This window comes from Peromyscus eremicus, chromosome 20, assembly GCF_949786415.1.
Source record: "Peromyscus eremicus chromosome 20, PerEre_H2_v1, whole genome shotgun sequence".
Classification (NCBI taxonomy): domain Eukaryota; kingdom Metazoa; phylum Chordata; class Mammalia; order Rodentia; family Cricetidae; genus Peromyscus; species Peromyscus eremicus.
Window position 1 is genome coordinate 20,375,043 of NC_081436.1, and position 70,289 is coordinate 20,445,331.

General features: G+C 52.5%; 1 protein-coding gene across 1 annotated transcript; it reads left to right on the top strand.

Annotated features, from left to right (window-relative positions):
* The first annotated feature begins 17,422 nt into the window (after nucleotides 1-17,422).
* Nucleotides 17,423-49,312, top strand: Nfam1 (NFAT activating protein with ITAM motif 1). Its single transcript, XM_059247193.1, has 6 exons — nucleotides 17,423-17,540; nucleotides 33,678-34,001; nucleotides 35,148-35,260; nucleotides 39,643-39,741; nucleotides 46,656-46,742; nucleotides 48,278-49,312. Exons 1-6 carry the CDS (start codon nucleotides 17,423-17,425, stop codon nucleotides 48,335-48,337), a joined length of 801 nt encoding a protein of 266 aa, XP_059103176.1. The 3' UTR covers nucleotides 48,338-49,312.
* The last annotated feature ends 20,977 nt before the right edge of the window (nucleotides 49,313-70,289 follow it).

The window sequence follows — 70,289 nt, forward strand, 5'->3', positions numbered from 1 at the left end:
AAATCTTTAGGCTTGGTGGCAAGTGCCTTTACCTACTGAGCCATAACACCAGCCTCATTAGTTGAGCTTGACTGACTCAAGTTGATTGGATGGAGACATGAGGAGGCCTGTCAGGCACACCCTTGGATGTGTCTGGGAGGATGTTTCCAAAGACAGTTAGACTTAGACCTAATCAATTATTTCATCTATGGATGAGTTAAAAACTGAAAGGGCAATTGGGAGGTATGAGACTGTGGTAGGTGGGACCTGGCTAGAAGAAGTGGGTCGGTGGAAGCTTATCTTTGAAGAGGTTAGCGTGCCTTGGGGCCCTTCATCTCCCTGCCTTCTGCCTGCCGTGAGATGAATCGCCTTGTCCCAGACATGCTCTTCCTGCCCTGGTGTTCTGTCATCAGGAGCCCAAGGCCATGTCACAGGTGGACCACGGACTGGAACCTTTGGAACTACAAGGCCAAGTAAATCTTTCCTCCACAAAGCTGCCTCTCTCAGACATTTGCCACAGCAACGAAGTCTGGCTGACCCAGAAGGCAAATAGTTATTGTGTGAGTGTGCACATGTCCCGTTGGTCAGGATTGGTCTGCCAGTTCCAGAGAGCCCAGCACTCTTTCTAACACATGCATATGATACTGTTAGCCTTCGCTTCCGAATGTTTGGGGACTGCCCAGGATCTGTCTGAACCCTGCCCATGGCTCTTCCTCACCACCTGGCAGAGCTTTTTGACATGCCCCTCTTTCACCGTCCACTCTGATGCTGACCCATCATGGTTTCACTGTCTCTCCAGCCCATACTATGTCTTAGGACTCTGTCTTAATCAATTTTAGGTCTCTGAGACTGAGGACCTGAGCACTGAGCCCAAGGCTCACAAAACATCTGCAGGGTGGAGGTTGAAAGGGAGAGATGCTATCATTGGGGTGTGTCTCACCCCTTCAAGGTGGCTGAGGGAGAAGAGGCTGAGCTGAAGAAACGGTCTGGGGAGGGGCTGAGGGGACCAGGCTGAGCTCTTCATGCTGTGGGCATCTAGAAATCAGCTTGTGTGTACGATGGTGGGAATCGTGGAAAAGAAACCTTCTACAAGCTATTAGCAATGATCCTCTTCACTGAGGCTAGGGTATGGAGCAGAGAGTGTTAAGACTGTCATTATGGTCCCAGACTAGTCTGGAACTCACGGCCATCCTTCTGCTTCAGCCACCTTAGGGGGGGGATTACAGGCAGGAGCAGGCAGCAGTGACTCTCCACAGACTCTCAGCCCAAGCAAGTCCACTGTGGACACAAGCTGCTCCAATAAAAACAACCTGGATCCTCCACTCCAGTCTTACGCCTCCAAATACCTGGCTTGGCTCAAGCATGTGGTTTTTCTGTGGTGTGTTCAATTCTGATTTTCCTTCTGAAAGTATCAGTCTCTGCCCACCATCACAGCTGAAGGACGCCTTCTGGAGCTAATTTCTTCCTTAATCTGAAAAGACAATGTTGCCTGGCCACAGGGCCCATCCTGCAAAGACACATATCCTCTGAAACCTTTCAGCTTATTGTATTAAAGTCTCTATTGTAATTGCAGCCATTTCCCCCAACCAAGGTAAGTCCTTTGCAAAAGCCCACAGTACCCAGTGCCAAGGAAGTGCCCAGAACAGCCCCATGCAGGGTGACAGATACTGACACCTGCTGCGGTCAAGGGGCTGGGTATCCAGGTAGAGAGGGTTTAGGTTGCAATCTTAAACACAGTGATCAGGGAATGTTCTGGGTTGGGGTGAGACCTGGACTAGAAGACAAGACTGGGGTCCAGATCTGAGGGGGCTGTGTTCCAGACAGCAGCCAATGTTGGAGGCCAGAAGCAGGGCCGTCCTCATTTCCAACATGGCCAGGAGGCGTGGTAGGAAGCATTGGAGCAGGGCAGAGAGGGAGGAGAAGCTGGGAGGCCGCCTGCCCTGGAAGGACTTGGCTGCCACACAGCTGGATGAGGAGGCTGCCACACAGCTGGATGAGGAGGCTGCCACACAGCTGGATGAGGAGGCTGCCACACAGCTGGATGAGGAGGCTGTTTGGAGGCTTTTTGTTTTGTTTTGTTTTGTTGTTGTTGTTATTGCTGCTGCTGTTTTGTGTTTCACTGTGTAGCCCAGGCTGACCTATGAACTCACAATTCCCCTGCATCAGCCTCCCAAGAGCTGGGATTGGAGGTGTGTGCTACCACACCCAGCTTGCTCTGGAGTTCTGAACTGAACTGTGGCTGATGGCTCCCATTGGCAAAGGCTATTCTGGCTGCCTTAGGGGGAGCTGACTGGAGAGCAGGTGGGCTATGGAGCCAGGGCCAGAGACCTATAAAGGGTCATTACAATAAATTGGGAGCAGTAATGGCCGTGACAATGTGGTGGAAAAGAGTTGGGGTGTTGATGCACTAAGAGAGAGCAAGGGCTTTAATGGCGCAGTAGATATGAGGCTTGAGAGAAACAGAAGAGCAATGTGACCCCAGGACCTTTGGCCAAAGAATAGGGAGGGGGGCTTTGTCCTCTGCTGTGTGCAGGGCAGATAGAGGGACCACGGGACATGGGGGCCTGGAGAGCTCAGTGAGCTGACTGGTGATATTTCAGTAAAGCTATGAAAATCTGGGAGCAGGGATGGTGCAGACTCACTCCCAGGCCCAGCAGCACCAGGACTAGGAGAACAAACAGCCCCAGCCGAAGGCTATGGAGGGCACTGGTGGAAATAATGTACAGGATTTGATGTTTGTTCCTCAGAATGGGCATGGACAGGTGCACAGGGTGTCAGCCACAGGAGTCATTGCTGTCCCCCCCCCCCCGCCTGGTGGATGCAGCAGCACCCCGAAATAGTACCAGAGCCAGGACTGGGGAAGTCGTGGTCAGAGTAAAGACCTGTCCCTTTCTGACTCTCATGGGACCCTTCCTCCATTAAAAAAAGTTAGCAATTGGAGAGCTAGAGAGATGGCTCAGTGGCTAAGAGCACTTACTGCTCTTCCAGAGACCTGAGTTCAGTTCCCAACACCTACATCAGGTGGCTCAAAACCATCTAGTTACTCCAGCTCCCGGATATCAGGAGTTTCTGTCCTCAGCAAGCCAGCATGTGCACATGCCCACACACAGGCACATAATTAAAATACACACACACACACACACACACACACACACACACACACACACACACATATATATATATAGAGAGAGTTGTTTTTGTTTTTTTTTTTTCTGTGTAGCCCTGGCTGGCCTGGATCTCGCTCTGTAGACCAGGCTGGCCTCAAACTCATAGAGATCCACCTGACTCTGCCTTCCAAGTGCTGGGATTTAAAGGTGTGCGCCACCACTGCCGCCACCATCACCTGGCAATAATAAACTAAACCTTTAACAACTGGGGCTGGAGAGACGTCTCCACGAGTAAAGTGCTTGCCACTCAAGCCTGGTCACTGGTGTCTGTATCACCTGACGCAGCTGTTCTGGACGAGAGACCCTGCCTCAAACAAGGTAGAGAGTGAGGATCGACCCCTGAGGTGGTCCTCTGACCTTCACATGTACGGTGGCATATGTGTGTGTGCCCCCTACACAAACACACACTCACACATACACATACACACAATCATAATAGTTACATGACAACAGGTGGCTTTTAGGGACCCTGGTCATTGCTAGGAGTCTGAAGTAGCAGGTTGCAGTGCCAGCCCTTGGGAAGGGCAATGTTGGGGAAGCTGCCATCTTGATGGCATAAATGGGGCCCGTGCCCACCATCTACTCTGTCTAGATAAACAGTTCATTGCCTCCCAATGTGCGGACAATGACTGCTCTGATGTAAAGAGAACACAGCCAGGGCTGGTTGGAAGTCATTTGATTGATTGATTGATTGATTGATTTCAGCTGGAGAAATGAGCTCAGTCTGTAAGTTTGATCCCAAATACCCACATCAACAGCTGAGCATGACGGCTGAGAGAGGTTAAAAAAAAAAAAAAAAAGCACCAGCTGCATCTGTGTGAGGCTTGGGGTTAGTCTCCAGAAGGCACACAAAAGCCCCCTGTGTAGCAAGAACTCCGGCAATCACAACGCTGGGGGGGGGGGGGGGCGCCGGCTCCGGGCTGTGTGAGATCGGAAGGCTTAAGGGTATTAGGTGAGGCCATGTGGCTTCCAGGAGCAATGATGTGGCATGCCAGGCTGCCTGTGGCTCTTCTCACGGTCACTGTCAGTCAAGGTGGGGGTGAAGACACAGCTCCTCTCCATCCCCCACAGCATCCCGAGAAGTTCTTCTATGATGTCAAACACAGGTTTCTTGGTCTTGATGCCGAGAAGACCGTCAGGATGAGCCAGTAAAATGCAGAGTTGGAGTTTACCAAAAGACATTTTTAGCTCACTGTTATTAGGAGGGGGATTTCAGGATAATTAATGAAGACAACGGAACACCTGTTACCTGTGGAGGGAGACAGCCTGACAGAGGGAGCCCAGCCGCCACCTGTCTCTTCCCTGTGCTCCTGATGTGACCTGAGAACCCTCGGGCCGTGCTCTTCTCTTCCCTATTCAGTAGGGATGACTTCCAGGCTCTCTGAAACCTCAGAGGGACTCCAGAGAAGTGGAACACCCATAGGGGAGTGTTCCAACAGCTGTATTCAGAATCACCCAAACCAGAAAGCAGCTCACTTTTTTTTTTCACCCGGAGAACAGATGAGTGAACTGTGGTCCATCCACACAGGGATCATAAAAGAACCCTACAGAAGGCAGTCGGTGTCTGCTCCTGCAGCACTGTGGAGGAATGTGTGTGGTAAGTGAGAGAGCCAGGCTCGGCAGTGCCTGTCACGGTCACTTCTGAGACAGTCTGGAAAGGTGGAACAGGCTGTGGTTGCTGGGGGAGAAACAGGGAGACTTGGGGGGGGGGCGATCGGATGTTCTGGATTTTATCTGTGGTCATGATTACATAACTCTGTGCATGTGTCCTAGAGAACTATATACCAAAGAGAGTCAATTTTACTCTTTTTAAATGTAAACACACATATATGTATGTGTTTTTAAGGTTAAAAAAAAAAGATTGACTGTATCTCAGTATACTTATTTCGCAGCATGCGCGAAGCCCTATTATTTATTTATTTAGGTTTTTTAAAGACAGGTTTCTCTGTTCAGCCCTGCTTGTCATAAAACTCGCTCTGTAGACTAGGCTGGCCTCTGAGATCTGCCTGCCTCTGCCTCCCAAGTGCTGGGATCAAAGGCATGTGCCACCACTGTCAGGCAAGAATTTACTTGTGTGTATGTGTGTGGGTATGTGCATGTGCTTGCAGTACCCTAGGAGTCCAGAAGAGGGCATCAGAACCCCAGGAGCTGGATTTATAGGCAAGTATGAGCTGCCGGCCGTGGGTGCTGGGAACTGAACTCCAGTCCACTGGAAGAGCAGTAAGCACTCCTAACCACTGAGCCATCTCTCCAGCTCATTATTTTCTTTTGGAAATTTCATAAGTGAGTACTATTACATCATTACCACCCCTTCCTCTTCCCGCTCCCAGAGGCCTTGATTTTCATTCCCGGAACGGGAGAAAAAAAAGAAAGAAAAACATTCTTATTAGTGCCAAATGAAAACAGAAGAAAGTTGTGACACATTTGATTTTAAGAACATTAAGCTCAATTTCATCACTTTGACTTTTCTTTCTTTCTTTTTTTTTTTTAAAACCAGAGAAGGGCTGACCTATGGACAAGCATTTACTAGTGAGCAGCCCGGCATGCTTGGCTCTCCTCTAATGGGAACAAACCCGCTACTGTAAAGTTAGAAGCCCCACCACGCAGGTGAATGAGCTAACGATGTCCACCGCCAAGACTTTTCATCAAGTAATATATCTGGAGGGACTTCGTCTGTAACCCAGGCTGGCCTAGAACTCACTATATAGCCCAGGCTGGCCTTGAATGAGTAGCAAGTCTATCTCAGCCTCCTGAGTGTTGGGACTGTAGGCGTGTGTCCAGTGCAGTCTTCCAGTGTGATTCCCCTGCAGATCTTAACTCATGAAGGGGCGGTTCCAACATGGCTTCTGGGGTGTTTGAAGTCAGCTGCCTTTGGCTGTGTGTGTGGCTTATGTCTGGGATCAGAGCACGAGAAATGAGGAAGCAGGAGGATCATGGTGAGCTCAAGGCCAGCCTCCATTACAGAGAGCTCTTGTCTCAAAAAACAAATGAACAAATTCATTAAAATAAAACACTTGCCTTGGTTACTGCCTGCCGAGGAGGCTCTGCTTTCCTTTTGATTTTCTTTCTTCCTTCTTTCTTGTTTGCTTCTTCCTCCCTCTCTCCCTCCCTCTCTCCCTCCCTCCCTCCCTCCCTCCCTCCCTCCCTCCCTTCCTTCCTTCCTTCCTTCCTTCCTTCCTTCCTTCCTTGGTGTTGGATGGAGGCGGGGACCTTGCACTTACCAGCCAAGTGTTCTGTCACTGAGCTCCATCTCAGCCCTCACCTGCTCACTTTATTCAGTTTGTTAGTTCCACAGGGCCTCCAAAAACAGTACCACAAAAGAAAGTCTTGAAACATAAGACTCTGGGCTGAGGGGTGCTTGTCTAGCATACCCAAAGCTCTGGGTTCGATCTACGTAAACCAGGTACGGTGTCTCATGTGATCCCAGCACTTGGGAAGTGGAGTCGGGGAATCAGAAGTTCGGGGACATCCTTGGCTATACAGTCAGTTCTAAGCCAGCCTGGTATACGTGAACCCCTGCCTCAGTTACAAACCAAAACCCCCCAAACAAACAAAGGAGCAACAACAAAACCCCCACTACAGATTCCTCCACAGTTCTAGAGGACAGAGGTTCCAAGGGGAGGTATATCTGTGGCAGCACTCCTCTGGAGGTTCCAGGCAAGGGTCCTCCCCCTCCTCCAGCTTCCTCCATCACAGGCGTATAAGCAGACATATTTTATGTGTATGGGTGTTTTACCTCCTTATATGTCTGTGTACAGTAAGTGTGCCTGGTGCCCACAGAGACCAGAAAAGGGTTTTGTATCCCCTAGGGCCTTAGTTACAGATAGTTGTGAGCTGAGGACTGATTCTGAGTCCTCTGCAAGAGCAGCCAATGCTCCAACCTGCAGAGCCATCTCTCCACCCACCAAACATCTCTTGACTCCAGTTCACTTCCCGTGGGCTCCCTTGTGTTCTTACCATATCCGCTGCTCTTCTTCCAAGGACAAAGGGCACTTCAGTCTGGGGCGACCTCATCTTGAGATAAAAGGTTTTTTACTGTGCTTGGGGGAGAGGGGTTAACACTGGAACATGAAGAACGCAGTTGAACAGCAAGGCCAGGGTAAGCTGGACCAGCCACTGGCTGACCTCTGCCATCACCCTCAGACCTCCTGCAGGACAATGCCCGGCCTGTCTGTCCAGTTCACTCTCCAGTCCTTGCCTGGGGCAGGTGAGCGAGAGCCACCACTAAGCGGAGACAGGGTCACAGCTTGTCATTCCATGAGGCCTATGGTGTCCCCTCCTTTCTCTCGACAGTTTCCTCACATGTTTCTGCTGGGCCTGGCCTGCCCAGCAACCCCCTCCCCACTCCCAAGCAACGGGGTCTTGCTTGTCCTGCCCTCCCCCAAATTCCAGGTTATTTAACTGGCCAGATTGTCCTCTGTCCCTCTGCCTTCTGCACAGGGCTAGCCACTTCTTCCCGCTTCAGACAGCCACGGAGGACCTGACTCTGCAGAGCTCGCCCCCTCCTGAGGGAGCCAACCTGCCAGGCTCCAGCAGTGGCTGCCCCCCGCTGACCTGGGCAGGGCCGGCTGCCCACTGGCTCAAAGCCCGTTAGCTGGCCTAGGAAAGATCACCTAGCTGTCCTTATGCATAGAGATGACAGGGACCCCTCAAATAGAAAGGGACAGGCATCTTCCCCAAAGAGCAATCAAGCCAGGTTCTCCACGAAAGATCTAGGCTTTCAGTGTCCACAGAGGCAGAAAATGATAAAGGTTATGGGATTCCCTAAGGTGGGACCCATTTTTTGATATCCCCTGTCTCTCTGTCTCTGTCTCTGTCGTCTGTCTCTTTCTCTCACACACAAGGTCTCATGGAATCCAGGCTAGCCTCACTGGGATTACAGACATGACCCACAGACCTGCATCCCTCCTGCCCTCACAGACAGGCTACGGCATGCCCCACTTTTTCCCTTACAGACTTTTCATGTCGCACTTTTTGAACTCTGGGATTCACTCTGAGCCCCCAGCACCCTCCCTGACCCCTGCCCTACTCCACTGGCCTCCTTCCAGACACTCCCAGGTCCCAGTGTGCCCTGGCTTTTCTAGTCACCCGGACGACTATCGAAGAAGGCACACCATCTCAGCTCAGGCTTCCCTTTCCCCTAGGGCTTCTCGAGAAGCTCAAGGGAGAAAATGGTTGAAAAACTGCTCAGTAAACCTGGGATTTGCTGCCAAATGAGAAAGCTTATTACTAAAGACTCCATACAGAACGCTCAGGCAGGACTCCATCAATCTCCCTTACTGTCAGCAAGGGGGAGGTGGGGGGACACGTAGAGCAGACACCACCTTATCCCACAGATCTGCCCCCCCCACTCTTCCTGGCCCACCCCAGGGTTCAGGAGCATCCGATCCCTGCCCAGGGTCCTGACCCTCTGTAGATCCTGTGTCGACCCTCTCCTCAGGGTGGCTCTGGCAGAGCAGGGGCCAGGGGAACCTCAGGGGTACAGGTGATAAGGGGACTGTCAGAGAGCCAGGCGGCCACCCAATGTCAGGCTTGTGGCTGCCCTGATGCATGGCCGGGGTGCAGTACGTGTAATTCTGAGAGATTCAGAACATCCCTCAATCGCCACAATTTTCAGAAAATGGATGAAAAGCTGATCAAACAGGCTTTTGATGCCAGGATGGAGAGGAGGCGGATTGAGTTGGAGGCAAAGTGCGGGCTGGAGTTCTCCACAGCAGGAGGAGGGGCCTGTCATCCATCAGGCCAGAGTGGGGGAATGGCAGGAGGCCTTTCAGGTTTTCCTTCTGGAGTCTGTGTGCTGAGGCAGCTGTGGCAGAGGGCCTAGGGTATGCAGGGACAGGCTAAGCCAGGGCACTATAGATCCCTGGAGGTCCAGCATCCTGCCCAGTTTAGAGGAGAATTCAAAATCCTGATCCTGAAATACCACCCTGAGACACATGAGCTCCAGGCCACCCCGGCAGAGTCCTAATTGACAGTTCTGCTCAGACAGAACCGGGCCACCCTACTGCAGAGATGCCCCATACAACCTATGGCCTCTCAGAGTTTACAGGCAAATCTGCGGCAGGGACTGTTCTCAGTTTACCAAAGAGGAAACTGGCATCAGACCTCCTGGATCGTTTGCCTAAGGTCTCCCACAGGGAATGGCAGGGTAGTGCCTTGAACCCAGATATCCTGCCCAAGGCAGAGCCACTATTTCCCAGAAAGGTTGTTTGGGAAGCTGAGCCTCCTAAGTGTAATGTCAGCACTCCAGAGGCTGAGGCAGGGGGATTATGAGCTTGAAGCCAGCCTGGGCTACATAACAAGGTCAAGGCCAATCTGGGCCACATAGTGATACTGTGTCTCAAAGGAAATCTACCAGGAGTTTGGGCACTAAATCTTTTGGGGGGACTTTCTCTGGAGCAGCTAAGAGGTGGTTTCCAGGCCCCGCCCACTTCTCTGTATTGCATGCCAGTGACACACAGTAAAAACACATTCTTTCCGACCTCAGAATTGTGTGTGTAATTGCATCATGTTCACGGGGTCAGCTGCGTCCCAAAGCTTGCAAACGTGATTCTTTTCAGCCTCAGATCTTGTTTCCCTTCTTCCTGCCCATCCAGTCGGATGATGTTAGCCAGACCGTGCATATTTTGGAAAAATTGACTTGGGGATGCATTTAACGTGGGATTTGGGGTATTCCATATGACTTGAAGTTACCACTGTATGTAGTTCAATTACTGTTTGCTGTCCAAGGGTGCACATGGTTTCCAGGGCACTCCTACCGAGGCATAAAGAGAAAAAAAATCAATGGATGGGATAGAGAGGATTTAAATTTCTTGCTGGTTCGGCATGAAATGCCGACACTTACAAAGCTAACAGAGAGCTCAGAATAGGCTCCTGCAGGGAGGTTTCAAAGCAACACTGGGTAGAAGCAGGGTCCATCCAAGGAGTTTTAAGATGAGAGCTCATTCAGAAAACCCCCCGTGCCACAAGGCCAGAATTGGTGCTGTTCCTACACAGGAGAAACCGGATCCAGAAGTTATAACGCTTTCCATAGAATATGTTGTAGTAAAGGGCCGGGGACGTAGCTCAGTAGAATATTTGCCTAGCATGCACCAAGCCCTGGTTTTGAGCCCCAACGCTGTATAAACCAGGCATTCCAGTACACACCTGTAATCTCAGCACTAGGAAAGCTGAGGCAGGAGGATCAGGAGTTGTTATTTGAGACAGGGTTTCTCTGTGTAATAGCTGTCCTGGAACTGACTATGTAGACCAGGCTGGCTTTGAACTCAGAGATCCGCCTGTCTCTGCCTTCTGAGTGCTGGGATGAAAGGTGTGCACCACTGCACCCAGTGGTCTTTTTTTTTTTTTTTTATATTTCTGCTGCTGAGCTGTCCATTCGGGCTACTTGACCTGTGAGTTTCTCTGGTCTGTCGTCCTTCTCCTCATTTAGTGCTGGGATCACAGGTGACCACTGCACTGGGTTTCTCGAGTGGGTTCCGGGGACCGAACTCAGGTCGGTAGGCTTTTGTCTGCCAAGCCATCTCCCCAGTTCAATAACGTCATTTTCTATATCAAAATAACAAGTGCCAATCTCAGTGGGCAGGGGGTTGTTTCAGGTTGGTGGAAGTGAGGGAGGGCTCCTCTAAAGTAGGCCCTCCCCTAAGGGCCACCCCGACTGGCTCTCTACAGGGCAGGACAGGCCCTGCCCTGTGGGAATCACACTTCAGTCAGCCTCCCGGGCAGGCGGGCAACCACCAAAGGCTACCCAGGTCCCCAGAGGAAGGAGGGATTCAAGTATGGAAAGGAGGCACTGAGGAGTTCCACAGCTGCTTGCTCCAGCCCTAGCTCAAGGGGAAAAGAGGAAAGCATTCCAGGAGAACCTATGGCCCAGCTTGAGGGAGGAAGCCATAGTGTACCGCCAGCTTTGGTCTCATTCAGACCCCAGCTGGGCACCAGGGAAGGCAAGCCGGAGTGTCTTCTTTGGGGAAGGGGACAGGTCAAAGGGTCAAGGATGTTCAGGACTGAGAAGGAGAGGGGAATCAGAATCCCTGCCCTATCTGTGGTAGGAATGAAGACATGCTCTGTGCGCTGGGAAGAAGGACCTGGGGGTTAAGGGTCCAAGGAGAAGCCCTGCCCATCCAGGGTAAGGGCTGCTAAGGGAACAGAGAGAGCCTGCCTCACTGATGGGGCAGGACAGGAGGGGCAGGTCACAGGCAGCCCCTCTTTCCACTGAGCCTGCCCTCTGCCTGTGACCCAGCAGCCCAGTATTCCCATCCTGCCCTTTGGTCCTGTCCCCACAGCTCAGCTGCCCCTTGGCGACCCCGCCCAGACCTCTCAAGTTCTTCACATGTGTTATGGTGGGTATGCCACCAGAGGCCAGAACATCCAGGAGAGCCTGAGGGAAGGATCAGGAGCGGGGTCTTATTTTTTTTTTTACTGAGATGCACGTGCATGCACACATGCACACTCAAATGAATATAAATAAATACATTTAAAGAAGAAGAAGAAAAAAAACTGGTACTGGTTGCTGACAGAAATGATAAATAGTTTTCCCCGCCACTACCCGTAGATACTAGAAGGCACTTTTCATCTGCGGAGGCTCAGGGGAAGGAGCATGCGCAGTCTGGCTCCCTTGAGCAGCCTTCAGCCCCCGCCTCTCAGACCCGCCCCGCCCTCCTCATCATCTTAGGACTTACTCTGTTCTGTTTTGTTTTTGAGACAGTCTAGCTAGGTACCCTGGTCTAGCCTTAAACTCACTCTCTATCCTCCTGCCTCAGTCTCCCGAGTTCTGGTATTATAGGTGTGTACCACCATACCTGGGTAGCCTAGGAACTTCTGGAAGGACGGTAGGAACACCTTGACCTTGGTCTGCGGCCCCATGGTTTTGGACATTGTTCAAGGTGTTGCCTACTGGGTTCATACTGAGTTGTGACTTAGGTGAGCAGGTGTCAGGTCCTGCCCTCCCTGTGCCCACCTATGAATGTATGACCCAGAATGAATGAATGAATGACCCAGAATTCCTTGGGGGTCACTGAAGGGATATCTGAAAGAAGATGCAGTGTGGGCCTAAATTCTTTGCTGGCTTTGAAAGCTGAGGTTTTCTGGGGGTGACACAGATGTGCACAGCTGCACTACACTCTCTGTAGTCCTGGTGGAGAGGATGCTCCAGCCACAGTGGAAAGGGATGAGGGAGGGAGGACAGGAGGGGAGGAAGATATGAGTCTGAGTGTGTTGGGGGGAGTCCCAGGATACCCCCTGTTGCTGACCAACCCCATGAATCCCACCTCACCACTCCAACCTTCAGCTGACCTGGCAAGTGGGGGAGGTCCCTGGAGGGTCTCCCTTTCCTGTCCTACCTTCTGTCCCACACAGGCCCCTGCCACCCTCCCAGACATGGCACCCTACAGAGAGAGCCCTTCATCCCAAACAGCACACATCCTCCAGGTCTGTGGCCTTCATGTCCCCTTGATGAACCCTTATTATACGTGACTCCTCCAACACCCTCCATGTATAAGGACCTACACAAGGTCTTTAAAAGAGACAGGGTCCCACATAGCCTAGGCTGACCTTGAACTCTTAATCCTCCTGTCTCTACCTCTCAAGTACTAGGATCACAGGTGTGTACCATCACACCCAGCTAACACTGCCTTTCTGTTATTACCTTATTTTTTTTTTTTTTTTTTTTTTTTTTTGGTTTTTTTCAAGACAGGGTTTCTCTGTGTAGCTTTGCGTCTTTCCTGGCACTCACTTGGTAGCCCAGGCTGGCCTCGAACTCACAGAGATCCGCCTGCCTCTGCCTCCCGAGTGCTGGGATTAAAGGCGTGTGCCACCACCGCCTGGCCTATTACCTTATTCTTGCCAAGTGATTTCACCTCTATGTCTTCAATTCTTCCTTCACCAAACAGTTTCGAGGTAGGATCACAACACACACACACACACACACACACACACACACACACAGAGAGAGAGAGAGAGAGAGAGAGAGAGAGAGAGAGAGAGAGGCCCTGCACACACAAGTCCCATAGAACCAGAGAACTGTGGGTGACAAGGCGTGAGTTTGCCTCAGGGGAGGCTAATTGTTTCCTTAATTGGCTGAGACTGCCCCTGGAGAACCCCTGCCTGGAAAGTCCCCAGTTGAGCCTGAAAAAGATGGGGTGGGTTTGCCTGGTGGCCAGTGAGCAGCTGGGAAGGAGGCTCCCCCAGAAGAGATTAGAAAGTGCTTCCAGTAGAAGCAGCTGTCTGGAAGGAGTGAGTGAATTGGCTACCTGCCCCACCCCACCAAGGGGGGCAGGGCCTCAGAGAGGCGCACAGGGGCCTGGTCTAGGTTCTTCTCGACACATTGTATCCCGCCTGTCCCTGACCTCTGTCCCACTGCCCCACCCTGCTGCCATTCATGTCTGGGCCTAATTTGGCAAGGTGGTGGCCTCTGAGTGGCCCAGGTTCCTTAAAGGGGCAAGGGACACGGGGGTGGGGGATGGGGGTGGGAGGAGTGTCTCATTTGAGGCATTCCCACGTCAGCCACCAGGTGGCGCCATCGGCACAGAACAGTCCCAGGGCTGTCCATCATGGCCAGAAGGGAAATCCCGGGGCAGAAGCACAGGTCTCAGCTTTGACAGCTGCTCCCTGGGACCTCCAGCAATTAGCTTCCTGGGTGGTGCTTGTTTCTTCTAGTGACACAGCCGTGTCAAGAGCCCCACAAGACTGCATGGTGGTGAACATGGAGGAAATGTTGAAAACGGAGCTACCTTTGTTTTTCCTGATTTCTAGACATCGATGTTATTGTGGCTATTTATTTAACAGGCAAACCTCAGGTGCTGGTCCTAGACCCTCTGATCCCCTTTGTCACCTCCAAACAGCTAGTTCATTCTATTTACCTCATTATATTTGTAAAATGAGAGTTAGGACAGCAGCTTCGATTGGAAAATCAGGGCGACTGCGGGAGCCCACAGGGCCAAAGGGCAGACCCAGGATCCCAAGTTCCTACCTGGCTGCTTCCTTGCTATGGGGCTTGAGGCAAGTGGGTTGTATTCTGTGAATTTCAGTTTGCTAATCTGTAAATTAGGGGCAATGATAATTCCTCCCACACAAGGCTTCTGTGACCGTGGAAGCAGAGCATGCATGAGAAGCCTTTAAAACTAGGTCTGATATGGGAGGAACAGCCAAAGATATAGGGCAACCTGAACTGAGAAGGGATTTGGAGATGGGCCAGCCTGGGCTTCTTGCCAGGGCAGGAACCTCCCATCAGCGTGCGGGGTGATGGGTTCCAGATGGGCTTGCCTATTTCCAGTGGCCGAGAGTGCATTCCCTCCCAGGCAAGGAGGTGGCCCACTGAGTGCCAGCTCATGATTGTATTCGTATCCATTCCCAGAGTCATTGATAGTTCTCTTGTGTCGGTGGGGGCCCAATTAGACCCATCAGGCCGGTGAGCCGCTCAGCCGGAGGCTTGCTCCACCCAACTGTGGATCAGTGTCACGGTGCAGGAGAGGGTTCTTCCCAAATGCAAGCCCAGTGTTCCTAGGACAGAAGGTTGCCCTTGCCATTGGGCTGTCCTCGAAGCCCTCCTAGAAGCCCACCATGCTTTGTACCTTCCCTGGCATCCCTCTTTGCTCTGTGTGCTATTCTGCTCTTCAGGTATCTAAAGGGTCGCAGCATTAGGAAGGTTGAGAACCACTGGACTAGAGTACTAGTTAGAAACTCCTTTGCCTTCTCTGTGTCTCCGTTTCTGCATCTATAAAATGGGAGCAATCTGTGAACCTGCTGCCCAGGATTGCCGGGAGCATTAAGTTAGAAACGAAAAGCCCGTGAAGAGTGTTCGGTGTCAACAGCTAGGCTGGACCACCAGTCATACTGAATTGATCTGGGTTATTGCTGCTCCCTTTAGACAGGTTTCTTTAAAGCTGGGCTCTTACCTTCTGTATCTGTTTGGAAAGCCAGTGCTTTGGGTAGAGACTGTGCCCAGTGACATGTAGAGGACAGATGGTGGGGTAAGTGGGTGGATGCCTAGCGAGACTCTAGCCATGGCCCAGAGGTACTGTCCCCAACGAGGTCATCTACAGTGTCAAGCTCAAAGGCATAGCCCAGAGCTGTGACGCCTCAATTCTTTCCTGTCTTCCTCTTCCTATCTTCAGGGCCTCCACTCTGCCTAGTCACAGCTCCTGCCCAGGGTGCGGGCCAGGAAAAACCAATGAACAGGATGGAGCCCAGCTGGCCTGCCACTCACAGCCCTGGGTGACAGGGAGCTGCAAAGTTGTGGCGATCATCAGGTTTCTGAATGTGCTGTGGTTTAATTTCCTTCATGTTGTCTCTGGGCCAGAGGGGTTCTTCTCCTCAGGCCTGTGCCCACTTCTTTCTGGGAGATCGGAAGCCCCGTAGTGAACCAGCCACTCAGTATCCATCTTTGCAGTCACAGCTGTGCTCCATGCTGTGGTATAGGTGTGGGCCTCAGCAGCCCCACTGGGAGCCTGGGGAGAACCAGGCACGAAGTCTGTCGAGCCAAAGACCTGCAGGAGACAGGAGAGTGAATGGCTTGTTAGGGATGTAGCAGGGTCCCAGGAGGCCCCGCCGTCTGCATTGGAGGTGCAGGTATGCTGTGAGGGGCTGAGGTTTGTCTGCCTGGGATGCTGAGCAGTGCCAAGCACAGGCAGACAGGAGCAGCGAGCTGGCACCGGGGCAGGCATGGGGACAGCATTAGTGTTGGAGAAGCAGGGCTCTGTGCCTCATGCAGTCTGGCACTCAGGCACCTCCAGGTGCCAAGTCATGAGGAAACTCACGGAGGCACAGACCGAAGCCTTTAAAACGCTCCCTCTGCGCACCGAGGCATTAACATGACGTTTATCACCATGGCACCGAAGTGCTTAGACAACCTGCTCCCCACAGGAGCTGGGGAGCGGCATGAAGCAGATTATCCATGCTTCGCTGTGACACCCGTGATCATGTATCACCTTGATGGATCAACAGCCAATACCTCCTGGGTCCCGGCCCACCCCTTCGCGATGCATCTTCTCCTGTTCATACGTCTTCCTCTGTGGGTGGGTGGCCTATGGCAGCTTGCTTCCACACTCCAGCCTCGGGGTTGCTGCTCCCTGTTCCTGCGCAGAGGCCAAAGGGAGGGGCCTTAGGCAAGGCCCCCACACAAGCCCCATGGTGACATCGTGGGACCTCAGCCATGTGCCCAGCCTCCATCGCGGTGGCAGAAATGGCAAAGGAAATTCAGGTATAAATCTGTCTGGCCTTCCAGTGCACGCCCACCAGTCTTGCCCGTATCATGGACAAGCGGCTGAAGTTTCTCATGGGTGGGATGGGGCCTTTCAGGACTCTCTCAGGTTAGTTGTGCTAACAGGAAAACTCGGTGCTCAGCAGGTCCGGCACTCAGCTTCCTTCCTGCCCGCTTCCTCCACCTGCCCACGCGACCCCTGCCACTCAGGTCACAGACAGACATAAGGCTCCAGGACCTCAAGAGTTCTCCCTAGAGTCTGCTAAGGATTGGGGCCCCACAGTAGGCCATCATTGTCCCTGTAAGGGCGCCTCTGGAAAGGTGGAGCCAGTGAGAGCAGAACTGATGGGAAAGCTGTGTTGTGTCTCGTTTTTGGGGGGCACGGGGTGAACTCAGGCTGGGGGAGCCACCTCAGGAGGAGTAGGACAGTTAAGGCGAATCAAGAGGAGTTTCTCTGAAGGGCCTTACCAGGCCCTTGCTTGGCCAGTACCTTCTCTCACCCCTGGAGTGTTAGGGTTCTCTCTGAGGCTGGGATGAGTGGCTCAGGCCCTTCAGGCTTACAGTCTGTCACTCCTCCACCTCAGCCTTCCCCTTCCTATGCTTCCCCCCGCCAAAAAAAAAAAAAACCCACTCTTCAGGACACCTTCTCAAGGGGTTGTAGGAACATTGCAGAGGAGAGACACCTGAGCAGGCAGGATTGTGTTCAATTTTAGGGTTTTAGACGTGTAAGGCACTAACCGATGGAGCGTGGTTACCACCGTTTCCTGGGCAGGGTCCTCCACAAGAGGCCAAGGAGGACAGAAGCCGACAGGAAGCTGGGGAGGCCTAGGTTCTCACCCTTCTCTTTTCCTACTCTGTGGCTTGGACAGGTTGGAGTCCTCACTAAGACTACTCCCACCATTTCAGAGGGAAGTCAGGCTTACGGAGGAGAGGAACAGCTTGAGGAAGCAGAAAGGCATCCAGAGGAGGAACTCATGGCGACACAAAAGGGAACTGTGGCTGTAGGCAGGGGCCATAGCCTCTAGTGCGCTAAAGAGGAAGGAAAGCCTTTGATCAAGTGTCCTGCTCAAGGCGGCGGCATCGGATGGAGAGCCGGCTTCTGTGGTGTGGGGCCCGGGCGGGATGCCTGCACCCTCCCAGCTGGCTCTCGGCTTGGTGGTTCCTCCGGTTGCTGCTGGTGCCCTGGATCCTGCAGCTAGCAGGCAAGTCTGTCTCCTCCTTGTGTCCTCTTGTTCACGTACATCAGAGTGACTTTCATCCAGAGGGAGCAGCTAATTCTCGGGACCTGTCTCTGGGGATTTGCGGGTTGCTTTTGAACATTGTAGACTTCACAGGGGGAGCCTTTGGGGACTGGGAAGATGTTTAGCGAATGCCTCACCAAGGTGGCGTTTGAAGAGGTGGGGACAGTGCTGGGTCTTCACTGGCGTGTTAACAGCTTCCCTGACAGCATCGCTTGGGCCCCGGTCCTTAAACAAGGAGGGTGGGTCCTGTGTTTTGAGGTCAGGTATGGAGTCTGCGGAAGAAACAGCTCTTACCTGGGTGCTGTGGGAGAGGTGGCGGAGCTGCCCTGGGTGCCATTGTTGGTGGTTGGTTAACCATAGAGGACACAGATGGGACAGTAGCCAGCCAGAGCATAGTGCCCTGGGGCACAGGTACTGTTAAGGCCACACTTCCCACTTCCTGAAACACAGCCAGAGGCCAAGGATTTTATGACCCGTGTGAGTCTCCCCAGGGCCAACACTGTTGACTTTTCCTGGTTTCAGGCTCCCTCGGAATCTGGGAGATCTGGATCCAGAGCAGGCTATAGGGTGGGGAAGAGTTTGTCCAGGCGGGGTCTTCAACGGGGACCTAAAGGGAGGGCCGGCGAATGAGAGTGACAAGAGACACAAAGAATGAGAGCAAGACAGGACGTCTGATCAAGCTCCAAAATTTTATTTTTCTCTCAAGGCATATATAGGTAGGCAAGGGGGGTTGCAAGCAGGAAGGGACTTAATTATGGGGGTTGCAAGCAGGAAGGGACTTAGTAATGGGGGTTGCAAGCAGGAAGGGACTTAATTATGGGCTGTTCGGCCAGCAGGAAATGTTGCTCTGAAGGTTATCTATCTACCCTTGTCTAACCGCCTAATTGCTTAACTGCAGCTCATTCACCTGATATCTGAGAAGAGGTTCCGGTATCTGTGGGAAGAGGTTCTGGTGCTATGGAGACTTAAGCAAAGCCTAGATCTAAGAAAAGAGGAGAGAAGCCCAAATATGGCAGCATGTGTGTCAAGGGTCGCTTAGGCTTATGGCTCCCGTCAGAGATGGCATTTCTTTTTGTTTGTCCCTGCTGCATGTGCCAGGCTAGCTGGCCTGTAAGCTTCCAAGGATTCTGTCAGTGCTCCCCATCTTGTGGCAGGAACAACAGGCTTTTAGACACACGCTACTGTGCTCTCTATGACTTCCAGGGATTCGAACCCAGGTCCTCACACTTGCACCGCAAGCATTTTCCCGCTGAGGCCTCTCCCCAGTGCCACTTGGACTTTGAGGAGGTGACTAGGAGTTGCATCTGCCCTGACTGTCACATCCCCCTTTTCGTTTATATCACAAACTGTTATTCTGATAATCAGGAATTAGCATTCATTGAACCTCTCTGTAGACCCAACACTGAATGTCCTCAGCGTCCCGTCACCCACAGGGAGACAAACTCGTGGAGGTCTGTCCACAAGTCTGAAGTCAGGCAGTAGAGTGGAAGTCAGGCTATCGGCTAGGGTCAGCTTCAGACTCCGCCTCGGCCCAGCCAGAACCCTGCCCAGTGGGCTCTGCCGGTCCCGGTTACTTTTCTTTGCAAAGAACGTTCTTCATAGGAAAATTTACACTGGGGGGTGAGGGGAGCCGGGAGCCAACTCATGCAGCCTCAGAGCAGGCTGGGGGACAAACCCTGTGGCCCGTCTTCTTTAATGTTGTGCCACACTGCTCACCCCAGACGGGACCTGTTACCGACAGTGTGTTTGAACCTACACTTAAGTGAGATGTTGTGACCTGTTCCTATAATCCCAGGGTTTGGGAGTCTGAGAATTGCCATTAGTTCCAGACTAGCTTGGGTCACAGAGTGAGACTCTGTCTCAACAACCCTCACTCCCCGCCTTAGAGGAATAAAAAAGTCCCACTTAGTCATTTTAACTTACTCTCCCCCAAGTTCCCATCCCCCCCCCCCCCCCCCCCCCCCCCCCGTGTGGTTCCCGTCTCCAAAGGCCAAGGACTGACTTGGAGGAGAATTTGCCGGGCAAGCTACTGTAGCTGCAGGGAAGCTGTTTTGAAAGAGGATGAGCTACAAACAAAAACAGAAACAGATTTTCTCCCCCACCCCCACCCCCTGTATTGCAGCAAACCCTCTGCTCTAGAGAAGTTCTTCCTGTTCTTGCATGAGAAGGGAAGGCCAGCTCCCTCACTTCTGGAACTGATTACTGGAACACACAGCCCCTCTCTTAGTCCCGCCCCCTGTCTGTCCCGCCCCTTGCCCATCACAGCTTCTGCTTTTCCCCACATACCTGTCGCAGGCTTTTAGAGCTCTCCCATACATCCTTGTCTGTGAGGGCCTGAGCGCTCTCTCTCTCTCTCTCTCTCTCTCTCTCTCTCTCTCTCTCTCTCTCTCTCTAGTTTATGAAACGGGGCTTCCTAAATAGTCTCCAACTCACAGCAATCCTCCTGTCTCAGCTTCCTCCTGAGTGCTAGAATTACAGGCTTGCATCACCGGACCTGATACTGTAAGAGTCCTTCTTCTTTCTCCCTCTCATTTTGTTTATTATTATTACTATTATTATTTTATTATTGTGTGGGTGTGTGATGCAAGTGTTTCACACAGAGCAGAGGACGACATTGTGGAGTCATTTCTCTCCTTCCTCTTTTACATGGGATCTGAGGATCGAACCTGGGTCACCAAGACTGCACCACAAGTGACTATACCCACTGAACCATCTTGCTAGCCCTCCTTTTTTTTTTTTTGGAGACACAATTTCAACGTGTAGCTTGTAACTTGTTATATAGCCCAGGCTGGCCAGGAATCAATGTATAGCCCTGGCTGGCCTCAAATTCTCCATCCATCCTCCTGCCTCAGTTTTTCAAATGCTGAGATTCCAATGCTTCTTTTGACTTCTTTGTGACCTGGGGTAATCCGCTTGTTTCTGGGCCTTGGGGTCTTTGATGAATGTCAGTCCTTTTCTCTGTCCACTGTTTCCAGCTTTACTGATTTCTCAAATACCCATGGAGTGAATTGAAGTGGCTTGCAGAGCTTCCGGGGCCACAGGTCTCTAGACAACTGTGGGGGACAGAAATGAACAAGGCCCAGGCCCACTCTCTCAGCTGGGTGGAGATCGTGAGACTTTGTCCTAGGAAACAGGACCCAGATGGAGTTCATGTGTGCATCTGACTGTGCTCTCTGGCCTCAGATGTCATCACTCGCTTTGTTCCCAAACATGAATAGTGGCTCTGCCTTCTGCAAGCTAAGGCTTCCTGCCTCCCTCCCTGCCCCTCCAGCCTCTGTCACCACTGGTCTCTGCCTTTCATCTTCGTTTAATCCCAATAAAGTGCTCGGGAGGCAGAGGCCTGCAGAGAGGCAGTGCAGTGCTGAGGTGGGCCCAGGGACTGCGGGAAAGGCTGCCTGCTGCAGAGGGCACTGGCTGGGGGCTGGACCCAGAGGAGGACGGAGCCGGTGAGGTAGCACACAGGCACAGCATGGATAAAGGCCGGGAGACCAGAAGACAAAGCTGTGCAAAGAAACAGTCAGAGGTTCTGTCTGACTGGAGAGGAGAGTCTCCCAGAGCAGTGGGATGTGAGACCGTTGCCAGCGGATTATAATGCCTGTCAGGTGGAGGTTCAGACACTGTCCCAGTAGGTCCTATCCTCAGTGCCTTCTTCATTGTAATTGTGAAATGTAACACACGTGCTGGAAAGTACAGTGATGAATAATAAATACTACCCCCCCCCAAAAAAAAAAGTGCAACATGGGGCAAGCCAGAGAACATTCTGGAACATTCCAGAACATTCTTCCAGAGACACCGTTTCTCCCCTTAGAGGTATTGCTTTCTTCTGAATGATCGTGGACATGGGGCTGCTAGGTAAACCTGGACCTGTTTCTTTATACTTTCATCATTTAGCACAAAGTTACTTATGGCGGAGTAGTTTGGCTATTTTGTTTCAGCACTGAGAGTAAAAACTCACACATGCTAAGCAAGTGCGGGACCACTGAACCTAGTTTGTCTGCTTTTAAACTTAATGTGACTGAAATGCTACTGCGTATACTCTTCTGTGGGGTGTCTCTTGGATTCAACATTATGCCTTTTAAGGTATATCCGGCAGATAAGAGGTAGGTGACATTTGTTTCTGCGACTGAGCAAGAGTAGCAGGTTATGGCCTCCGGACTAACTCCAGCTCTCTGCCTCCTTGATATGGCCTGAGAGTTATGAGTGGTTTTCCATATTTTTTTTGAAATGGTTTGGAGGTGGGGGAGAAATCAAAAGAAAAATATTTTGTGACATGAAGCTTACACCAAGTTCAAATTCCCAGGTCCATAGCTAAGTTTTCCTGGGACACAGCCGTGCTTTTTGTTCATAGACCATCTGTGACGGCAGAGTAGCTGGGACATAACCAATATGGCCCACAAGCCTGCCATGTTCTGTGGACACCTGCTATAGAGCATCCTGCTAAGTGAACACACTGCTGAGTCTGTAGACGTGCTGGGCACTTCAGGGGCGTCCTGTTTAGGGCTGTGAATATGTACGTGGTTTCCAGGTGTGTATGTGTGCCTCTGTATGTCCCTGTGTATTGGGCTCCAGGGCACATGTTCCCACTGAAGCTATTTCTGTCGTCCTGTGTGGCTGGATGTTGAATGTCCACAGAATGGGGACCACATGCAGCCCTATGGCTTTACTCCGTGACTCCCAGCACGGTGCTTAGCACCTGGGGGGTACTCAGAAAATGGTAACAATAGCAGCTAAATTAAGCAGCTCCAGACAGCCCAGTCTTCCGTGGGCGTTAGTATAGGTGTTCATCCTGGTTACACACAGGGCTGAATGTGTCTCTGACCTGTGGATGCTCTGGCATAAAGACTCTTGGGTATTGTGAATGGGCGTTGACAGGTGTTGGCGAAGCTCACAAGTGAGCATGGGACCTGCCCTTCCCCTTCCCCTGCTCCTGGTACTCTAGTCCAGGTTTATTGTGGTAGGATTCTGGCCATCGGGGCTGGCACAGCAACAGAGGAAGATGGGGAAACTCCAGATGAGCCTGACGAGGTCAGAGAAGACTTGAGGTTGGCAGGTGGAGCTCATGGAAGCCTGGCGAGGGTGGCCTGGCCATCCTGGATTTGAGTTCTCAAGAGACTTTGGCCAAGTCACCTGACCACTCACCACCTCCCTTCCCATCCGCTGAGGTATTCAGTAGCTTCCCAGGCAAGCCTCTTCCTTACAATGACAGGGGGTCATGTTTGGTACCACTTATACCCTCACTGAGGGTATGTGAGACCTCAGACACGGTGAATAGTGTAGCTTGGTACTTACTTCTCAGGGTGGAATCAGTGTATACCCTGCCCACCAGACTCCTCTGGGCCCAGCATTTTCCCCCTGCCACCTTCTCCTCTGTGCCTGGGAACCTCACAGTCTGGGGTCTCACTAGAGTCCCCCCATACCTCCTGTAGATGACAGTGAGTCACTGTCTCTGTATCATCAGAACCTCTGGAAGGCTGGGCCCGGCGCAGTCCTCTCTGAGACTCTATTCAGCATAGAGCCTATCCCAGATGAGGGGCTGCAGGCCCAAGATGGAAGGGCCCTGACCTGGCATCCTATGGGCACTCTTGGCTGGGACTTAGGGGCTCCTGGTTTCACCGTCTATTTGATAGGTGGTTGAACTTGGGGTTTTGTTCTAGGTGTTGTGGTCCTAGCAGGGTGCTTGGAAGTGGTTGGCGTGGTTGGACAGCTCCTCCTACCCCACCTGAGGATGTTATTACTCTGGTAGAGAAAGGGAGGGCAAACCACAGCCTGCCTGTTCCTGCTGAGCCAACAGAAGCGGGCCATGGAGTCCAGGCAGGGGTGCCCTCCACTGTCCAGGCTGAGTCTCACCAAGTCAGGGTGGGCACAGGCCTACATTCAAAACGTGTGTAGCCGTGGACTAATCAAGTGTGCCCTTCTTAGGCTTTCTCACGCCAAGGAGCCCGGGCACCAGGAGACAGTGGGCTGTTCACACAGCCTCACCTCCAGGAGTTGGCCCCTAGGGGGGTGAACTTAGTGAGAGCCTTTCCTCACTCTTCAGAGCAAAGCTGAGCCATCTGGGGCAGGTTAGGCTGTGCCAAGGATCTTAGGATCCTAGGAGGTGGACAAGGTAAGAAAAACTACAGGTTTCAAAGATAGCAGGGTGGATGGGGAGCCCGGGGAGAGGGACGTCACAGACGGAAGGTCTGCGGGTCAGGAGTCAAGACCGGAAACAGTGGGAGTCACAGAACAGCCACTGTTGTCTCCACAGATCTCCTGATGCTCACAGAGGCAGCCTGCAAAGCTGTGGTGTGGGGTGGGGAACAGGACGCCCCAAGTTGGAGGTTGAGGGAGTGGAAGGAGGCAGCTGAGAGTACAGGATTTGGGGGAACCTGAGATTGAAGAGGAATCAAAATGGGAGCTTGTGCAGTTATTTTTTGTTATTTTGTCTTTTTTTTTTTTTTTTTTCCTGGAGCTGAGGATCAAACCCAGGGCCTTGGGCTTGCTCGGCAAGTGCTCACTCAACCGCTGAGCTAAATCCCCAACCCCTGTGTAAGGACAGGGTCTCTCAGAGCTCAGGCTAGCCTCAAACTTGCTATGTAGCCGAGGATGACTTTGAACCTCTGATCCTCCCTCCTGACTTTACCGCCCAGCTTCTGTGATTATAGGCATGCTGCACCGCACCTGGATTATGCCATGCTGGGGCTTGAACTTGGGGCTTCACGCACGCTAGGCGAGCACTCTGCCAACTGAGCTGCGTCTCCAACCCTGAGCTTGCGTTTTAAAAGCAGACTGGGGGGAAGAAAGGAGAAGCCAGATGAGTCACTAAGGCTGGGGAAGTTTTAGGTAGCCCAGGTCTCCTGGTTGGAACTCTGCGGTATTCTCTTGTCCTCTTTCGAAAATGCAATGACATTTCCCTTCTAATGTAAAAGCTCCCAGAGGCTCCGCCTGGTTTTCAGCCACCTCCCCGGCTCCAACCTCCCCCAGCCTCTTTCATTCCCCGATGCCCTGCTCACCCTAGCCGCAAACACTTTCTTTCGCCTGCTTCTCTACAGTGCCCCGACACGGTGCCCCGGTGCCCCGTGGGGAAACTTCTAGACGCTTTACCCCGAGAGCTTTCTTAGGCTGAAAACTCTCCCGCCGGCCCCTCCCCCACCTGGCTGCCTCCCTACTCTTTTCTGCCTTCAAAGTTCAGCCTGGTAAAGAGATGGGAAAGAAAGAAAGACATCAAAATGTTCGCAGCTGCTCCGTCAGGGTGAGGAACTGCAGACAGTCCGCCTTTCTTCTTGATCCTTCCCTGTGGTTTCCAGAATTTCTACGCGGAGCCGGCCTCACTTTTATGGAGGGAGGAGGTGGGGCTGGACCTGAAGAATTGCAGTTCAGAAAATAATGACCCAGTCCAAGGGTCTTTTCCCAGGGAGATCCTGTCCCCTCTCGGGCTGGGTGAGGTCCTGTCCTCTGGGTTTCTACAGTCCAGAGACTTCCCTTCTATTATTTAATTTCCCAGCCACGGCATTCAACCCCCCTTCCCAGGACCCTCGGGGGTCCTCAAGCCATTTTACCCATCCCCCATTCAAAGGCGAGACACAGAGTCCTGTTCACACCCATCCTTTGGAGGGTACAGATGGGTAAAAAGGGGGACATCGAATCCCCAGCTAACCCAGGTCTCGCTCACCATACAGATCGGCTGTGAAGGGACTCAAAGAGAGACCACTGCCACAGAAACCCCAGTCAACACTTGCGAACTTAATCCAGGCCAAACCTCCAACTAAAGATCGTTTTGTCTGTATCTCCATGTGACTCTCCTGCACTCCTGGGTCTGAGGTCTGGAAACGTGAGAACAGGATGGGGACAAGCTGTGGAAAGGGCCTGCAGCCAAACCACATCTGTATGCAACTGTGACTCAGAGGTGTTGAACGATATGACAGCCAATCTGAGCATGGCATTTGGAGAACATTAGCACTAAAAACTCAGTCAGACACCCACCGTTCAAAGGTCGCCTTTCAGTGCCTCCACCAGCCGCTGGGCAACTGCTTGCCACGTCGTGAGTGACAGGCCGGCTGCCCTGCAGTGTCCTGAGATTCACACTCAGGCACATGGCTGAGGCTCAGGGACAAACCAGCAGCCACAGTCTGTGTCTTCCTGAGGACCCTTTAGAGGGGCCTTTCAAGAGTCGTGGCTCTCTGAGCTTCCAGAATGGATCGGAGGGCAAACCCCAGGCCTCGTATAAAGACCGTGGGAACGGCTTTCTTTTGGAGCTTGGAATCAAAGTGTTTTCCTTTAAAATCGACCTGAGTCAGGGCGGATACCTTTGATCAGCACGCCTGGGCCCTTACAACTCTCAGTGCCTTGGGAGGGATTGAGTTGCAGGCAGAGCGGCCGGCCAGCCAAGACTCAGGAGGGGCTGGTGGATTCTGGAGAGCTCACTGGCGAGCTCAGGCAGCTGGTGCAGAGTTGGTGTGAGCCAGGGTGAGGGGAGGCTTTAAGCGTTAACCCCTCTGCACCTCCAGTAGGCATTTATCAAGGTTATTCCTCTCATCCGCCTCCTGCTTAAAGGGCCACTGTCTGTCCTTGGAAGACTCTTAGTTAGCCTTGTTTACAAGACTGCTCTGTAGAGAGTTCATGGGGCCACTTCCTCTTCTGAGGGCCACAGGGTCTCCTTGAGCTGGGCCGACAGTAGCAGCTCCCCCTAATGCTTGCAGGACCCAGGTCAGTTCGGAGTATTGCTCTCTCCTCAAGTGTTCCATCTTGTCAGCCTCGTCTGCCTGTTTGCTGTCACATTTAGGGAGATGCCCTTGCGTCTTTCAGCGCCCTGGAAAGAGTGTATTTCTTTCAGTTGAGTTTTGCTGGCTCAGACATTTTAGAAACTAGCAGAACAGTGAATACAAGTGTGTGCGTGTGTGTGTGTGTGTGTGCGTGTGCGTGCGTGCGTGCGTGCGTGCGTGCGTGTGTGTGTGTGTGTGTGTGTGTGTGTATGGGGCGGGGCTCAGCGATACCCAGAGTCCAGTCTCAGCCCTGCTTAACAGCTGTACTGCTTGGACAAACCTCATCTTGTCTCTGAACCTTGGTTTCTTCATCCATGTAAGGGAACTGCAGCTCCTGTTCTCACCTACGAGTCTAGACTGTGTGGCGAAGCCAGTACCCGGAAGCATAGCTCGGAAAGGGAGCCTGGATATGGACAGGGTGACTCCAAGAGCAGGGGCTGGAGGGGACAGTAACCCTAAATCAAAAGCTGCATGTTTTAGGGTGACCCTATCTGAACTCAGCTGAGAATAACTGAAACCAGGTCACACACAATAGCTGGACTCCACGTGAAACGTGCTCTCTGTGACTTGTTCTCTATAAATTGCTTGTCGTAACCCTGTGGGTTGATTTCAGACTCCCCCCTGGGCCTCCTCCAGAGGGGAGCCCCTGCTTGATCAGGAAGGACAGGGCTGAGATGAGTCTGTGAGTTTCTGGGAGAGTTGGAAGGGAGGGTAACCCACAGGAAGATGGCAGGAGGGGGTGTTTGCTGGCCACACCGAGGAAGACTGTCCGGGTGGGTGCCTCCACTCTTGGTAGGTTCTCAGATTGCAAATTGTTCCCCATGATGGACTCAGCACAGAGGTCCCTGGTGACTCCCCCAGCCCTGACATCAGTTGAGGTGGTCACAGCATCAGCGGAATCTGAAAGGGAAGGAGTCAGGCACCCGGGGTGATAGGCTGAGTCTTTCCCAAGGAGACTGAACCCAGACAAGGAGGAGCAGAAGGCAGCTATGGGGAGAACACCCTTCCAGACTGCCCCTGACAAACTAGACACCTAGCTGGACGCCTCCAAGCTGGGCCACCAGTTGACACTCCAAGATGACACCCACCCCAGTGTTCAATTATGGAAGGACCTGAGATAATAAAAATAACAAAACAAAACAACAACAACAACAAAAAAAACTGGGTCTGGACCGGCTCCGGAGCTCCTGCTGTGAGTGTGTCACTTAAACCGGAAGTGTGAGGTCCCACCATAGCCCTGTGAGGGTGGCATTGTTCCTCTTCCCTTGCTGGAGAAGAGCTACTGAAGTCCAGAGAAGCAAAATTACCTACCTGCTCAAGGTCACACAGCTTCTGAGTGGTAGAGCCAGGGTCCACATCTGGGCCTTCAGTTCCTCAGCACCTCTCATCCCCACCCCAGTCTGCAGCTAGGCTCTGCGCTTCCTTCTAGCGCTTGGTGTCTTCTCTGAATGGTGTCTTCTCTGAACAGCTCTGGAAAACGGAGTGGGTGGGCTTAGCTGTGGCCTGTGCTTCCTCGCTGGGACTGTGAGTGAGGACAGAGAGGGACATGGAGGACTTCAAGACCAAATGGGATAAAGCCAAGCTGAGCACAGAGCTTAGGCCCTTCCTGTCTCTGGCTGGCCCCGCTCCTCTGCCTCCCCCTGCATGTACCCCCCCCATCTTACTCTCTGGGGGGGTGCTCCATTCTTTCTGTGCCCTGTATGGTCCCATCAACCCGTCACAGGCTCCCAGGCTCCTATCCAGAGATGTCCCTGTACTCTGGGGACATCCCATCCCACCCAACTTTCAGTTTCCTCTGCCTCTACCTTCACGCAGGCTCAGGGGCTCTCATCCGGAGACAGATGTCACCTCCACATGCATGCCTACAGACACCCGATCTTCAGTTCTTCCTGCTTCCCTCTTCTTATCTAGGCCACCATCACACAGGCTCCCAGGTTCCCATCCAGAGACACTCCTACCTGACCTTGGTTTCTTCCTGCCTCCCTGTTTCCGCCTGGGTCAAAAGGAGAGGCTCCCAGCCGCTGTAAGACCGAAAGCTCATGGTCCTCCCTGTCTTCTCACCCACTGCCCTACTCTGCCCTCACGGAACCCTGCCAGACCCCATACCCACGACCTTCCTGACCTCTCCAAAGCGGAGGCATTGAGTCCCTTCCCTTGCAGAGGACACAGGAGGTTCTTGGGACTGTTTGTCTCAGTTTAGCCTGCATTGAAGACCTGTGGCACCTCGAGCGTGACCAGAAGAGCCACGCTGACATGTGTCAGGGTCCTTTGGACCCTCAGCAGCTCTGGTGACTCTGAGGAAGTCACAATCTTTGACCACCAATTCTTCAAATCACCAGTGACTCCTTCTCCTCCTTCACATCTCCAACCCTGTTACGGCCATGCTGACCTTGGTTACGGCCAAGGTTGCTCCCTGTGCAGCTGGGACTCTGCGGAGGGTGAGGCCGGATCTCCTCATCTCTCTCCCACTCAGACACTCCCACTCTTGTCCTTGTACGTGGTCACGCTGGGTGGAAGTAGACAGGGGAACCATGTAGGGTCAGGGTCACTGTGTTCTGGGAATTGCGGTGACAGCAGGTTCCACTCAAGCTGGGTAGGATGGTTCATGCCTTTATTCCCGGCACTCAGGAGGCAGAGGCAGGCAGATCTTTGTGAGTTCGAGGCCAGCCTGGTCTACAGAGTGAGTTGCAGGACAGCCAGCACTACACAGAGAAATCCTGTCTCAAAAAAACAAAAAACAAAAGAAAGAAAGAAAGAAAGAAAGAAAGAAAGAAAGAAAGAAAGAAAGAAAGAAAGAAAAAGGCCCACTCAGGCACCCCACAGACCTCTCTCTCCTCAGCCCCCTGGAATCTGAGGCCCACTCAGTCCCGCTCCTGGGGTACTTACCTCCAAAGACAGCTAGATGAAGAGAGTCACAGAGGATGTCCAGACAACCCCCTGTCCTGGCCACATTGTCCTGTGAGTGGCACACTGCCAGAGTTCAAAGATCCATGAGACACGAGCCAAAGGGCATGTAACCGCTTGTCCGTGACTAGACTGTGCAGATGGCTGCCAGGGTCTGACAGACTGTCTTTGGCAGCTGATGGCTACTGTGCCTGGCTCCTCCGTGAACACCACCCCCTCTCCATCCTGTGTCTATGGCACTTGGTTCGTCCCCCTCAGCAGAGTCAGGTGAAGCCTCGTTCCAACCACAACTCCACTGTTCACGAATCCTGGAGCTTTGAGCCCCTAAGACCCCTCTTTCTTTTCTTTTTTTCCTTTCTTTTCTTTTTCTCTCTTCTTTTCTTTCCTTTCCTTTCCTTTCCTTTTCCTTCCTTCCTTCCTTCCTTCCTTCCTTCCTTTCTTTTTTTCTTTTTTCTTTTTTCTTTTTTTTTTTTTTGAGGCAGGGTTTCTCTGTGTAATAGCCCTGGCTGTCCTGGAACTCGCTTTGTAGACCAGGCTGGACTTGAACTCACAGAGATCGCCTGCCGCTGCCTCCTGAGTGCTGGGATTAAAGATGTGCACCACCACGCCAGGGGAAATTTTATTTATTTTTTTTATCAGTGTTTGCCTGAACGTGTCTGTGTACCACTTGCATGCAGTGCCTGCAGAGACCAGAAGAGGACCTTGGATCCCCCGTGACTAGAGTTACAGATGGTTGTGAGCTGCCATGCAGGTGCTGGGGATTGAACCTGGGTCCTCTGGAAGAGCAGCCAGTGTTTTGTTTGTTTGTTTGTTTGTTTCTTCATTTTTTTTTCTGTTATCAGCTTGATACGGTACAAATTCTTATCCTAATAGTGAAATGTTTCATTGAGGCTTGCCCAGTAATTGAGTAAAACCAAAACTTATTATAAGCCACAGTCATCCTAGGGTCCCTCCTGCTATGTAGCCTCCCTGGTTCTGTGGGTTGCAGTCTGATTGTTCTTTGCTTTATATCTAGAATCCACTTATGAGTGAGTACATACCATGTTTGTCCTTCTGGGTCTGGATTACCTCACTTAGGATGATATTTTCTAGTTCCATCCATTTGCCTGCAAATTTCATGCTGTCATTGTTTTTCTCTGCTGAGTAGTACTCCATTGTGTATATGTACCACATTTTCTTAATACATTCTTCAGTTGACAGGCATCTAGGTTGTTTCCAGGTTCTGACTATTACTAATAATGCTGCTATGAACATAGTTGAGCATGTATCTTTGTGATACGATTGAGCATTCCTTGGGTATATGCCCAAGAGTCAGCCAGTGCTCTTAACTGCTGAGCCATCTCTCCAGCTCCACACTGAGCCATCTTTCCAGCCTGACTCTCTTATGTTTTTGGGTTTTGTCTGTGGAGTGGGGTTACTATAATTGCCTCGTGGTATTAGACTGGCATTTAGCCTGTCATACCTGGCTAGGGTAGATGTTCTATTCATGTTCTTTTCCTTCTATTTCTGGATACCCACTCCAAGTCAAGAAAGTTTTCAACTCCCAGGCACCTCCTGACCTACCTAGAGAGACTGAGTGCTCCTTCCCTCCCACCCTACTTTCCTCCCACCCCAGATGTCTCAGCTTACGTCAGCCTTTATCATCATCACACAGGGGATGCTGACAGGCCAGGCAGGACCTGCAAGCTGCCTGGTACCCTAACTGAGTGCATGTGTGCGTGCGTGCGTGCTTGCGTGTGTGTGCGTGTGCGTGTGCGTGTGCATGTGCGTGTGTGTGTGTGTGTATGTGTGTGTGTGTGTGTGTGTGTGTGTGTGTGTGTGTGTGCATTCGGGGCACAGCAAATGCTAGAGGAGAAGTTTCATGGACTTAGAATTTCTCTGAGTGCATCTGCAGCTCTGAACCTTAAATGGGGGCTGCTTCTCACTGGCAGACAAATGGAGCGGGGTGGGGTGGGGGGCTGGATATCCACAAGTGGCTACGTGGTCCAGGCTGTCGGGTGCTGACACCCCACAAAGTGGGGACAGTGACGGACTCCATCCCCAGACCAGACACCCCGGGTGCAGGGTACAGGCTGAAGTTCCTCCTGGCTCTTGGCCGCCTCCAGACCCGTTATCATTGCTTATATGACGTGCAAGAAGCTGCGCCCTCTCTCCCCCCTTAGATGCGGCACTTCCGTTAAGGCCCGAGGTTATCATTCCAAAGTCTCTGTGCACGATGGCTGGTCAGAGCCAGGCCCTGAATTTTCACGATCCTAACCCTTTAACCTTAAAACAGCAAATCCCACAAAGGCTGTTGAATAATAGACATCTATTTTTATAGCTTTCTCCAGAATTGTAAAGATTGGCTTAGTTGCTCTAGCAGATTCATTTTCGAGAAGGGTGCTTGGGGGTGGGGAGGTGTGAAGACAATTGGATGGATGGATGTCTTCCTGCCAGGAAAAATGGGAATGTGGCTTCATCATGCTGGCAGATGTCTACCTCCCCTAGTCTGAGAGTGACCTCGTAACGCTGGAGAAGCAAAAGGTCCCAGGGGAGGAGGGCTGACCCCTTTCTAGGTCCCTTCCGTGGGATTCCAACCTCCGCCCTTCACTTTGGAAACCCTGGGGAAGCCAGCCAGGCTCTGCTTACCCTGGCAGCCTGACAGGAGCATATAGAGAGCCCATGAGGAGGATCAGGTATCGGGAGTCTCTGAGGAACCAAGACTAGGCTCTCAGGAGTTGGCCACAGGAAGGGGGCACAGGTAAAGGGGCTCTGGACAGAGACCTCTCCAGGTAAGGGACACAGGTAGAGGGGTCACAGACAGGCCACAGAGAGGGTCTCTGCAGGTCCAGGGGACTGCTGGCAGAGCAGCTGCAGAAGGACAGACAGACAGAAGCATGGAGCAGAGGGGCTGTGTGACAGATGAGCTGCTGGCGGAGTGGACAGAGCTCTCAATCATTTGTAGTTCATTCCAGGCTCTGGCTCCATGCACTTCCCAGCCCGTCTGGAACCCTGGGAGATCATGCCACAACACCTGTCCCTTGCCGCCTCTACCCAGCCATGCGGTATCTCTGACGGCCTCTATCCTGAATTGAGGCTTCTTAATGACGAAGCTAGAGTACCGCCATGCTGGTACTATAGTGTGTGGAGGGTACAGTCAAGCCACAGCTGCTCTGCAACAGAGACCAGAGAATAAGAGGGTGATGCCAGCCTGAGGAAGCTCAGGACAGGGACTCCTTGCTTGGGAAGGGGCCTGGGCACCAGCTCAGTCATGCTCCCAAAATGACCATTGTCGCACTCTGACAGAGAACATGGCACTGTCAATGCTCCCTGTTCTTTAGGGGGTGGAGTGTCTCTTAGAAAGAGGCTCAGCAGCAAATTCAAAACATCAGCCTGTTCAAAGCTGTAAGGATTCACTGGAGGATCATCGCCATCCCTGCCCTGGAATCTTTCAGACAGCCCAGCCTCCCCTGAGGGCCCTTTCCCCAGGGGAAAGCTGAAGAGGCCAGAAGAGACCCTCCTGGCTTCACGCCAGCCCACAGGCAGGAGGCCCATAGCTCACTTTCCTCAGCAAAATAAATCTTGAGAGTTTCTAAGCGTCTCAAAACGCACGATCTTCTCCCGATTAACAAGCCGGCCTGCGTGTTCTTGGCTGCTTGCTGCCGACCTCAATTTAAAATCTGTCTGCTGTTCAGCTGCTGGAGAGGAAGGGCCCGGGAGGCATGGAATATTGAAGCTGAGAGGCCTGTGTTGCCAAAGTCGGGGGCAGTGGCTGCTGACCCCGCTCCAAATCTAAACAGCGTCTCAGAAGCTTGCAGGAGACTCAGCCGGGCCGGGCTGCTGCTTTCGGGGTATTTAGACTGGTTTCTGATGAGTGTGGGATAGGGAGGGTGTGGCTCCAGTGGAACTGGCCTCGTGATGGGCACCGGACACAAGTGGCCACGTGAGCAGGTCTGCATCTTTGGAGGACAGCTCCCTGTGAAACGGCTTGTTATACCACATGGGGACTTGACGGAGTTCTCCAAGGCCTGATTCCAGGACCGGCTCATCTCTGCCTGCTGGCCAGCCTCTCCTGCTGGCAGGAAGACCTGCTCCCTCTGTCCCCTGCCGGGAAGTGCTCTGGTTTCCTGCATTCCCCTTTCCTTCATTTCTGCACTAGCTTTTGGCCCCTTCGGTCTGTATGGGTAACAAACGGGGGTGTCCTGTGAGAAGGAGGGGTTTAGGGGCACAGGCTCTGAGGCCCCCTCAGCCCTGGTGTGTCTGCTTTTCCCCCCAACCTGTTGAAGAATCTGACCTCACGCTTGACCTTCCCAACTCTCAGTCTTCCTCCGCCAAAGCTCTTGCCCCCCGGCCTCCGTACATTGGAGAAATGGAGTCTCTGTGAGAATCACCCTGTGCAGTCAGCATGCAGGAGGTATGAGGGGTGAGGAAACGTCCAGTGAGCTGTCTCTTCACCCTGTCGTTCTTCCCGCAGGAGGGATATCAGTGACCCACACCGGCCTCCCTATCATGGTCTGTCTGGCCAACACGCCTGTCTCCTTTAGCTGCAGAATCAACCATCAGGACACCCCAGAATTCAAGGACTTCACTGTTAGCTTCTTTCACGAAGATCTCCACGGCAAGAGAAGCTTGGAGAAGCCGGTTGACTGCCAACACAGTCCTGGCACGGGGAATCAAACCCTGGATTGCGTGGTTAAACTCAGCCTGCCAAATGCATCGGCCACAGGCACTTATTACTACTTAGTCCAAGGGCGCGGCATCTCGGCGCAGGGCAGTGGCACCTTCATCCTGGTTAGAGGTAAGGCCTCCTCTTGATCCTTCCAGGGAGAATGAAGTGCGAGGGCCACCCAGCAGTTCCTCTGCCTTGCCTTCTAGCTTTGCAAACAGAGCAGAAGCATGCCCCCCACTCCCGGAAACCCCTGCCCTGCAGGTGTACCCGGCACCCACCTTTGTGTTCAAAGAGATGGGGCCTAGTGTGTGAATCTGCCTCTAGCCACCTTGGACAAGTGACTCAAGAGATCACTCAACCCGTCTGTGCCAGAATCCCATTGGCAGTACAGGGCAGTGTGGGGTTAGGCATGTGCACATGTGGACTTGTAGGTGCCTTGCTTGAGGGAACATTTGCTTTACACCATTCTGGAAGTAATTCCTAGTTATCATTCTCAATGGCGTGAGACTCCCAAATTAAGAGCAAGCTGTGGTCAAAGCCCTGGTTCTTTCTCTACCCACTTCTGTGAGTCCCACTGGAAGGGGCTGGGGACTTTGGAACCCCACAGCCCTGGGTTTGCCTTCCTCTCTTACTGCTTGCCTGGATGTGCCCTTGGGCCTGGCCTTCAAGGCAGTACTCTGCCCATCAAAGACTTCAGCAATGTTGGACAGGGTAGCCTGTGAGGGCTGCTGCCTGGGCACTTGCTAAGTAACTGTTATGGGCCCAGAAGTGGGTCTCCTCTGTAAGTCTCTGCTAGCCAGATGGAGGCAGGGAAGGAGGGTGGAGGGAAGCTCAGGCGGAGGGGAGTTTGCTCCCTGTCTACCCCTGGTGTAACTGTCCTGGTCAGTCCCAGTAGACGCTGTCTCCCTCAGCCCTCACAACACGCACTCATATGGCCGTTATTTCAGACACAGGGAAGGAGGCCCCCAGAGAAGATATGATTCACCAGGATCCCCTAGGCAGCCCTCAGTGATGCCAGCTCACGGAGGCAGGGCCATTAAAGGAGCAAATGACCTAGTCCTGTCCTTAGAGTACCACGGCAGTCAACACACAGAGAAACAAAGCCAAGGCCCTGAAGGGTCTCAGGGGACCCTGACAAGGTCAGGAATTGTAGAGAGCTAGAAATGGGTAAAGGGCAACTTGGAGCTTCGGGGCTAGGGGCTGGTGGGTCAGGTAGGCCTCCATTTCTCCTGGGAAACTTACTCTCTGCTCCCTGCTCTCCTCCCTCCCACCCAGACACAGCATACCAGCCACCTTCATTCAAGCTCCAGGAGGCCCTGTTGTTTGGCTTTACTGGCCTGCTGAGTGTCCTGAGTGTGCTGGGCACAGCCCTACTGCTTTGGAAGAAGGTGAGGACCAAGCGGACACCTAACACACTACACTGAGTTTTCTTCCATCCACACCATGGACCTGGGGAGGCGTCTGGGACCAGAGGGGCTGCCCCTGTCCCATAGGGCATCCTAGGCCCTGAGAAGGACACTCTATCAGCCCACAGGCCCACTTTGACCCAGTTGAAAGAAATAGGGCCTCTTTAGACTTTCCCAGGTTACTCATCCCTTGAAGAATCCGGCAGAGGATGCAGGCTCCCATGATGTTCCCAGACAATGCCTCCCCCCCCCCCCCCCCGCAGATAGCCAGCCATGTACAAGGTTAAAAAAAAAAACCTAAAAGATGCTGTGTTCCTGGCCCACCCACACACATCTCCTGTGCTCCCTGCCATAGCTCTGTGAGGACATTTCTTGCCATCTCACAGCCCCCAAGAGTGAGGCTCAGAGAGGTTGTGATTTGCCCGTGGTCACACAGTAAGCACAGGACAGAGTAAGGGCTGGCGTGTACATGAAGGGGAGAGTTTGCTCCCGCTCTCGGCCTGCCTGTTTCCTGTTCATGGTGACTGCCTAGGAGAACCACTCCCCACTGGGGCACCCCTCATTCTTACCTTCTCGCAGTGGTCTTTTGCTCTATGCCTGTTCCCTGCCTCAGCCTGTGACATGGGACCCTGCACTTAGTAGGTACTCAGCAGATATCTGCTGAAGGAATTATATGCAGAGTCTTTTCATAGTTATTAGTAAATACATGGATTAACTTCTTAAGTGAGTCTTAGCCGAGTACCTACTATGCACCAGATGTTATCCCAGAGGTTAGGGATCCAGTGGGAACACAAAAGACCAAAATCTCAAGATAGCCTGCTTGGCAGTCAGTCGGGGCTGGGGCAGGGGCATGAGACCACTACTCCAGGCTAGGCTTATACTCTAACTCCTGCCCCCGCCCCCCACGCGCCCAAGCCAGCTCCTCGAGCTTGGACAGAGTACTCAATCCCTCCCTGCCTCAACTGAGATCTCCCCAGTGGAGATTCCAAGTGAAGGCAATTCCAAGCATCCTGGCGGTGGACAGAAGGGTGGGGGTGAGAGGCACTGAAGTGGACCTGAGTTACGTTAGCACCAGCTAACTCTCCCGAGAAGATGATGGCCACCGTGACTTCCGCCGTGGGGGCAGGTGTGATGGCTCCGCCTGGCTGGGATGTGTGTGTGTGTGTGTGTGTGTGTGTGTGTGTGTGTGTGTGTGTGTGTGTGTAAGACAGCCCTGGAAGATCCTGGGCACTTTTCTCAGAGCCCTTCTGTGCACCTGGGTGACTATCTGTCTTGGGGCTTACGGTTTCATCCATTGATAAGCTGCTAGACCCCTCCCCAAGCTTCAGATCTCAGTATGGTGAACGTGGTGACTCATATGTACTGGGCGTAGGACATCTCCACCTCACATGACTGAAAGAACACGCTTCAGGACCTTAAGCCTCCTGAGGGCTTAGGATTAAACCCTGGAGCTGTGTGTGGCCGGTCCACACACTCCCACATCCAGTCCCTCAGCCTATGCAGGGTCCAGCCCCTTCTCCCTGGCTCTGGCTTGGGCCCCACTACCCTCTTCAGGTTCCTTGCTTGCTTCCTCTCAATCCACTATCCAACCCCTGGCTTCCACATTTCCATGTCTCCCCGCCTGAGTGAAGCCCCCTACGGGACAGGGACTTGATATCCCTGGTGCCTGCCAGAGCCTGGCACATAGTAGGTGCTGGTGGAAGGAATCATGGGACATGTACATGCCGGTTCCTAACAGATGAGTAGGTACGGGCTGGGGCACAAGGGGGGCAATGTGGCATTATGGCTGCCATTTCAAAGCGGGGAAACTGAGGTCTAACAAGCCTCTTGGGCAGCTCCTGGCAGTGTACAGAGAGCTAGATCTCAGCTCAGGCCTGCTGACCCTCACTGCAGCCTACTGGGGAGAGGAAACGTGGGCAACAGAGAGCTGGGCACTATGGGAGAAGCCACGATGGCTAGCTCATCTAATAATCACAGCCTGAAAGGACAGGTTCTGGGTACTGGGGACAGGGTCCCGAGTAGACAGGGCCGGCTCCAAGGGGCAGAGCATCCTCAACCTCCACAGCAAAACATAACCCAACCAGGTTTTCAAATGCTCCCCCTCTGTCCCCTTAGGATTCCCCAGCCTGGGCCTCCTGGCTGCCTGGATAGGGCCAGAAGAGCCTGACCTCTGCCCCATTGCCCCCAAACTTCAATCCACCTTTCACCTGCACCTGAGGCCGTGTATGGAGCTGGATGAGAGCAAATACGAGCACTTCCAGCTCCCATGGCTCCCACGGTTCCCCACTACACCATCCAGGAAAGACACTGGTGTCATTTGGTGTTTTGTGGCCTTGCCACTGCCTGTTTCCCCCTCCTTTCTCTCCCCTCCCCACTCTCATGCTCGCCCTCCCCCCCCCTCCTCTTTCCTCCTCTGCACATCCCTAACAATCTGCAGCCTCCTGTGGGCTTGAGCTTTTTCCTGAGGCCAACAGCATAACTCAGCTCCCTGAGCTCTCACTGGCAAGCCCAATAGGCCACAGGATCTCTGGTGCCCAGCCAGGCCCAACAGGGAAGAGGGCTGGCACCGTTGCCCGCCCGGGTCTCATACCAAGACCCGTGTTTTCCAGCCTTGGATCCAAAGAGCTTATCTAGGAAACCTCCAAATAGCCACTGCCTGGGAGCTCCTGTCCTTCAGCTTTGGTGGCATTTGGACAAGCAGGCTCGGAAGGGGAGGGGCCAGGACCCCAGCCATCTTGACAAGGAGGAGGTACAAATGTGCCCTGAGTGTCCCTGAGGTCTAATTGTGGCGGTGCCTCCAGGGATAGGCAGTGCAGGGAGGTGCCAGGTCTGTGTTTCCTCTACGTCTAGCCATTTGCTAGTTTGACAGGCCTCACTTTCCCTTTCTGTGAGATGGTAAGTCCGTGCCCACTCCCTCAGGCTGTTAAGAGAATTAAGTGACAAGGACAGGGGTCTTTCTGAATTATAAACTGCGCACAGATGGCAGCACCTGTCTATACAAGACCTACAAACTCTCACAAACAGATGCCAACACTCTAGGTAACATTGGGTTGGCATCTTAGTCAGCGCAGACGTAGGTTCCAGCCCTGCCCCTGTCACTTACAGGTGTGTGGTCTCCCAATCCCCCCTGCCCTCTCCAAGACTTCCCTTCTCCATGTGCAGAGCAGAGATGCCCTGAGAACTCATTTGCAGGTTTGTCCAGGAGCACAGGCAACAAGGCATGTCTCCCGGCCTGGCTCCATGTTCAGGGCTGGATGGTGGCAAGACCAGGCTTCTGCCTGCGAGTTAAGTAGCTCTTGAGTGCTAATCCGGGAGTAAATGGGCTGGGATTGGCAGGTGGCCAGGGTTTTTAATTAGCTCCTACCCTGAGATGTGGCCGTTGTTGCTCCACTGTTGGCAGTGTGGTGCCAGCGATGAGGGGGGCGTCCAAACTGCCTCCCTCCGACGGTCGCCTGGGCCCTGTGCTTTCCCAGCGGGGCGACTGGGTCTTCTCCAATCCCACTTGCCTTAGTTTGCTTTAGTCTTGGGGGGTTGTCCAAAGCTGACTGGGTCTAGGCACCCTACTTGGAGCCCTCGAAGCTTCCCGCCGTCCATGCTGCCCTGCCTGTCATCCTGCCCGTCAGGGTGGTTGGCCTCAGGCTGACCTCTCCTTAAGGTCCTCAGTCCTGCAGTTCTGGTACATGCCTGCCTGCTGCGCTTCTGCCTGGAGCCCTCGCCTCTGTTCATGCTAAACACACTCCAGTCCTCATATTTCCCCCACCTGTCCCCTTCCTGAGTCCTTGGTCCCTGTGCACAGGAAGCTCTGCTGCGGCAAAGCGGCTATGTATCGCCCTTGTCTTCCACAAACTAAGTTCAGGAGGGCAGCAATGTGTCCACCCTGTCACACCGTACAGCTAACAAAGGTGTTCAGCAAATGTGGGGTGCTTGGCTGAGGGTTTCCCAAGTGCCACCAAGCACCTCTCCTACGTCCCCTCCTTGAATCCCTGCAATCATCTTGCCAAGGGATGCTATTTGCTGAAGACGTTGAAGCTGGAGAGAAAACGTCTTCCTTCAGGCCACAGCCAGTGAGGGGCTGGCTGGCATCCACTTGGGGCCCACCCACAGTTTGGCTCCCAGGTCCAGGCCCTGACTCCCCAGAGTCAGGCACTGTGCCTGTGACAATGCCCCATGTGGGTCTTTGCATTTCCTTTAGCTTCGGGCACCGCTCCCTGGAGAGGGTGGGTGGAAAGTGTTGAGTGATTAATTTTTGTGTGGCCTCATGACAATCAGCAATGTTTCCCCCCTAGTGGGGGTCTGTAAGGGGAGGGAGATGGGAGAACTACTTCTCCTCAGCTTCCACAGCCCTGACTTCCTTCTCCCCACAGAAACAGATGTCAGTTCTGGGCAAGTACATCACCAGGACATGCCCTGCTCCCAAATCCGCCAACAGAACCACGAAGCCTCCAGCAGAATCCATCTACACGGTGAGTCCCAGGGCCCTTCTGCCTCTCTCAGGCTTGACCCAGGGCCTGACTAGCTCTGTGTGTGTGTGTGTGTGTGTGTGTGTGTGTGTGTGTGTGTGTGTGTGTGTGTTAGAGGGGGGTATTTCCGTGCCTCAATTTCCTAATCTATGAAATGGACACAGCAGTTCTACAAACTAGATATTTCTGCAAAGGTGAAAGGAGGGGCGATGTATGGGCCCCCTTCTGGAACATGGGGCCGTGAGAGCCAAAGTTGGCAAGGATGAAGAAACTTCCTTCAGCTGAGCGAATTATCCCCTGACCCAGCTTGCAAGCTTTTTCCTATTTCTATTGCACAAGCGACATTCTGTGAAAAGTCACAAAAAGAGGAAAGGGCCAGGCGCCACCCCCAAACCCTTGACACCCACTCCCTTCCCCATTTATCGAGACAGTCACAGCAAGACTCCACGTGGGACTCTGTGTGTTATGTGCCCTGTGGTGTCACATGCATCCTCTCCCCCAAACCCCTCCATGGTTTTCACAGTCAAAAGGGAAGGGCCTGAGGAGGTTGTGCCCACTTGGCCACCTGGTCAAGGGACGCTCCCCACCCCACCCCACCCCACCCCACCTCCGTGAGCTGTGTTGCTTGCAGTTCTGTGAGTAGTGCATTCTCAGTGCAGAGAAAGTAAAGGATTTACTACTCAGTGTCAGCCAGAGCCACCAGCTGCTGCTGCTGATTCCACAGCTGGCCGGTTGGGTAGCCAAGGGCGTATTTTGCAGGTGCTTGCCACTCTTCCTGTCCCCAGAACCTTGTTGATGCACACGTGAGACCTGGTCATAAAACCCCCCACAGAGCATGATCGGAACTAGGCTGTGTTTGCTGAGGGCGGGGGAGGTGGCAACGAGGCCAAGGATTGTTCCCATGGGGGCAACACTGACAGCTCCAAGTACAGGACAGTTCTCAAAGGGCCCTCAGTTTCTCCTCTCCAGGGACTTTCCAACAGCTGTTGCAGCGTATGCTGCCCCAGATTCCCCCAAATTCCCTCTTCCTTCCCAGCCACTCAACACTATGAGAGATTATGGTGTCAGGTGCTATGTGAAAATCAATCTCTCTTTCTCCCAATCAATCTCTTCCTCCCCCTCCCCTTCCCTCCCCTACTCCCTTTTACTCTCTTCTGGGAGTGAAACCCAGGGTTTTGTAGACGCTAGGCAAGAGGTAAGTACTACACCACCAAGCAGTAGCCTCAGCCCTTATACTGTTTTTATTTTGAGGTTTTGTTTTTACACCTGTAGCCCAGGCTAACCTTGAACTCCTAATCCTCTTGCCTCCACCACCACCAGGGTGCTGGAATTACAAGCTTTGAGTTTCATTGTCCAACTGTACTTCAAAAGCTTAGAGTTGCACAGAATGTTTAAAAAGATTTATTTGATTTTAATGTATATCTGAATGTTTTGATTTTAATGTATATCTGAATGTTTTGATTTTAATGTATATCTGAATGTTTTGATTTTAATGTATATCTGAATGTTTTGATTTTAATGTATATCTGAATGTTTTGATTTTAATGTATATCTGAATGTTTTGATTTTAATGTATATCTGAATGTTTTGCACCACGTGTATGTCTGCGCACCACTTATGCATTTGGTGTCCAAGGAAGCCAAAAGAGGGCATCAGATTTTGTAGAAATGGAGTTACAGACAGTTGTGAGCTGTCATGTGGGTGCTGGGAATTGAACTCGGGTCCTCTGGAAAAACAGCCAAGTGCTCTTAACCACTGAACCATCTCTCCAGCCCCTTTGTAATATTCTTTGTCTCTGACTAAATCTATTATTTATATGTACGTGTCTTCTGACTTTTTTTTTTTTTTTTGGAGCTGAGGCCCGAACCCAGGGCCTTGCGCTTGCTAGGCAAGCGCTCTACCACTGAGCTAAATCCCCAACCCCCATGTCTTCCGACTTTAATACTCTGAACTCCGCTGAGACTTGCCTTCTGCTCTTCACATGCTTGGGAAGCAGCCATACTTCCTTCATGGCAAGTGAGTGTTCTGTATATGTTAGTGACAGCAAGTTTGCTGATCATATTGCTAAAATGTCCCATACCCTGATTGATCCCTATTGATTTTCTTGGTCTGTTTTATCTGTTGTTAAGTATCTGCCAGTGGGAAGGTGGGTTTACAAAGTTCTCCTTTTAATTGTCAGCTTCTTCGCTTTCTTTCAAAGGGAAAAGCACTCAGACATCATCAAAAAAAAAAAAAAAAAAAAAGTGCCACCCCAACTTGTGTTTAGAAACCTGACCTATTGGAGTTTTTAGATGGGCCAGCCCACCCGAAGCAAAGCCTGGTGCTTGTTTGGCTTTAGACTGGGTTAACCTCATTGTGTTAGCCCAGGCTGGTCTGGAACTTGCTGATTCTACTACTGAAACCTCCTGAGTCCTGGTCCTGTGATGATTAATGCAGGGTTAGTCACGTGGCATTGCGTTTGCAGCTCCCAGCACGCTATGATTCCTTCCGTCTTAAATTCCTCTTCTTGAACTCTGTCCCCTCCAGCTGCCCTCCCTTCTCGACAGATGACAGAACACCCCAGGGTGCCTTTTCTTAACGCCTTTTCTTGATTTTTTTTTATTTGACATTCAAGAAAATCTGTATGTGCGTGTGTGCAAACCATCTGTATATGTGAGAGTGAGTGTGGATTTAAACGTGTCGAGGCATGTGTGTGGAGGTCAGAGGACAACCTGGGGCGTTGGTCCTCGTTTCCTGCCTCAGTTGAGACAGGGTCTCCTTGTGTTCACTGCTGCATACTCCAGGCTAGCTGGCCTGTGAACTTCCAGGAACTCTGCCTCTCATTTCTGTAGGAGTGCTGGAATAACAGACGTGTATTACTTGCATTTGGTTTTATACGGATTCTGGAGACATGAACTCAGGTCCTCACACTTGCGTGGCAAGGGTTTGACCCACTGTGGCAGCTCCCAGCCCTCCTCCTTCCTCTCTGACTGGATAGTCCTGCTACCACCCTTCCCCAGAGTGCTCCTCGGCAGTCACTGTGGTTCCACGCGGCTATATCCGGCAGGCAGTTCTGGGTCCTCAGGTCCCTTGATGACTCAGCAGCTTCTGATAGCACTGAGTGCTCCCTCCTTCTTGATTCTAGAATATTCCATTCTTTCTTGATCCTCCCCTGATTCACTGACACACCCCTTCAGCCCCCACTCACTGATTCCTGCTCGGGAACTATGGAACCCTAACCTCCAAACATTGATGTAGACATTGGGGTTCAGCCCTGGGACCCTTGTCCTTTTTTTTTTTTTTTTTTTTTTTTTTATCATTACTCCCTACCCCTGAGTGATCTCACTGGAAAGGGTTCTGAGCACCATCCATGTCTGGACCAGCCCCAGCTTCTGTCTCATACATCTCTGAGTCTTGGACCCAGCTCCACCGAGATATCTCATCTGCATTTCTCAGCCAAACTCCAAATTTTTGGGCACTGTGCACCTCCTAACATCTTCACTCTGGGAAATGCTGGCTGTCCTCAGTCACTCAGGCCAGATACCCTTCCTATTCTTGCAGGTGGAAGTAAAGCAATTTTCTTTTTGAGACTAAGTCTCACTTGACTAGCCTGGACCTCACTATGTAGAACAGACTGGTCTTGAACTCACAGAGATTCACTTGCCTCTGCCTCCCAAGTGCTAGGATTAAAGGTGTACATGACTATGCCTACAGAAGCAATTCTTGAAATCACCACGATCCTTCAGAAGTTGCCATCCCACCCTTGGTCAAGATCAGAGCCCTGTTCATAGCCTCTAAGATATCGCTGTCTACCCATCCAAGAGGTCCTTCCTATACCAACTTTTTCCTCAGATGGCCCTTTCCAAAATATTTTAATATACATGACAGTCTCCTTTGGCTCCTCTCTATGTCTCTCCAAAGTCTTCATGCCCAGCCCCTCCTTAGGTGGTCACCATCTCCCTCAAGCCCCCTCCTCGTCCTGCATAAGCTCAGTGCTGGTACCCTGAGGTCTGCTCTGACCTCCAGAGCATCTTAGATTATGAGACCTGATGCAGAGCAGAGGGAATGACTATAGCAAAGGGGTGTGTCCGCAGCATTTAAAGACTTCCCCTCAGCTCTGCACCTGCCTGGCCCCGTGTCCCCTGCAGTGGACACTCTTGTCCTCTCTGAAGCGACTTCTTCTTTTTTTTTTTTTTAAGATTTATTTATTTTTGTGTGCATTGGTATTTTTCCTGCATGTATGTCTGTGTGGAGGTGCCAGGTCCCCTGGAACTGGGGTTATAGACAGTTGTGAGCTGCCATGTGGGTACTGGGAATTGAACCCGGGTCCTCTGAAAGAGCAGTCAGTGCTCTTAACTGCTAAGCCATCTCTCCAGCCCCATGAAGCGACTCTTCTAAACACAGGTGCAGTATTGGAAAATCTTTCCCAGAAGTGGATTGGTGACTTCAATCATACCAGACCCCCGACCCAGAGCTGGGGGTGGCTCCACTGTACTATCGCTTTCTAAACCGTAATCTCAGAACTAGCCCATGTCCTCAATGTCTAGTACCCTCAGAGGAGGTCCAGACCCAGACAGCTAGCTTTGCACTGCCCTAAACCAACCTGAAGACTGGCCTTCATCCTTCCACCAGGCTAACGAGCATTTGTAACTGCTCACTGGGCGGCAGGAAGCAAAGGGGCCTGTGGGACTTGAATCAGGCAAGTGACCGCTGCAGAGCAGATCCTAGCAGAGCCCAGCCTGGAAACAATCGGACAGAGCTCAGTCTAATCCAGTGTAGCCTTGCCTGGAGGGAGGCAGCCTCCCCATTAGCCCTGCTGCCCATTGCCGAGGAAGGCCAGGAAGACAGGGCTGCCCGAGAGGCTCAGAAGTGTCCTGCTGACAAGGCTCTGCCCTGCATTTCACAGCCCAAACAGCAGGTCATACCCTGAATGCAGATGTAGGCAGCAGGTCGGGACCCTCAAAGGCTCCACTCTGCAGCAGCTAAGCGATGGCCACCCTTGCCTTTTGCAGTGCGGACACCAGAAACAGGGTGCCCTTCCCTGGCTCTGGTAGTCCCTGACTTCTCTGGGCTTGCACCTGCTAGGGCGGCCCAGAACAGTGGAGACATGAGAGAGAGGGAACCACCTGTGGCCCCTGGGTCTGTCAGGTCTGAGAAGGGTCGGAGGGGTCCCAGTGTGACTGGGTAACGTGTCCTATCCTGTGCACTGGGAGGAGGCCATTTCTCTGGTCAGACACAGAGACCCACGGAGGTTAGAACAGGCCTTGGAAGTTCTCTTCCCTTGGAGATGAGAAAATCCTCTCCCAGGCCCCACCCTCTGTCTGGCTCAGAGACACTATGAACAGTCCTCGGTGCTGCCTCAACACCCCTGCGCCTGATGCCCTTGAAGGTAGGGTCTCTCAAGTACCAAATGGTTTATTACAGGGGTTTTCATGCGTGGCTACCTCTGGACGCTTTCTTCCCTTCTCCCCTCCCACCTCCCCACCCTCCTCCTGCCTCTGAGCACCACCTGTCTCTCCAGCCTGCCTCACCAACCCCTGCTTGACTGTTGCCAGGGAAACCGCCTCCTTGGCAACAAGCCGGCATCCATATGACAAGCACACTGGGGAAGGGAAGGCTTCTGCCTCTTGCTTGGGCTTTTGCAAGCTCCGTTCTAGAGCTCCGATACACCCCAGCTGGAGCGGTAGAGAAGGGGAATGTCACGCCTTCCCGGATGATCCTCAAACAACTGCATATTAAGCACCTACTGTTTGCCTCACTTTGTGCGAGGCTTTTTATGTGCAGCCTCATACTTATTCATGTGTTGGGCCTGCAAGACAGACAGGATAATTTCCATTTTGTAGATGAAGAAACTGAGACACAGAGCAATAAAGAAGCTGCCCGTGGCAGCGGATATCAGAGCTAAGAATCGAACCTGGCCCTGTCAGACTTCAAAGCCAGGTTCTTCTCACCGTCTTGGAATCTGTGGACTGGTTGCTAAAGACTCTAAAGAGTGGACTGGCTCCACACACCTAGTAAGGGAGATGTTCCCTCCCCAAGCCTCCGTTGGTGGCACTCTCACTGTGCCAAGCCCAGCTACAGAGTCAGAAGCCCACAGACAAACCAGGCATGGTCTCTGTCCCCAAGAGGTTCCCAGTCTACTGAAGACTGAGGATGGGCCTTGGATGTTATCTAAGAGAGCCACAGAGGCTGAGTCCCAGCTTCCCAGCCCCAGGGAAGTTCTCTGGAGGAGTCATGGATTTGCGGGGTCAGGGGGGAGAGTGGGAACATGAGTTTCCAAGGGGCCATATTTAGGGAATGACTCTAGCCTAGATGGCCAGAGAGGGTGGCTGAGGGGACAAAAGGGAAATAATAGGCTGGGGAGAGAGAAGTGTACACCAGGCTCTGGAGCTGGACTCTGGAATCCTCCAGCCAGGCATAGGATTGATAAATGAGGAGTGAGACCCCACTGGGTGCCTGGGTCATCTGGGAGCACAGGATGGGTAGTGAGAAAGAGGAGACCTAGAAGGTGGATGAATGGATGGGATCTCCTCATGGGCAGGCTTTGAACCAGGAGTGAGGGCAGAAGTTTGCAGGGGCCCTGGTTGTCATGCAGGGGGCTTCCAGCTGCTGGGGCCTCAAGGACCTGAGGACTGGCAGGGATGGTAGGAAACAGTGCGTTCTTTCACTAGCCAGGTAGAAGTCTGGACAGAGTCCAGTGCTGGCTTTGCTGGTTGTCCTTGAGGGAATTGGTGAAATATACACAGAGTTGGCCCTGTACAGTCAGGGCAGGGACTCAGGTGACTCAGAGACTGGCAGCTTTAATGGGGACAGCCCAGGGGTTCTACCCTTCCCTGGGCTTCCACAGCACATCATGTTAACAACAGGCAGGAAGGATTGATTGATCCAGGAACCCGGGGGCTGCCCTCCCACTGATGCTAGTGCCTTCTTTCCTGCAGGGCCTGCAGCCCAGAGAGGCAGAGGTCTACGCCTGCATCGAGGGAGAGACTGGCAGCCCTGTTTCCAGCCAAAGCCCTCCCTCCAAGGTATGCAGGGGCCTGGGGGCGCGGAGCCTGTGGAACCTGCTTCCTTCTCTCCTCCTTTCTGACCCTTCCCTCATCTACGGCATGTGAATTTAATAGACCACAGAACTGGGCCACCTGCAGCTGAGTACTCCCTCCCCACAAGCTGGCCTCGTGCCTGGGGGGACGGGTGGCTTTGAACTCCTTTGATCCCTCAGCTGCCTTGGAGGAGGGACTTACGTCTGGGTGCTTGAGTCTCCTGGTCTGTAATGGAGGAGCCAGCAGGTAATCCTCACCTCCCAGCCTTTCTCTGGGGACAGCTCACTGTGCTGAGAGGGAGACCCAGGACCCAGTGTGAGCTCTCATGCAGTGTGGCGATTATAACTACCACTGATGAGCCCTGTGCAGTGTCTACACTGGCCAATCAAATGAGATCATAAGGCTTCCAGATAGCCCCTGGTATGTGCTGGTTATAGTCTGAGTTGGATGTGCGCTGGTGCCAGCTCTGGCTGGTCTGCTCAAGATTGTTACTATAACCAGGCCGTGGGCTCACTACTTCGTCACACTTTCTCTCTTAAACCTCAGTGTGCTCATCTGTAAAGTGGATGAGTGATACTGACCTGAGCTACTTATCAGCTTTGCCGGAATTCAAAAGCGTAAGGCATGAGCCTCTGAGCTTTGAACTAACTCTGCAAAGCAGCAGTGTGGTCCAGCTGGCATGGGAGGCCTGCAAGGTGGGTGGTCTCTAAGCATATTGGAGAAGCCTCAAGGAATACAGGAGCTGGTACTTTGCCTCCCTCAGCCCAGGTTGGAAATGTTTGTTGAATCTTTAGGTTTCAAACCCTGAACTAGGCTCTAACTGGAAGCAGGGTCTCCTAACCCTGGACCACTGAAGAAATCTCAGTCAATGTCTATACACGGTCAGGCTCTGGGATGCCAGGCAGGAAAGTGAGGTACACTTGCCTTCTAGAAGCCCATTCTGCAGGAATAAACTACTGCCCCCCCCAAGGGCGTGCATATTGGTAGCCCTGTGTGGAGGGGCAGATCATGTGGAAAGGCCAGACCATGGTGAGGAACAGGGAGGCCCCTTGGTACTCTTAAGACGCACCCGCCGGGTGAATTCTGGTGGTTAGGGCCTGGGTGTCTATGTGGAGGGGATTGCATTCCAGACCAAAGGAGGATCATGGAGAGAGGCCAGAAGATGGCCAGGGGAGCTTGGTGTGGCTGGAGGGTGAAGAGCAGCTATGAAGAGGCACAGCAGGAGAAGAGGTGGGCTTGGGGACAGAGGTCCTGTGTCCTATCAAAGTGACTCAGTAAGCTATCTGCCTGCCCCCAAACAAAACTAAATTGGTACAAATTCATAGCCAGGCATGGCGGCTCATACGTATCACTCCAGCACTCAGGAGGCGGAGCAGAAAGATTGCAATGAATTCAAGGCTAGCCTGGGCTTCACAGTGAGCTCAATGCAATAAACAAACATTGGTTCAGATTTGTTCTTTTCCTACCTAATATTTCTCTCTGCTTTCTCCCTCCCTCTCTCCCTCTCTTTTCTCTCCTAGGATAAATTGAATAGGTTTGAGGAAGACAATGAATTCAACCTGGTCTATGAAAATCTCTAGGAGAAGTTCTAGGGGCCCCTGAGCCTTGTCTTGGATTAGGACCCCAAGGCCACTTCTCTCGTCCAAGGACCTGATCAGGGCCAGGAATAGGGTCCACAGGACATGGCATCACCTTGCCTGCACATGGCCCTCCCTGCCTTGGCCTGGCCCGCTCTCACATTCTGCATGCCAGCCTGTAGTTTACATCTCTGGGCTTTTGCCCAGCCTGTTCCCTCCATCAAGAGAGCCCTTCTTCCCCTGGGCCTGTGGGCGAAGTGCTCCTCAGTCCCACCGGGCTCTCTGGGACACCACCTCTTTACCTCTTCATCCCGTACTGCCATCCCCTGCAGAGCTGGATACATGGCTCTCTGGGCACCAGCCTACATCTTGTAGCCCACTACTACACAGACCTGCCCGTAGTGGGACCCCTGTCAGGGCTGTGCCTGGCCACTGAGCCATGCTACCTGCTCAGTCAGCCCAAAGGCACAAGGTGGCCACGCACTGGGCGGAACTGGAAAATGGGATGGCTAAGGAGAGATGAGGAATGGGCACCAAAGCACTGCACAAAAGCTAGTTGGGCCCAGGGCCAGATGTGGAGGCTTAAGATAAGACAAGTGGTGGTGAGCCAAGGCCAGGAGCGGGGAGGTTCCGTACACACTGGTGAGAAAGGAGAGTCTAGCTTGTTTGGGGTAGGGGTGGAGGGCTGGCTAAACAGGAGCCCCCCAGCTGGTTTCCCATCAGCCTGTGTGGGCACTCACTTCACTGTGCCTACTGCCCTCGGCTCTCCAGGCCTCTGCTCCTTATTCTACCCTAAGACTCAGTCCCCCAAGGCCCTCCTTGTGGCCTATCCTGGCCCCACCACCTGCGGCTTCACCCCCTTTTCCTCTGCCTTTATTTATTCGCTTTTGGCCCACCCTGCCCTCACTTCAGATGGAGACCAGCCTACCTGACTCATCCCACCTCTGTGTGGCTTGTGCTCGGCTTCCTGGGGTAGGCAGGCGGTCGGGTCTCTGTGCTGGAGAATCTCAAACCAGGGTGGATAAAAGTGGCCCTCAGCCTTTCTGGCCCTGCAGGAACTCATTCAAGGGACTCCTCATTTCACCCTGCAGACAGCCCTGCAGTAGGGAAACCATCTCCTTGGAAGACAGGGACTGATGGTCTCGGTGTCCCGGGCTGCAGGGTTCCTTTCTCCCCCTTCTTCCCTCCCCATTGCCTGCCTCTCTGTTGGCTTTCCCAGACTCAGTTTACCCTGTGCGCCCAGGGGACGTGGAGGTGTCAATGTGCAGACACCTAGCCTGGCCCAAGCCGTGCTAAACCGTCACCCCTCAGGCAACACTTCTGCTCGGCAAGTGAGACCCTCCCTGACGGAAGAGAAAGGCTGGAGCGGAGGACACAGACTGACTTCCAGAAGCCCACTGTGCTCGTGGGTAGCGGCACCGGGCTTTTCTGGGCCCTGTGGCCAGCCAGCAACCTACAAGCCTGTTCTATCTAGGCCCTACTCTGTGAACATCCCACAAGCAATGCTCCTCACCGGCTGGGTTGAGTCTGTGCTCCTCAAGGCTGGCTTCATGAATTCCTGGTCTGTGAAGGAGGGAAACTGCCGGGCACACAGCTGCCTCCAGGCTCCTGACTCCCGGCAGCCTGAGATGAAGGTCAGAACTGGAGTGGGAACTTCAGCCAGCAAGGACTTGGCTGCTACTTCCCCTACTTCCTGAGCTCTCTGGACTCTCTGACTGGGACTCAGGTTTTTCCAGTCCTTTCCAGGAGAGTGAGGAAGTCCGGTGGGACTTCACACGGTGTCCTGGCTCAGGACCCAGGCCTCCAGCTGTCCCCACTGCCTGTTCCCTAGAAAGCCGCTGAGGGAACCTGACAGAACCCACGTTGTTTTTGTCCCTTCCCCATGAAAAGCCTTTCCTGGCTTCTACTTCACTTGCAATAAAATCACAACTCCTTACTGTGGCCGAGGAGCCCCAGGAAGACTGACCCACTGCCCCTCCTGGGGACACCGACATTTCCGGAATGGTGTGGTGACTGAGGTCTGGTTAGGGCAAAGACGGGCATGGTGTTGGGGGGCAGGGGTTACCAAAGACTCTGGTGATCAAGAAGAGAGTCTGGGAAGAAGGAAGAGAGGAGGAGGAAGAGAAGGAGGGTACAGGGTTCAGGATGGGACCTAAGAGGGGTTTCCATATCAGGGAGGGTGGCGAACATTTCAAGGGATACCAGAAGTCTTCCCACCCTTAGCCTCTCCCAAGAGTAGCAGATGGCTGGAAGTTGATGGCCCCTGCCTGCCCCCTCAGTTGGCTCCAGCTCTCCACTCCAACTTCTTTGCAGAAGAAAATCATCTCTAGAAACCAAACCCGGGAACTAGGTACAGGAGCTATACCCCCACCCCCAGAAAAAAAATTTCCAGAGGATTCTGTGCAGCAGTTTCCATGGGAACATGTGCTTGTTACCACTGATTCTTAATGGGGCTAGAGTGCTCCTCACAGTCACTATCATAGGTCTTCAGTGGGTGGCCTGTGCTGGGGGTATCTTTAATTCTTTGGCCACTAGCTCTCACTAACCTGAAATCGAGTTACAGGCAAAACCTGCCTTTTTTTTTTTCCCTCCTCCATCTAATTTAAAGGCCATGTTCTAGCCTAAGGACGCCTCTGGGACTTCAGGGATGGATTTTTATGTAGTTCAATAGTTTTGTTGGCACACAGCTCTTCTGGGAGAGGTGGGCCATTGCCTCGGCCCAGCCAAGCTGAATGGCATCAATCTGTCCCTCCTAAATGCCTGGGGATGTCGTTTGCCCACTGGAGGGGCCTCAACCCCGAATGGAGACTCCAGCGCGGGAGGCATTGACGTGAGGCTCTGGGAACCTTTGCTGGCTCCGCCTTGAACTGTGGCTCTAATTACAGCCCCCGAGCCCTGATTGAGCGCTGGCTAAGTGCTGCTTCCTGTACTTGGCACTGCATTTTCGCTGTGCATGCAGGCAGGTGACACAGACACAGAGTGTGGGGAAACATTTAAACGCCAGCAAGGTGAAATTTGCTCTGATGCACCTGCCACCTCCCTGCCTGCCTCCATCTGAATCCCCTCCCTAGAGATGACAGCCGGGCTACTGGGAAGGCCTTTCTCCCTTGCTGTTTTTTTTTTTTTCTTTCTTTTTTTTTTAATCGCATCTATTTGGATGGATGAAGTAGAGGGTGTTCGTGGGAGGGTTCTGAAGAGCTTGTGCAATCTTTCTGTGGGTGTTTGCATTGGCTTTGCTCACAAAGCCCCACGTGGGGATCCTGCCCAAGACGGTGTGTGGATGCTGCCAGACTCTAATTACAGCAGAGGACTCACAGGATGGATGGTCCTAATTTAATCAGGCCCCTATCAATGGCCTCTTCAGCTGTTTATGATTTTTCAACCTCTGTGTAAGGTATTGCGGGGAACGTCCTCCAACCCACCACCTGGACTACACCTGCTGAACCTTCTCTGTGGGGAATGATGAAGAGAGATTCCTGGAGCTCCCAGTGTGAAGGTGTACTGTTTCAACAGACACCGTCAGGCGTGGAGATTGTACTTTTTTTTGTTTTTGTTTTTTTGTCTTTTGTCTTTGGACTTTTTATCTGCAACATTCCATTTAATTCTGAAAACAGACCTGCAAATGGGGTACGCATGTGTGTGTGTGTGTGTGTGTGTGTGTGCGTGTGCGCGTGTGCGCGTGTGTGTATGGGGGTGGGTGGCTGATCTCTCTGGCTTACCAAAGTAGAAACTACTGTTGAGAGAAGCTGACAGGACAAGCCCAGAAGAGACAGGGCAACTCTGGGCTGGCTCCAAATGTGAGCATGTCTCCATGGGTCAGGCCGAGGAGTGATGTCATGGGTGGGGATGCAATACCAAGAGCTATCAAGCCGGGCGGTGGTGGCGCATGCCTTTAATCCTAGCACTCAGGAGGCAGAGGCAAGCAGATCTCTGTGAGTTTGAGGCCAGCCTGGGCTACAGAGTGAGGACAGGCTCCAAAGCTACACAGAGAAACTCTGTCTCGAAACTCACCCCCCCCCCAAAAAAAAAAGAAAGAGCTATCAAGGGACCAGATGCTAGGGAAGTCCACTCAAAGCCCCTGCAGAGATGGTCCATATCTAAATTCTCTCTCTCCCTCTTCCTCCCCTCTCTGTGTGTTTGAGGGGAGGGGGATACCCCTACCTCCTAGTGGTCTACATCCTTGGTGTAGGGGCAAGTCAGTGCAGGCCCTGGAGTTATATTTATCCAGCAGCCTGTAACCTGGTAGCTTGGACACTGGGATCCCAGGTGGCCCCTAGAAATTCCCAGGCACAGCATGTCTGGAAGCATGAGCAGCCTCTCAGGAGCTTCATAATCCGGGATAATGCTGCTGTAATTGGCACTGCTCTGCCTTTACAACCCTCTCATTGCCTGAAAACTTACTTTGCAAGCGGCTATGTCTGGAGTGGGTTTTATTTTACCACTCTGTGGGCCTTTGGGGACCCAGCAATCTTGGCTTTTGCTCTCTGGCCTTCCTCATTCCAGTCTTCAAGGCTGTACGGACAAGATTCTGGCTTACCTCCTTGCCTTAGATGAGAACATAGCCACTCTGCCACGGGCCTGGGATAATCTGGGGACTGATTTTCTCCTCAGATCCCTGTCTTCTTTCCTCTGTCTCTTTAGCCTCTTCTTCAGACCTTCCCTGATTCTGCATCAACTCAATATTTCCACAGCTCAAATCTGGCCATGTTAAGTTCATCGCCTGCATGAAGCAAATCATCTTCACGGCCAGATTCATTGTAACAAAGGGGACAAGTTCATTCAATGAGTTAGAATGGTCTTTTCAACAAATGATCCTGGAAGAAGTGGGCATCGACATGGCCAAAGGTGACTCACAGCGTCACAGTGGCCTCTGCTATGTGCGAGATTGAGGCTTGATTCATTTGCCAGCACTCAGGCCTCTTCCCACCCACCGGTTTTTCAACATCTGTCAGGTCCAAATATGTTCCAGGCCCTTAGCTGAGAATGGGGCAGGAATAGACGGTCCTGGGCTGGGAGATAGCTCATTTGGAAGAGTGCATGCCTAGGATGTACAAAGCCCTGGGTTTGATTCCTGGTGCCATGACGACACATACCTGGCATCCCAGCACTGAGGAGTTGGAGATAGGAGGATCAGAAGTTCAAGATCGGAGCCAATGAGATGGCTCAGTGAGTAAAGATGCTTTTGGCCAAGGCTGAGTTTCCATCCTGAGACCCACATCATGGAAGGAGAGAACTGACTCATCCCCCAGATTGTTCTCTGACCTCCAGATGCATGTTATGACATACTCACACCTGCACATGTTCAGGCACACGTCCAATAAACATGATTTTAAAAGTGTTAAAGAAATTCAAGGTCTTCTACTATGTAGTGATTTTGAGGCCTGTCTAGCTATATACAACCCTGGCGGGGCGGGGTGGGAGGGATTTGATCCTGACAGACCAGCTGTCGTTGGCCTAAAGTCACTTCAAGTCTGACCTGTGGCTGCTGCTCAAGGATGCCCAGCCCCACACCTCTGTGTGCCCCCATCTTCTGCCAAGGCCCCTTATCCCATTCTTGCTTGAAGAGGAGGATGTTCAGATACCCTTTCTCCACGACCTTCCCTAAGCCCCTCCCCCTCACCAGGTGGCTTATTGGTTCTTCTTCACCTCATATTAAATCAGTTCTCACACATCCGTCTCCCCCCAGGAGGCCCTAAGCTTCCCAGCCAGAGAAACCTTGTTTGGGTCTCTTTGTCTGGACCCTGACTCATATTCAGGGCTCAAGAGTCATTTGTTTAAAGAATAAATGAATCCTTTCCTGCGCTTGCCTCTCAGTGACTGCTCTTGCTGCAGAGCGAGAATGATTTTTTTTTTTCAGTTTCCAGGAAGTGGAAATTGAATGTATGAAACCTAACCCATTTTACATATATGAGAAATTGAGATGGGCATGTCGGGGCATCTACATCACCAGAAGAGTCCCACAATAAACATACAGGGGTTCGGGAGGACATACCACCTGCCTGGTAGCTCTAGGTCCAGCCACAGGGGACAGGCCAGCAGTGTTCATAACTCCTGGCTGACAAGAGGCTCTGGTGATGTGAGCTGGCAGACCGGATCAGGGGCCGTGAGGTCTGTAAGTGCAGTTCTGTTAATTGCTCCCAGAAGCTGCTATCACTGCCGGGGGAAGCCTCAGATGGCGCAGCAATGTCCTGCCCACACTCTCACTTCACCAGATGGCCTCTCTTCCTGCCTGTAGGTGAGGTCAGGCACCTTGGCATAAGGGCTTAGGAGTCTCCGAGTAATCACCCATACCGAGTCAAGCCAGAGGGCAGAAGGACACTGGAGAAACCCCTCTGGAATCCCTTGTGTTCTAGTAGACCCACAGTCACCCCAGAGTGGCTGAATCAGTGTGGGAGGGACAGAACAGGATCCAGCCATGCCCCGCCATCCTCCTGCAGAAGTGCCTCAGCTAACTGCCTCTCTGGGCAGTGACTGATTATTGTGTCCTGCGGCGGAACCAGGAGAGCTGCTGGCTTCTCTGATGAACAGCTGAGTCCTAGAGAAATAGGCATGCTCCAGAGCCAGGGCACCAGATCCAGAAAGGGAAAAAAAAATGGTAAGTGTGGGACTGGGATGTGATTGCATTGGTAGAGTGCCCGTCTAGAATGCCCAAAGACCTGGGTGTGAGGCCCAGCACTGCATAAACCAGGCATGGTGCAACATGACTGTCATGCCAGCGTGTGGGAGCTAGAGGCAGGAAAATCAGAAGTTTAAGCTACATAGTGAGTTCAAAGCTAACCTAGGGGCATGAGAGCCTGTTTCGAGATAAAAATAAATAAAGTTTATTGTGGCTGTATACTGTGATCCTGGGCCTTCCCTTAGTCCTGTGTGTGTCTGGTGCAGTAGACTACCTCTGTCTCAAAGGACAAAGTGAGGAAGCTAGGGATGGGGCAGGGAGGGGATTATCCGCTGCAGGCTGGTCCAGCCCAAAGGCTGAATTACCATCCCACGTGCAGAGCTCAGACTGCGCTGTCTTCCTTCTGGGTTTAAGTCCATAGAGACCTTCAGGGTGTTCCCTCCTATACTACCCTGCTTTAGGGGCTGCCTGGGGAGTACGGGATCTCCTTGAAGTATCATGATACGTTCTAGAATTATCCAGGGGTGGTAGTTACACAGCCTTGTGTTGTACGCTGAAGACCACTGAGTTGTACAACCTGGAGAGAATGAAGCTTCTGGTAAGTGAATAAGACTTCAACACAATGACACAAATCCAAACCTGTTCAGACACATCCTGTGTCTCCTGTCCATCACCCTTGGGACAGAATTTGTACATGTGTGTAAGGTGAGTGCATACTCCTCCCTTGAAGCTGATGCTGTCCCTCTTCACTCCAGCCTGCCCTGCCCTGCCTTCTCTTCTGTCCTCTCTCTCGGCCTCTACTCTGGTAGGACGTTCCCTCTACCTCACAGTTAATTTTGTCATCAGGCAACAAATGCTGATCCTATTTTACAGGTGAGGAAGCTGAAGCTTCAAGAGATAAAACAACTCACTCAAGGCAGCCTAACCAGTGGGTGTTGCAGCTGAGACTCAAGCCCCAGCACGCTTTCAGAATCCATGACCCAGACCACTTTGCTGAGTGGCCTTCTGTGCCCTCCCAAGATGCCCCCATCCTAATCCTGGGAGCCTGTGACGGTCCTAAACAGCAGGAGGGATTAAGTCCCTTGAGATGCAGCGACAATCCTGGATTTTGAGAGTCACAAAGGTCCTTAGGAGAAGGGTGCACGGGCTGATGAGAGGCACAGGAAGAGGCTGTGAGATGAGCAAAGTGGGAGAGGGGGAGTACAAGATGCTCCATGGTGGGTCTGAGGATGGAGAAAGGGGCCATGACCAGGGAAGGGGACTCTCAAAAGTGAAAAGGACCGTGAAATGGGTTCCCCTCAAAGTCTCAAGAGGAGTATGGCTGTGCACACCACTTGGTTTCTTTGCATTAATGTTGCTTTGGATTTCACCCCCCAAACCGTAAAAGAATGAGCGTTGCTTTAAGCCATTTTGTGGTAACTGGTCACAACAGCCACGGAAAGCAAATGCGCTTCCTCTTCTGGTTGGAGCTCCTCAGCTCTTCTCTCCCCATGGCTGATGGCCTGCCTGGCTCCACTACCTAGGGAGGCTCCCTACTAGCTCTGGCTTTGGAGCCCATCTTTGCCACCGCCTCTGCTCACTCTGACCTTGGGCCTCTTTTCTTCCTCTCTCCCTCACCAGTTGCTTAAAGACAGACATCACCTACGGAACATCACAGAGAGGGAAACTGAGACATGGCAGGGAACGATTAAATGCCCAAGTCCTCCCAGGTGGAGAAGAAAGGAAGGCACCCCCGCTGAAGCAAACCCCCGATGCCAACCCCGGCACCCATCTGAGCTCCTAGAGATTTGGACTCTCCCAGGAGGGCCTGGGCTTTAGGGAAACCTGGGAGCAAATTCCAAACCAATAAGAGCAAATAAATGAGGGGTGATTACTGACAATAGGAGAGGGGACACAGCGGGGTGCCTCCAAATAGCATCTCTTCCACTGCGGTTTAAGTGCTTTATAGGTCATTAACTACTTGACAGGGAGAGCCTGACACTTAAAGCAACGAATTTGGCGCCTCTGCCAGGGAAAATCAATCAGAAATGAAGACGGAGCATCCGCAGCCTTAAGATGTACTGGGTGGGCAAACGGGATTCGATTTGCCCATAATTTTAAAGGCCTCTCCATTGTGTAAATTGAGGCACACTGGTATTTGAGGTCATTTATAAACCTGGAACTAGAGTTTAGAAATACTTAACCTTCCCCTTGGCGAGTTCCCCCCTCATCATTAATGAAATATTTCACAGATGTGGAAATGTACAGAGACAAGCATAAACATTTAGGCTCACCACCCGACTGTGTCAAATAAACATTTCAGCTATGGTAGATGCATCCACTTCTAAAATATACCACTTGTTTTCCTTCCTGCCTTGCTAGCTCCATCTTCTCAGGCAGACAGACCTAAGCCGACCACCCATTCCTGCCCAAGACATCATTCCCACCTCTGAAACAGGAGTGCAATTACTGCCTCTTTAATTAACTTGGCGATTAATCACCAGCTGCTTGTGAAATAGCTTTAATTGTCCTTGTCCATCTTTGGTTGGGGTGGGGGTAGGGAGGAGGCAGTAGGGGGTGGGTGGAAGGATGGGCCAGCGGGGTGTCGGGGGCCTTCTCAGAGCACCACACTACACACACGGTACAGTTGGTTGGAAGGTCTGAGAAGCCCTGGTATTCAGAGGGCTGCCCCTCTTCTGGGCTCTGGGTAGGCAGCAGCCACCAGGTGCCAGGATCAGAAATGAGCTGGAGGTAAAACTCAAGAGAGAGCATTGGGCAGCTGGGAAGGGGATCTGTCCGCTGCAGCTTCAGAGCTTCTGGTTCTGCTGTTTACAGATCCAAAGGAGCCTGGGGAGTTGAAAGATATAAATGGTCCTGGTTTGGAAATTGGGTCTTCATAGATATAACTGACCTAAGATGAGGTTACACTGGATTAGGGTGATCCCTAAATCCAACAACTTGTTTCCTTATAAGAAGGCCACGTGGAGTCACAGACACAAGAAGAATTCATCAGTCACCAAGCCAGCCTTTCTGCATGCCCGACTCTGGCTTCACACTATACAGGAAACGGGCTCCCCCGGAGCATTTTTCTGGTCCATTAACCCACCACGATCCAACTCCAGGAGCAGCTCCTGCACACTGCTTTGTCAGGGAAAGCCTTTCCCAATCTCTTCTCAGAAACCACTCCTCAATCAAAAAGACCTTTTAGGGTTTCTCCAAGGACATTCCCACCAAAGATCAGCACCCAGGCTCAAGCCATTTGCCCACGGTTTGATCATTCTTATGGCTTCCCCTTGGCACACAGGCACCATGCCCAAACTGTCAGAGACTAACAGCGCAGACTGGGTTGAGCAGGTAGGTTCCCAGCAGAAAAGGGCTCAGCAGTTACTAGGATGTTAGCGTGGAGGCAGGAGCTACATCATTTGGCTGCCAAGAGCAGCGCCAGGGACAGTGCATACCTTGAAATAACTCATAGTGTAACCCACTTCCTGCTCTAGCCCAACCCTCGACACACGAGAAGCAGGTTCCGATACCCCACAAGGCATTGCTGTCTACAAAGCTGGAGCCTACATATAACCCTATGGGTAACCACAATCCGCCTGTCATTCCCTCGTGGGTGACTGCATTTCTTTATACTGCCATTTCCCCCCAAGACTGTTACCAGCACTAAAGATAGCTCCAAAAACTCATGTGAACGTTTTCTATTAATGTAATCAACGAGTGTGTTTGGTACACCTACTATGAGGCAGGCACTGGGGATACACACTACTGGGCAGTAGAAACCTCGAGTCCCGACCTCAAGGAACCATTTGGTAGGGAAGGACAAAGAAATGCAGTTGTCATTCGGGGCGGGATTAAGCGTTATGACTGGGAGCACGGAGGCAGAGAGGAAAAGGCTGTAGAGTTCAGGAGGGACCCACAGAGCAGCAGCCGCCTCAGGGAAGAAAAAGGCAAAGAATAAAATCTCCACACCACCACCACCTCTGAGCCTTCTTCGTTTCATCCAATTAGGCATCAGCATCGCAGGCTGGCCGACCAATCATGAGCTGGAACAGGAGCCTTGGTCGCAGGCCACGGTTTCCAGGCGGAGGGAGGTCCGGGGCAGGAGACTCCGCCTCGCCCGCCCAGGCCACGCCCCCTCTCCGCCTAGGGCCACGCCCCCCCGCGGCCAGCAGCGTCTGTTCGGAGTCGCGCGGCCAGCCGCGGTTGGGGCTGAGTATTGTCCTAAAAGGCAAAAAAAAAAAAAAAACCCCAAAAAACAGAAGGTGTTAGGGGCAAAAAGCCACGTGGCTTCAGGAGGATTACAAGATTTCCTTTCGCCTATGACAAGATTGCAAAATGTGTGAACCAGAAGCCACAGCCAGGACAGGAGTGTGAGCACGCGGGCAAGGTAGGCACTAGGATGAGGCATTGGGTGAACCTTGAGGGGATCGCTCATGTGCTGGGCGGTGTAGACCCGGAGACTGCCGAAGCGGTGTAGACGCAACCGACCCAAGGGCCCCGAGGCGGTGTAGACAGACGAGCTCAGGTGGTGCGGAGGAGGCGGCGCCGGGGAGATCTGGAGCGGGGCCAGAGTGATCCCCAGGGCTGAGGTTGGCAGTGGCTGGAGAGTGAGTGTGTGGAGATGCAGACCTGGGACTCAGGGGACCTCCGGCGATCCGCGAGCAGGAGAGGCTGTGGACGCGCGCTGGTGGTTTGTGGCGCCGCAGAGCCGCGGGCAGGTGTAGACGCCGCTGGAAAGTTTGCTGGAGTGCACTGAGCCGCTCGCGGCTGGGAAGGGGCAGCTCGCACACACGCACAAACCCCCGGGCGTCCCCAGGAGAGCAGGCTCTCCGTCACAGCCCAGCTGCCTTGCCCCAGCGAAGGCGACTTGTGCGGGAAGGAGCCCTAAGCCTCAGGTTCAGCGGTCACCTTTCTCCCAAGGCAGCAAGACCAGGGCAGGAGACGCGTAGATGTCGCCGATCTGCCTTTTGGTGCATGTCGGCTGCATCCGAAGTGTCTCCGTGTCTCTCCTGTGAGGAATCTGAGGGCAAAGAGGATAACTTGGTGTCCCATCACACTCTGGGAGTTGGAAGACAGGACCGACACCATGTGTTCTGGCTGCTTTTCTCTTTCCACCCAGCTTCAGTGAGGAGAAACGCTCAGGCTTTTTTTTTTTTTTTTTTTTTTTTTTTTTTTTTTTTTTGAGGGGAGGCGGAGTGGGGCGATGAAGATGAGATAGAGGGATGGCGTTTGAGTTGGGACTCATGGATGTGCTTGTCATTGCTTCTGTCGCTCCAGGTGGCCCTGTCGCCTGGATAAAGGGAAGAAAGGAGGCAGGAGGCTAGTAGCAGAAAGTTCTGGCAGGGAACGTAATGTTTATCTTATTCTTCCCCAAAGGTGTCATGCCTGGGGCAGACTAAACGGGGCAGGGGATTAGTGACAACTCTCCAATAAGGAGCCTGCTGGAGAGGAGATACCGACTAGTCTAGGGTGATTTGGGGGAGGGGGGCGGGGCTCAGGTCCATTTTCTATCACCTTCTTCTGAACCCTTTGTCCCTATGGGACCTTTGCATGTATTGGTTAGTCGTCTTTCAAAAAGGGTTTATTGCTAGGCGTGGTGGCCCACGTCTTTAATCCCAGTACTCAGGAGGCAGAGCCAGGCGGATCTCTGTGAGTTCGAGGCCAGCCTGGTCTACAAAGCAAGTTCCAGGAAAGGCGCAAAGCTACACAGAGAAACCCTGTCTCGAACTCCCTCTCCCCCCCAAAAAAACAGGTTTATTGCCAGGTGTGGTGACACACGTTTTTAATAATAGCATTCAAGAGACAGAGGCAGGCAGATCTCTGTGAATTTGAGGCCAACCTGGTCTAGAGAGGGAGTTTCAGGATAGCTAGGGATGCATAGGGAGAACATGGCTCCAAAACCATTATATATTGTTTTAATTTGTGTGTGTGTGTGTGTGTGTGTGTGTGTGTGTGTGTGTGTGGCCCCGAGCAGGCGTGTGCCTTTATGAGTTTATGTGCACCATGTGCAAGCAGGTGACCATAGAGGCCAGAGGGCATCAGGTCTCCTAGAATGGGAGTTACAGGACGTTGTGAGCCACTTGATGTAGGTGCTGGGAAGTGAACCCAGGCTGCCTTCTTCTTCCTTTTCCTCCTCCTCCTCCCCCTCCCCTTTTTCCTCCTCTTCCTCTTCCTCCTCTTCCTTTTCTTCTTCTTCTTCTTCTTCTTCTTCTTCTTCTTCTTCTTCTTCTTCTTCTTCTTCTTCTTCTTCACCCTTGCTGGGATTGAACTCAGGTCCTTAGGCTTGGCTCCAAACACTTTACCTGCTGAGCCATCCCGACAGCCCTGTTTATTCTGTTGATTAAAACAAAACAAAACATCTACCGTGGCCTAGGCGCGGGGCAACGGAGCAGTGACGAAGACAGATCTAGTCTCATGCCTCACAAGGATTCCAGAGCAGTGCAGAGACACAGTGACGGACAGTCTGGAGGGGATGGGGGGGCAGCTTGGGTGGCTGTCAAGGGGGCTTCTCTGTGGGCCTGACAGTAAGAGGTGCCAATGCTCCTGTCTATCCTAGGCCCCAGGACCGTTGTCACCACCTCCAGGAAGGCTTCTCTGACTGCATAGTTCATGCTGAGAGACCCCTGTAATCTGAGATGACTCCCCATATAGACAATATGGCTGATGTTTGTCATCGCCATTAAGCGGAAGTGGGGTGATGGAAGAAGCCAGATCTCTACTGGGTGGAGACAAAGCAGCGAGTGGGCAGCTAAACTTTCCCAAGGAAAGTGGGGCTGTTCAGCCAGCCGAGTGTGCAGGAATTTTTCTCCTCTCTCCTTTCCCCTGGCTGAAGGCCTGGGCTCCACCACCCCACATCAAAGTTCACAGAAACAAAGTAAAAGAAGCCAGAAGACCTGGTGAGGGAAAGCGCAGGGAGAAGCAGGCACAGATCGCCCATAGCAGCACCAAGGCTGAGGCAGGGCTGAGGCACCTCACCAGGGGAGGTCCAGGAGAGCTCCTGTCCCAGGCCCTGGGCTTAGGCGAGCCCCTCCTTGGCTCCTGCTTCCTGTGTGCAGTTTCCTTTAGCACTATTCTGAGAGAAGGTAGTGACCAGTGAGGGCCCCAGCACGCTAGGTTACAGGGCCACAACGACTGTGTGGACAGGAACCCAAAGAGGTTCTTTTACCCAGAGTCAGACCCCTAAAGAAGGCTGCTTAAATGATCCATAGATCACTGAAACTCTTGGCTGGGAAGTAAGAATCCTGCTTAGAGGAACTGGCTGTGATTTGATTTTTTTCATGGCTCCTGTGCCCAGCAGACCTGTATTCTTGGCACTGCCCCATGGCAGGTCGTCGGATTCTTGCAGCTGTGCAATGAAGCTTTTACTGGGCTCTCCCTCCAGCCCACCCCACTTCAGGGGTTTGAGCAGGCACGCATGGCTAGAGAGCCCATCTACATACTTCATTCAGGCTCTGCCAGGGACAGCATCAAAGCAGGCTCCCACCCTCCTCCCTGGCCAGCCAGCCCTCCTGCCTGGATTAGCTTTTAAAAAAAATTAATTTGCAGTGATTTACTCCCTTCTGTTCTGTGAGGATCACCAGCATTTTAAACGTGTATTTAAATCACATTCACTGCTCCCAGCTAAACCTCAACTACTTCCTCCTGCCCAGCAGCAAGCACTGGATTCAGCATCAGAAGTTCAGGCCAAGTTCTGTTAATGAGGAGCTGTGTAACCTTGGGCAAATGACTTAACCTCTCTCTGCTCCTCTATTGGTTCTCGCAGACACAGAGGTTAATGGTAATCCTCCTCCCCCCTCAAAGGCTGTTGTGAGGATTAAATTAGATAGCACTCAGGAAGGGCTATGTAGTGGCAGACCTGTGGTTTCTCTTCTTCGGTATTGGCTGTCCCCTTAATTAGCTGGGTGACCTTGGGCAGGCCACTCAACCTCCATTTCCTCATCTGCAAAACATACGGGCTGTTATAGACCGGCACGGATTCCCCACCCCATCCCTGAGCCTTGACTGGCTTCCTTCTGCCTTCTGCCAGCCACTGTCCCCTCGGCCACCCCTTTGGCTTGTCATCTGAGGACTTGGGTTTAATTGGAGTTGTGCCCCTCCACAGCTGCCTCTCCTCAGCCTCTCTGTGGAAGTCCCTCGGCTGTAGCCCTGAGGGGCCTGCAGTTCCTGGCTCATTTACAGAGGCAATTAGCCATGATGTCACAGGTCTGGGAGGTGGCCTCAGTGGGGCACGTGGCCAGGCCACCAGGAGGCCACGACCTGCCCTGTCTGAGGCCTGAGGGGTCCCCCGCTGCAGTGATGGGGAGGCAGTTTCCTTAGCCAAGCCGATTCCGTTCCCATATTTTATGACTCCTGGAAGCCCTAGTTGGAGTGTAAATTAGTTCTACCCTGTGCTTTTGTTGGCAACTGTCGGTGCCTTGAAAGCAAGGGGCTTTGTCAGGAAGAACAAAGCTGTGCGTGTGTTTTTCTGATTTGGGGGAGGTGTGCTCTGGGGGAGGCCCCTCTTTTCTCGGTGTCAGCCTGAGTCTTGTTCACAGCCTCGCTGGTTTTGTTTTGGGTTTTAAGTCCTATGGCTGAAGAGTCACATATGGTGTGTGTGTGTGTGTGTGTGTGTGTGTGTGTGTGTGTGTGTTGGCTGAGGGATTCCCCCTCCCCCCCTTTTTGGCTTACACGATGTACTCTCTGGAAGCTAATTCCAAGGACTGAACTTTTCAAATCACAGCTTCAACAGCTTTTAAAAACCTGGACCTGGTTACCCCTACCATCCATGTGAAAAGATTTTGATGAAGGAAAAAAAAAAAAAAATCCCACCCCTGAGAGTGGGTGATGGGAGGATCCAGGATGCGCAGCTCCTGGCAGTGAGAACTCGCTGGGCAGACCCGAGGTCAAAGCCGAAATGCCGAGGGCCTCCCGGGAGGGTGCATGGTCTGTTCCTTGCCAGACATCTGGATATTGAAGGAAACATCTGGGTGGCTGGGCTTTTCAGGTTCTGTCTGACATTTAATATCACAAACATGGAGCTTGCCTCCCCCCCTCAGCCAGACTCCTCCAAACACACCATCCTCCCCACCCCCCACCCCCACTCCCCTTCTTGACGGGTAAGAAACATCCATTCTTTCCAATTCCCCAGCGTTTTCTCCCTACCGGAAATCTGATGGGCTTATGACATCATGGCTGGCTGCTGAGCGATGGAGTGGATGCCACAAAGAAATCCGACATATCCGATGGATTCAGAAATCACTTTCCCTCCTGCGGCTGGAGGAACAGGCGTGTGCAGTCAGGAGAACCTGAGCTTTGTTTGAAAAATTATTAAGAGAAAAACAAAACCCCAAACAAAACAACAACAACAAAACAACCAAGCCAAGTCTTACCCGACATTAAAGGCAATTTTCTTAAAGACAAGCAAAGCGTTTGGCCATCGTCCTCTTTTAATAAAACTGCTGGGTTTTATGAGACGAAGTGGCTAATAAATCGGGCCCACAGCCTCCTGTGAGTTTCTGTTGACTGTGTGTCCTGGTTCACCAATAAAGGGGTGACTAGAAATGCCTTCTCTCTCTTCGTTATTAAAATGAGATAGCTTTTTTGGGAGGGGCAATAAAATCCACAAGGTAAATAGCTGGTTTATGTCTTTCTAGGAATCCCTTTTTATGGAGTGACCTCGGACCTGCCCCTATCTGCACACACCGAAGTCCCCTCTGCGGGGTCCCTGGCCCTGGAGCCCCGAGAAGGTCACGGGTCTGCTTTACTGTCCCAGCTGGGCTCAAGGGGAGAACAATGGGTCAGCGGGGCAGGGCAGGACCGACAGCAGGGCATTTCTTGGAAAGAAACACTTCTTTGAAATCGGAGTCAGGTAGAGAACAGAGGTAGAGGGACCTGTGGCTGGAACCTGAGGGCCACCTGGCAGGGCATCCATTGTCTTCCCCCTCCAAAGGGAGGAAAAAAGCAGAAAAAGCTCCAGACTGAGGGGTCTAGGAATGCACTTGACCCCTGAAGCAGGCTCAGATTAAGGGAGTTCAAGAGAATGTGCTGTGCCTGGCAAACTCCCAACTCAGGCTTTTGACATCCGAGACCTGCACTGGTGTCTCAGATGAGGACAAGCTTTGGGGTCCAGGGTAAGTGTCTCTTCCTCTTGGTTTCTTTCTCTGTAAGTGGAGTTGGGGGTGGATGCATTGACCCTGCTCTGCCACCTGGAATAGTCTAGGTACTTGATACCTGGCAGGGGGAACCAGCCACTCTCATGGGCAGAGACGAGACTCAGCTAAAGAGGCCAATGTAGATTTTAGAGACAGGTCTACTGTCTGGGCTTCCATCAGTGCTGCCTCCTGCTAGCGACATGATGCTGTGGATCTGTGCCTTATTTTCCTCCTTTGCCAAATCCGAACAGTCATAGGATCCACTTCAGTCATGGGAGTACTGGGAAAATGACGTCAGAGCCCAGGGAAGTAGCCAGGGCTCAGCACGCGCGTTAGCTAGCAATCCTGACATATTCCCCTGAGCCCAGCAGGCAGGCACTCAGAAGGCCTGGAGTGGAAAAGCCCTGTCAAACCAGGCGGAGATGAGAGATGAGAACCTCTCACCTCTGTGTACAGAACTTCCCTTGGTTCCCCATTGCTCAAAGGGAATAAACTCCCCATCATTAGCTGGGCTTCCAGGTGCCTTCTCCGGGCAAGGCTGCCTGTACTGTGCCTCCTCTTCCCATGTCTTTCTTGCCTGGTAGTCCTGTTTCACTCCTTCAGCGTCTTCCTGCTTCCTTCTCATGCCCTGGAGCCGGTCTTCACTCTTCTGCCCGGAGCCTGTAATGGCTCTGACTTACTCAAGGTCAGAGTCAAGTCCTGCCTGTGGCTTCTTGCCCCCCGGCCCCCCACCCCACACACCCGGCACTCACTCACTGACCTTGTCAATGTCCTGTGAATCTTCTCACCTCAGGACTTTTGCTCTCCCTGTTCCTTCTCCCCAGGACACCCTTCCCTCTGATGCGGCATCTCTCTCTCTCTTTTACTTCCTTGAGAGCTCTGACCACAGAGAGACCTTCCCATCCTACCCCTCCTCATCCTTTTCTGCTCCATCGCTCTTTATAGCACTTATTAGCACTTGACCTCTATGCAGTAGTGTGTTTGTTCCTACGGTGCACCAGCGTCAGAGCAGGGCTCTGCCTGCGTTATCACTGCTGTATCCTCCGTCCCAGACACAGGGCTCCGTAAACACGACTTTTAAAAAAGTTATTGTTGCCGGGGATGGTGGTGCACACCTTTAATCCCAGCACTTGGGAGGCAGAGGCGGGCGGATCTCTGTGAGTTCAAGGACAGCCTGGTCTACAGAGTGAGTTCTGGGATAGTGAGGGCTATGTAGAGAGACCCTGTCTCAAATCTATCCATCTATCTGTCTGTCTGTCTGTCTATCTACATAGTGAGTTCTGGGATAGTGAGGGCTATGTAGAGAGACATTGTCTCAAATCTGTCTGTCTCTCTGTCTGTCTCTCTCTATTTATCTATCATCCCTCTATCTTGTGGTGTGTGTGTGTGTGTGTGTGTGTGTGTGTGTGTGTGTGTGTGTGTGTATGTGGAGATCAGAGGACAACTTTTGGGACTCAGCTCTCTCCTTCCTCTTATGGGTTCCATGGATTGAACCCAAGTCATGAGGCTTACACAGCAAGGCCTTCATCTACCAAGGCATCTTGCTGACCCCATAAACATTTCTTTAGTGATAGAATAGGGAGATGGATGGAGGTGGTACAAGGGTGTCAGATGTTAGACAGCTGGCTTATACTGGTTTCCATGCTGGGTGCTGTATGATACCCATACACACCCTACTCTCAGGGCCTCCCCAAAGCAGGGGTAGTGAAGAGCAATGTCTAGGAAATACCTAGCTAATTGGAGGGCACTTCCTAAGAATCGGGTTTATTCGAGGTTTTCCTGACAGGTGAAGAGGAGCCACTGAGGACCTGGAGGCAGAAGGACTGTGAAGGGCTGAGAGTGGGCTGGGAAAAGAGGGCCTGACAGGATCCGGGCCGCTGGAGAACAGGGCAGATGTTCAGGCTGGGGTTACGGTGTAAGTGAAGGAAGGCTTCAAGGAGGGAAAATGCATGTTCTCCTGGCGGCTTCACTTCCTCTCTCTGAGGCTCAGTTTCCCCATCCGTGAACTCCCGACTTTGTGCTTTTCCTACCACGCTGTCCTGCCTCCCAGAGGCTGGCATGGTGGAGGTTAGAGGCAGCTGTGGAAGCGGGATGCTGAGGACTGGCCTTTTCCCCAGGCCTGGCTCTTCCATCCTTCTCTCAGCAAGTGGAGCCGTCACTGAGAGGAGGGTAGCCTGGCAGTTGCCAGTGGGGTCCATACCTGAGGTGGACTGGCCTATGCTTAGGTCTCATGCTTCTGAGCCCCATGGCTCTGATAGACAAGCTTTTCCTGGAAAAGTCAAGGCTCAGAACAGAGAGATGACTGACAGCTATATTTACCACAGAGCTGAGAAGTGGCCTGACTCAGACATTTCTGGCCCAGTGCCCTGCTGCCCTTAGCAAGGCTGAGACTTAGCAGGGGTGTGTTAGCACGGGCCTGTCAGCCCTCCCAGCCTTCCGGAGGCCAAGGCTGGAGGATCAGGAGTTCAAGGACAGTCTCAACTACACAGATGGGCCAAGTGAACTTGTCTGGCCAGGACTGGGATAGCCCGGATAGTACAGGTTAGACACCTGCTCCTGGTCCCCCTTGGCAAGGTTGTCCTCATCACAGTTGCGGGTTTTGTTTTTTTTTCCCAAGTGCGTTGGGTCTCTGGAAAACCCTCAAGCCTTTCCCCAATGGGTGAAGACGCTCTTGCAATGTTCCATTAACTCCCTTAAGGTCCCACAACTACTTCAGGCGGTATGGGCTGTGCTCTTGTTTTACAGTTGGGAGAAACCAAGCCTTGTAGAGAGCAGTTACTTGAGGGAAGCACACAAGCCAGTGTGCCTTGGGAACAAAGGAGCAGACTCTATGTGCAGCCTAAAGCTGGCATTTGGACATAGTGCGGGCATGGGATAGGGGATCAGAGACCAGCTTCAGCCCATGCCTGAGCACAGCTTTCTTTTGGGGTCTGCCCCTCAAAGGGGAGTTTGACAGTTATGATCCCCCTGTCCTCTGCTGTCAGAGAGGGGAGATAGACAGGCCTTCACACTGAGCACTCCAGCCTCAGTTTCTCATATCTGTGAGGTAGTTATAGCCATCAGGGTAGCCAGCTCCTCTGCCCCACAGGTGGTGCTCAGTAAACACCCCTCCTGGACCTCTAAGCGTCCCCTGTAACAGGCTGAGTGGGAGCAACCTCACAGATTGGCTCCTGCAGAGCACCCAGTTAGGCCCTACTGCCTCTTCGACTTTAGAGGTGAGTGTCCAGACCATAGACATCTGCATCTGAGACTTACCTGGTACCTGGGCTGGCCCATGGCAGACACAATGATTAGCCAGGAACTCCTGCGTGAGTCTGAGGAAGGCAGGGCTTAGCAGCAGACATTGGCCTCTGGCTCTGTGGGAGGTAGGACTCACAGAATAACCTCAAAGCCAGAGCCCTGCCTTTCACAGTTTCCTAGCTGGAAGCTATGGCCAGCGTGCCGTGAGCTGGGGGACGCTCATTCCCACAAATTGTGTCATGTTTCTCTAGGCATTTGTTGGGCACCTCCTCTGTGACAGGGACTTTATACCTGCTAAAATACATTTTTTAATGTTTAAATTTTATTATTACCGTGTGTGTGTGTGTGTGTGTGTGTGTGTGTGTGTGTGTGTGCGCGCACCAGCACATACATTTGTGTGTGTGCAGCACAGTGTGCACTTAGAGGTCAGAGGACAAGTTTTAGGAGCCTGCCCCCCCTTCTACCTTTAGATGGGAGCTGGAGACTGAAGTCAAGTCACCAGGCTTGCAGGCAAGCACCTTTACTCACTGAGCCATCTGGCCAGATCTTGAATATTGCTTTTTCAAGACAGGGTCTTTCTGTGTATCACTGGCTGTCCTGAAATACTCTCTGTAGACCAGGCTGGCCTCAAACTCAGAGATCCGCCTGCCTCTGCCTCCTGAGTGCTGGGATTAAAGGCGTGTGCCACGACCACCTGGCAAACATTTGTGCTGGCTAGGCAAGCACTTGACCTACTGAGCCACATTGCTGGTTGAATAATTCTTGAGGTATGACCTCAATACATGAGATAGAAAGCCAAGGTTTGGGACGAAAGAGAAACTTGGCTGGAGTAGCAGCAGAGCCAGGGTTTCAGTTCATAGCTGGGGGACTCCAAAGCCAGTAACATTCTTGGTCTCCTGGGCAGGGCAGTGGACAGAGAACGGGCTTTGGAGCCCTGAGGTATGATGCTGAATTCCATTCCTGACTTTGTTCTTTGCCCATTCTGTTTCCACTACTTATGATGCTTTTTAAAAAACAAACAAACAAACAAAAACATGTACATATGGGTGTCATTTTGAGTGGAGGTCAGAGGACATCTTTTGGGAGTAGGTTCTCTTCTACCTTGTTGAGCTTGCTGAGGCAAGGTCTCTCATTTCTTCTGCTCTGCATTCTAGGCAATTCTTCTGCCCCAGCCTTCTGACTCACCACGGGAATGCTGAGATTCACAGGGCACACCACTGTGTCTGGCTTGTTATGTGGGTCCCAGTGTGGATTGTCATGCTTAAGCGACCAGCACTTTTACCTGGAGTCATCCCCCTCGGTTCTTACCCTGGCCGACTCAGTCTAGCTTCCCTGTCTCTAAGGCTCAAGTCTCTCCTCTGAGGCCTGTGAATGGAAATCCAGCAGGTCTGTTGTCGCCAAGTCTGGAGAGAGCTGGGGCACAATGCAAGGGGGGACGCCAGGGACCCCAGAGGAGAAGCAAGGCAGTTAGGAGGACCCTCCAGAGCTTCACAAGTTAGAAGGGCAGAGGCAGGACCTGAGCTACCCTTTCCTCACTTCGGGGCTTTACCCAGGCTCATCATTTGGCTTGTCCTTCCTCTTCCAAAGTTCTGGGCCCTACTAAGGGTTTGCTCATTGGTGTTCCCTGAGGGCCCCTCCCTGAGCCCCAGGTCCCATAGTCCCACGTACAGGCTGGATCTGAGCAGTCAGCCATCAGCATGCTGTCCTGCCTGACGGTGTGGCATCGCTGTTTGAGTGAAACTTTAACTGCGCTCTTTGCCTGCTGGTTGACCCTGGGCCTGTGGCTTTACCTCCCTGTTTCTTCATCTGCTGATGGACAACAGCAGCTCAACCCACAGGACTCTCCAGGGGATAAAATGAGATGGCCACTTCTAAAGCAGCAAGCCACAATGCCTCAGAGAACCAGCCAGCCAGGACCCACGCTGTCATGCACATCATTATTGTGATGTGTGAATCCCAGGGGGTGGTGGGAGGCAGGAACTTGGGG

What these genes read in the sequence shown, in the direction of transcription:
- Nfam1 (XM_059247193.1), top strand. Translation starts at nt 17,423, where the DNA reads ATGGAGAGCCGGCTTCTGTGGTGTGGGGCCCGGGCGGGATGCCTGCAC. An exon ending in CCCTACTGCTTTGGAAGAAG is followed by an intron (nt 35,261 to 39,642) that starts GTGAGGACCAAG and finishes TTCTCCCCACAG; the next exon opens with AAACAGATGTCAGTTCTGGG. An exon ending in GCCAAAGCCCTCCCTCCAAG is followed by an intron (nt 46,743 to 48,277) that starts GTATGCAGGGGC and finishes TTTCTCTCCTAG; the next exon opens with GATAAATTGAATAGGTTTGA.